The sequence below is a fragment of the Lissotriton helveticus genome, chromosome 11, assembly GCF_964261635.1.
Source record: "Lissotriton helveticus chromosome 11, aLisHel1.1, whole genome shotgun sequence".
NCBI classification, from domain to species: Eukaryota; Metazoa; Chordata; class Amphibia; order Caudata; family Salamandridae; genus Lissotriton; species Lissotriton helveticus.
Window position 1 is genome coordinate 85,002,915 of NC_136072.1, and position 65,525 is coordinate 85,068,439.

Genomic DNA, 65,525 nt, shown 5'->3' on the forward strand with positions numbered 1-65,525 from the left:
GGCATCACATTTGGCTCTTTTTTTTTTTATTTGTTTTTTAGTAAAGTAATATCTGTGCTGGCTATTGGAATACACAGAGACTGTCTGCAACAATAGTTTAAAGAAGGGGCAAAACTTTCTAGCCATGGGGCCAATATTTCTGTACCAGAAGCTGGAGTTCAATACTAGTGGAAACTCACTTGTTCCCTAAGGTAGCAGTAACCACTGGTAACTCCCTTGGCCAGATTTGGGACCTGAACCTTGATACCTTCAACAGAATGCCAGGAGAAACTCCCTTGCAGTCTACCTTGAAGAAAGGACCTGACCAGCTCCTCAGGAGAGACATTAGAAGTACTTTCACAAGGAAAACAGTGCCTAGAAAAGGGAAGAAATTATAAAAAGCACAAGGGGAGACCCCAGAAATACTAAAGACCTGGGGCAGTATAGTTAACAAGAGAACTGTGGTCCATGATGCATCAATCTGAAACAATAATTGTAACCAAATAGCAATTTAATCATGAGATACAATAAGAAAATATGATGGCTCAATGGGTGCCAGTGAAAACTTGCTTGGTGCTTTCTTTAGGTAAGCTACACACGTGTGATAAAAGTGAACACGGTGCGTATCATACAAATTTAGAACAGCACAGCCAATTCATTTAAAATACATAATTTGTCTGCGACAAAGGCAACGATGTTTCGACCCATTTACACTTGTGGGATCATCATCAGGTCTCTGTGATATATGAAGCCCCAGAGGAAGAGAGAGTTGGAATTACCAAAAACAAATAAGAAGGCTGAAAACAGCACTATCTAGGTACAATTAAGCTTAAACCCAGTTTTTGACAAACATTAAGTCGAGATCAGAGGCACTATGAGCTAAAAAGCAAAGAAAGAAGAATTCAAATTTAAAAGACGGTCCCATGAAAGTACAGCAACAAGTGAGAGATATTATGAAGACTCGCATAGAAAATAGAAGGAACCGGCTCGATGAACAACTTTGCAGGGATAAAGGAAAAATGGTGCATTCGTCTCAAGTGGAATACAGGATGTTAGGACTGGAAGGCAAATTAATCAGAGAGAAGTGTGCAGAATTGGAGGAGGGGTAATCGGGAAACAATAGCGGTGCAACAAAGTGTGGATACATTGAGATCACGAGTGGTCCAAAAAGATTGCATCAGAGGACACAGCCCGGGCAATAGCAGCAGAGTGTTTTACCTTTTGTGAAAGACACTATGGGAGAATGGGTGAGCCACCAAAGTCTGGTGAGGACTGAAACTATCTCAGACCCCACCAGGTGTCTTTAGATTAAGAAATATGTACCGTCATTCAGTGTCACAGGCAGCATACAGATCTAAATATAGCCAGGAAACTGTAAGGAAAACTGGGGGAAACATCCTTTACAATTAGGTATCTACCACGTTGTGCCTTTTCCACACATTTTTTAGCATGCATGTTTTTACTACGTGTTTTTACAATGCATGCTTTCACCGTGCATTTAAGGTAAGCTAGAGGATGTGGAGGGGGTGCCCCCCCCAAATACATTGGGAGAGGTGTGGTGCCGCGGCCAGGGCGACTGACGCTGGAATCTGGGGATCAGGGTTCGATCCCCGGCGGCAGGGTAGCCCAGCACCATGTGACTCTGGGCAATAGCTTGCTTAATCTTCCCGACGGCCCCCAGCGCCTAGAGACCCTAACGGGTGATTGTGCGCTATACAAATGTGGATTATTATTATTATTATTATTATTGTGTGTGTGTATGTATATATATATATATATATATATATATATATACACACATTCATTCTCTCTCTCTCTCTCTCTCTCTCTCTCTCTCTCTCTCTCTCTCCCCATCAGAAAAGCATATGAGTTTTTAAAAAAATGCGGGGTAACAAATGCATGGTTAAGGCATGCAATGTATTTCTTTGCGTTGTTCCGTCAAAACTAGTGTCCCCAATGATCAGTTCAGACAGATGGCCAGGGTAGATGGAAGGAAAATTAAGAACATAAACATTGTCTTTTGCTATAGGACATAGACCTAAGCAAGGTTTTCTCTGCTGGCATTAGGATGTGATATTCAATAAGAATCACTTTATACCCTTAACCAGTGCTTAATTGTACTACTGTCCCCATCACATCTTCAACAGAGTCGCCAACACCATCGCAGGCATGCTTCGCCACACCATCAGCCGCTCCCTGACGAACTCATCCTTCCCCGACGACCGGAAACACGCCGATGTCAACCCCCTCCTGAAGAAGCCCTCAGCAGACCCCACCAACCTCAACAACTACAGACCCCTGATCCCGTTCCCAGCGAAAGTCATCAATAAAGCCATCAACAGCCAACTCGCCACCTTTATCAAAGAGCACAACCTCCTCGACTCCTCCCAATCCGGCTTCAGAAAAAACCACAGCACAGAAACCGCCCGCCTAGCCTCTACAGACAACATCCGCACCCTACTAGACAAAGGAGAAACAGTAGCGCTCATCCTCCTCGACCTCTCAGCGGCCTTTAACACAGTCATCCACCGCACTCTAACACGCAGACTCCACAACGCAGGAATCTGGGACAAGGACCTCGAATGGATCCACTCTATCCTCTCCGGCAGAATGCAGCGGGTCAGACTCCCTCCCTTCCTCTCGGATCCTACACCAACCACCTGCGGAGTCCCCCAGGGTTACCCCTAAGCCCCACACTGTTCAACATCTACATGGCTCCACTCGCCCCCCATCGTCAGAACCCACGGACTCAATAGTTTCATACACAGACGACACCAAACTCATCCTCTCCCTATCCAACGAACCCAACGCAGCCAAACACAACTTTCAAGAAGGCATGGAAGCTGTCGCCAAATGGATGAAAAGCAGCTGCCTACAACTTAAAACTGACAAAACAGAAGTACTCATCATGGGCCCACACCCGATGCCTGGAACAAAACTTGGTGGCTCCCTGCCCTTAGAAGCCCACCCACCCCCACGGACCACGCACGCAACCTTGGAATGATCCTGGACTCCGAGCCCAAAATAGGCAACCAGATCAACTCAGTCACATCGTCCTGCTTCCACAAACTCCGCCACCTCCGCAAGACCTTCAAATGGATCCTTCTCTAGCACAGAAAGACCATCACTCACGCCCTAGTCATCAGCAGACTCGACTATGGCAACGCACTCTACGCCGGAATAAACAAAAACCTCACCCACAAGCTACAAAACATCCAGAACACCGCTGCAAGACTGGCCCTTAACCTGCCACATGTCCCAGCACCTGTGCACACTCCACTGGCTCCCCATCCAGAATAGAATCACCTTTAAGATGCTCACCCACGCACACAAAACCCTCCACAAAACCAGACCAGCATACCTGAACAGCCGACTCAAATTCCACGCACTCCAAAGGACCCTACAATCAGCCCAGCTCTCCTACGCTGTGGTCCCCCACACCAGAAAGACCAGCTCAGGAGGCCGCTCCTTCTTCCTTGCGTCCAAAGCCTGGAATGCCCTACCACTCCACCTCAGACAGACAACATCACTCTGCATCTTCACGAGAAACCTCAAAACTTGGCTCTTCAACAGACCCTCTCCTTGAAGGACTGAAACCTGCACCTCCCCTCTTCCTCAGCACCTTGAGACACTTACGGGTGAGTTGTCGCGCTTAACAAACACATGATTGAATAACTTGTAAAAGAATAAGTGATGGGGCCAACAGTTTTGTTAAGAAGCCTGCCACCATCACTATTGAGTATACGGGTGTCAAACACCAATGTTGCATGTTCTTGATTCTACCTAGTACCTCTTTATGCATCACCAGGCACTGTCTGTCCCTTTATCTCTTTGCTTCGGGTTCTTTTAAATGCCTAATTACATTATTTTGTCTCTGTATTTCTCTTCCCCCTTCTATCCTGTTTTGCCTCACTTGCTCTAGGTTAAAGTTTGATGAGGAAAAGTAAGTGCCAGTCTCCATAATGGTGGTTGCCGGCGTACCCCACCAGCAACCACTGACCAAAAATTAAGGACCGACCCTAACCTTATTTTGAATGAGCGGTTATTAGGGAAACAAATTAATTTAGAAGACAGATTGGACTCAGTTTTAGACTCCTTTCAAAATATCACCAAAATGGGACAGCCGGATATAGGGCGAATCAAACTTAGGCCCAGTAAAGAAGCAGATATGGCTGTATTTATCACATTTGGAACCTGGCTAGTGGAACTACTTAGAGAAGGCATGAGCCTGAAGATTTGCAAGGACCATGACTTATTTTACAGATGAATCATTAAAACATGCCAGCTTGTCACGACTCCGCTCACTCATTAATTCTGCCGCACAGGCGGGGAATCAATTTCGTGTGGGCGGGCCGCGGCCATTATGACGAGCCCAGCTCGTCATGAGCACAGCTCCACTGTGCCTCATGACAAGCTGGGCTCGTCATAAGCACGCAAGGGGTTAAGCTTTGGGATGGCACCTGTTCCAACTTACAAAGGGAGTGGTCCTCCAAACTGTGAGAGTGCCAGTATGGTGGGGTGTGAAAATGTGAGTGGTCCTCTAAATTGTGAGAATGCCAGCATGGCGGTGGGTGTTGCCCAGCTTTCCTATCCCCATTCCCAGGATCCAGCTAACTTCAGTCAATTTCTACCTCAATGGCCAGAGCAGCTTTGAGGGATCGGGAGAGCGGAACTGAGTGGCACTTGTGTTTCAACATGGCAGAGAGCATGGTTCAGATTCCACTACAATATTTTATTACTGGAAAGGAACCCCTAAAGCTTGGGTTATAGGCGAGAATCCACATAGCATGAGTCTCTGAATTGTTTTGAGTTTTCTTCTATAATGTCAGGGACACCCGTAAGCAATCCGAATTATAAGATGCAGGTACGGTTTTAGGCAGTTGTATCAATGTTTGTGAACAGTATTGAGTTGTTAGTAATAGAGATAGTAGGATGAAGCAACTTTAATTAATAGATATAAATAGGACATCCAGCAAGATACAGGACTTTCATCATTACTTATTACTGTGCATGTTACCTTAAGAAATTAATTGTCCGAAGTGCTGGCTTTTTGGAACTTTCATGAAGATGTTGTGGTTGGAGGGAGGAAACTATTTTTTGATCCCTTTCCTGCTTGAGATGATCCTCAGTGCTTCAGTTTATGGAAATTTGATTGTCAGGTGGCATTACCTTGCATGCAGGTAGGTTCCTGGTTGGAATGTAGCGTATGACCACTTATGCATGCATTCTTAGTCCTTGTTCCAGAATGCCATGTTAATACATCAACTGAACCATGACTAGTCATGTAGTTGGCTTCACTACTGTTGTTGTTGTTTATATGAGTGTGATAGAGCGCTATGTTATTCGGAAAATTGTAGGGGTGCACCATAATCCCAAGTAGTCAGCACCCGCATATTTAGAGGATTATGTTAATGTGTGATCATTAGAAATGTAAGACTAATCGAGTGTATTGCAAATGTAGTTATGTGCTCACTTAATTTGAAGATTGATGTAGTGCTTAAACTGAGAAATGCCTTAAGTAATGTAGAAATTGTTGCTTTACGTATTAAATGTTGCATTAGGTTAACGTGCCATAGTAAAGTAGCACGTGTAGGTAGCTATTAATGAAACGTGTGATGTATTAACCCAAGGAGAATAATATTGCCTTAGAAATGTATAAGAATTAATGCCTTTTAAAGTGATTATCAAATAACCGGATTCTGATGTTATGTTAGAAGTGCATTTAAATGTGTACAGGCCTGGGGCGAGAAAGGCCAGTAGAGGCCTAACTGTATTTTTCTTAGCATGACTTGAGATGCAGACCTGAAATGTCTTTGGGAAAAGGCTCCTTTTTCAGTTGAATTTCAAATTGTGACTTGTACAAGGTTGTTTCTCATGTATTTCTGTTGTAGGTGCAAGGCCATGGAGCTTATTAGGTAGAATGAACCATTGTTTAGAAGTTAGGACGGTAGGAGTAGGAATGAAGGGAGTGCCTTGGTATGCACAACTGCAACATTTGGCGGAGAAGGTGCCTGGGACCCAAGGACACAGCAACGGTTTTTGGACGAAGATGGAACCAGACTGGAAAAATCCATAAGCTAGCACCTGCCTCAAGAGGAGTTGCGGAGGTGTGTCTACCTTTTTGTGATTTTGTATTAGGGAAAGTGCCCGAGAGAGAAGAGTCAGTCTTGGGTTAGTCAGTCTTGGGCAGTGCAGTTGGAGATGCAGTTAGAGTAGGGTCAGTGAGATTTTAGAGGTAACTAGGCAGGAGAATAGAAGGAGCATCTTAGAACGAGCTCAGTGGCTTAGGCTACTCACTGATGGAAGGTGAATGTACTTCTTAGGAAGTCTTCACGGCTGACACCTAATTCTCTTGCCTGGGGTTGATGCTAAGTAGGGATGTCATTTAGTGTTAGTGTAGGGACAGACTAACTTTCTTTTCTTTCCTTTTGAACGAATGTAGTTAAAGCTTTAAGCTGGATCTGGTATTATTTGCCTAATGCTTTTAGAAATAACTCTGCTCATCATATTGAGTCATATGAGACTCTTGCGTAGGATTAGGTTTGTATTAGTCCCAGTCTATTTCTTAAACCTCTTGCTGAGTTGCTTATATATTCAGTTGTTTTTGGCTTTGTAATAAAATCCCTAAACTTTATTCGGTAGTCAGTGGTTCTTGATTTGGAGTTAATTGGCTAAAGTAGTAACCGCATCGCTGCGGCGGCTTTTCCCGCTGTGCGCGGCGGTTTTAAAAAACCCGCAGTTCATGACGAGCTCAGCTCGTCATGAGCGCACGGCAGAAAACGCTCATGACGAGCTGAGCTCGTCATCAGCCTGGAAGGGATTAAAGTTGTTATGACTACTGTTGTTCTCCCCTTCACACTTCTTCGCAGACAATAAAGATCCAGTTGACTGAGGATTCTAAAGATTGCTAAGAAAATCTAGTAAAGAATCCAGCCTTCCCAAGTGGATGAGCTTTGAGGAGTAGTGAAACTGAGATCCTGCAACCAGACTGTTTCTTTGCAGCCATAAAAAAAGAGGTATATTTAATATTGCTCTAAACTCATCACATTCTGGTCTATAATTGAGGCTTCCTCTAGGAGCTATCTGCCATTCAAATGAGTTTTGCCGCTGGTGAGGCAACACCAGGCTTATCGGTCTCCTGTCCGCGCAAGGTCCCAATTGTCAGGTGGTTGGAAACAGGCAAGCAGCGGCGCCGAGTGGAGGCTGAAGGCTCACTGTAGCAGCAGCTTCAGGAGATGTCCCCAATGAGGACAGGAATGAAGTAAAAGGTGGGAAAGCAGAGGTAGCATCGGAGGCGCAATCTACTATTGGCCCTTGAGGGAGGACCGGTCAAAGAGAATAGAGTTGCAGTCCGAGATCTTCCTCATTAGAGTAGGTAATTTAGGACAGAAGCTAAATAGGCTACTCAGGAGCCACCCCTCATAGGGCTCAATACGCCACTTGATTGAAGCTAGCCTGGCTGATGACGGCTGATTAGCCAGAAACCGGTCCCAGGATGCTGGTTTCCGGTCCAGGGAAGACATGGCTTGGCAGTTCGGACTGGACTGTTCCCATGAGGCACAGGGTCAGACTGATTTGCATATGACCATGTCTGAACTGGGGTGGCAGAGTGGGCTAAAGAACGGTGATGGATCAAACCCAGATCAGTTGACTGGGGTGAGTGCTTACAAAGTTCAACACTTCGTCCATCATCCCCTTTGGTTTTGCTTTGCTCAACACGCCTAAAGACAAGCTGCTTCCAAACTTTATACTGCTTGCAGGTGGAGTTAGGGGTGGACGCCCAATGCAAGGGAAAGTTCTTCACCAATAGGTTTCCACCAAGAATGGAGTTTTTTTGGGACAGCGATGAAGTAATGTGAATGGAAAATTATAAAAGAGCAACCCCATTATCAGAGGAGGTTTTGTGATTTTCTTTTGCAAGCACTAAGGTTGAATAAGGAACCATCTTCAGAAGAAACCCTCTAGAGCTCCTAGAGTGCCATCTGTCCCCCCTCGGAGACGGGAATCCATTTGACAGGTCACCACAGTCTGAAGTGTAGCAACTCTGACACCCACATTGTCCTTGTACTGCAAAAAAGACCTTTGAGATACAATTACAAGTTGTGTCCTTTGCCTAAACACTGGAGGCTGTATCACAGTACTAACCAAAGGGCAATCCAATATGAAAAAAACAATGTTTTTTAACACTAGATTCCTACCAACCATTGATGGATAGAAGAACTCTTGAATGAATCGCAGTACATGAGGCTAGGATAGCTAAGGTGGTTAATGAACTAGCTACAGACATATACAATCTATAGAGGTTTCCTCAGACTTCTGAAGACAGAAAAAGGGTACCCCCAACATTTTCACTGGGCATTTTATAAATAGGATGGGCTACTTTGTTACATCACTTGGATGCTACAATGCATAATGTTGATTAAAAATGGCATTAAGATAAAGTCAGACACACTATCATGATCAAGCAATCTATAGAAATAAATAAAACGTTCCTTCAGCAATGCACCTTTTTGGTGGATATTGAATCTACTAGAAGATTCCTAACCTTTTAATCTCCCCAGGTACCAGACTGGAACTGGAAGCTCTTGCAACAGGTCATGTGCGAAAGTAGGTTGTGCCTGTGGCCTCCATTGTGACTCAGCCTTGCTCCAGACAAGACAACATGGAGCCGCATATGGGTGACACGCCTGCATAATGATGTCAATTATCTCCTTTTCCCATGCCAGTAGATGCGGAGCATGGCTGGCAAGACTGAATGAGAACAAATCTAACTTGGGACATTATTAGACCCAACGTCAACTCTACGGAATGGGGAGGTGGGCTAGTGGTAAGGAATCTTCAGGCAGCTACAATATCCACCAGAAAACACATTACCAAAGGCAAGTAACTTACTCTTCTGATGAATACCCACCGCTTCTTCACCTCTTAAACCACTACCAAAGCAATGCTCCCTCAAAGGAGAGTGTGAGAAGTGACTTACACCAGGAAGTCCAGCAGGACCAAATAGGCAAAATAACCGGCCATGCAAACTTGATAATAGTTGCAGCAGTATTGATGAATATAAGGATGGGAGCCCTCACTACGCTCGACAGATCTCCAAGATGGGAAATTCCAAACTAAGGATATAGTCACAGCCTTTGCCCTAGTGGAATGAATCCTTAGACACGCAAGAAGGTCTTTCTTTAAAATGCATAAGACCGTATAATGCAGAGAACAACTCATGGGGACAAGGCTCACTTCTAAACTGCCTTTCCTTTCTTCACATTGGCAAAAGAAACAGTGGATCATCAATGTGGTACTCCATAGTCTCATCAATTCTGAAGATAAGGGCATGGCGTGGGTGCAACTGGTTTACCCCCCTCTCGCCTTCTAGGTGCATGTGTTGGAGAGAAGAATGTTGGAAGAGTAAAAGATTGCCCCACATAGAAAGTTGACACCACTTTTGGAAGAAATGATGTGCATGTCCCTCGTACCAGTTTGTCATGAAAGAGGATATTATACGGAGTTTAAATGTACCAGACTCTGTGTGAAGGTAGAAATGCCTTCAAAACCACCATGTTCACGATGGCCCCAATGAGGGGTAGCCTCTGATGGGGTTGCAGATTGGATATTGACTCAAAGATAGAACCCCCAAATTAAACAGCAATGACATTTTGCTTAGCAGGTGGTCTGATATCAGCTAAAGTGATATGGCATTCAGCGGCTAGTCATTCAGGTACCAGAACACATGTATCCGTGATTTGTAAAGTTAGGCGCCAACCACGGACATGCCATTTGTAAAGACCTTAGGGCTCAATGCGAGACCAAAAGGTAGGACAGAAACTGAAAAAGAGTGGATCCCACCACAAAATGCAGATATATCCTGTGAGACTGCCAACTCAATGCATGAAAGTAATTTTTGCAGGGCCACGAAACACCATCCAGTCCTTATGGCCCAAAGCAAGCTGGACTTGTGGGAGCGACACAAGTGTGATCTTTTCTTTCAAACGTATTAATTCAAAATTCTGAGGTCCAGAATTGTCCACAGGTGGCCTTGGGGACCAAGAAATAACGAGGTAACAATTAAGCCCACCTTCGCCTTGGCCGCCATTTTGATTGCAGTACTCGCATGTGACATCCACACTTCCATGCAGAGTATTTGAACACGATCTGCCAAAAAATAGCGCAAGCACTGGGGGGCAACTGAGAAGAGGCAGTAATAACGGGCATGGCATATCCAGCTTGGGCCTCTGCAAGCTTCGTGATCAAGTTCCAGAGGGACAGGCAACACTGAACCCAACTGGTCATGAATGTCAACCCAATTGTGAAGTAAAACAATTTTGTTTAGGGGTGGGAATAACTCTGGTAATTTGCTGTTACTTAATTACACAAAATTACTCAAGATTACATGGAATTACACGAGGAGCAGAACAGCATTTAGGGACATTTTCTTAGCAAAAAATGTACCTTTGCATCACAAATGGATCAAAGGATCCATTTTGCACCAGGAAAATAGCGATAAATGCAACAGAACATAAACAGCAGCAGGTAGCAGCTCCACATGCTTGCTAAATTCACTTCTCCTGTGCTCCTGCAGCAGGATTTTTGTGCCCAACTACTCATAACTACGTAAAAGAGCGGAATAGTGTAATTTTCTGTACTTTGGCATCAACATAAAAACGCAAAATTACAAACATTACTCTGATTAATCCGGCATAGTTCAAATTTTGCCTGGGCCTAATTTTGTTTCATTGCCGGGCAAAGAGGAGGAAGACTGTAATTAATTTTGCAGCAATCTTCCCTTAGCATTGCCTCCGACTCTGAATCCCAAAAATTCTGCACGGATATAGTGTGGGGTGCAATGGTTGACAATGGTACAAGGCAAAGCCTCAAGCACAACTCAGGAACTTTTCTTACAAGAGTCGGTCCCCATCAAAGGGCATATCCTCAAAGACGTATGGGTATCTTCAAAAAGTCCAATGCAGCACAACTAGGCAAGTCTGCGGCTTATATGGATTCTCCTCGCATAGGCAACTGAGTCCATGGAGTTAAGGCCCGAGCATAAGATGTACTTGGCTGCATCCGGACCATTGTGAATTGTGTGTGCAAAAGATGCACAAAGGTCCTTCACTAAAGCCGACTGTTGGGATGTAGAAAAGTCCACCGGTCTTGGAGAGCATGCTCCCTTACCTCAAATGTAGCTTTTTGCCTCGTGTCTCCACATAAATGATAATCATGTTTGTGGGATGAAGATACTTTTGTGACATGGACGGAGACCTACACGTATTCAGGGTATAGCTGAAGTGGACTCCCGACACAGCCAGTCACTCTCCCAGGAACTTCTACTCTCCAAACAAACTTCCACAGAGAGCCTCAGAGTATCAAATGAGGTTGCACCACATCAGTAGCCTAGGTTACCTCCCCCAGTAATTACGGAAGAGTAATATTAATACTGGCCTTTTGATTAGTTGCTTCAGAACCATTTATGTACAATAATCTGTCCTGTATAACTTAGTTAAAAAAAAATCTTTTTAATAAGCACCGGATGGACATTCCATTATTTACTTGCGTTAGTTGGGGTATCGTGTTCTGCGTCTCTATATCCATACCAGCACCCTGAGTAAGTCTAGGGCATCTCAACTTCACTAACCAGGTTGTCAAGTGCTAAAGGGGTGTACTCGGTGAACAGTTTTGGGTCCAGTGCTGAAGGACACCAGTGTTAATTTGCTCTAATTGACAGTAACCACTGACAGTCTTAGGACTCACAAAAAGTTCCCAGACTGTTAAAAACTCACAGGTCTCGTGCAATGTCTAGCTAAAAGGTTAGAAGCATTTAATGAGTGCAGCCACTAGTTGGAGAAATTACTTTCTCTCCCACTGCATCAATTAATTTCAACTCCCAGTCTGAAGGGAATAGATTTAAATGTGGATTCCAGCACCACAGGCTCTCAGCAGTAGGGATCAGTGACAAGAACTTGGGGTTCAAATGTACAATTCTATGGCATCGGTAATGGGACGGCTAACAGCGAATGCGGAAAAAGCCTTCGATATGGTCAACCAAAGATTTATCGAAAAGAAAAAGTGTCTCAGAAGTAGCAGCACAATTGGGTGTTGGGTTGTCACACTCTGAGCGAGGTCAGAACCATGGGAAGGCCCAGTTGTACGACTGGAGGTCCCGACTGATCTTTGGGCCAGGAAAGTATGCCAGTTTGAACTGGAGCACCAGTGATGATTTGCAACATGACCTCCCTAAAGGCCAGTCCTTAAAGGCCCCTATCCCTAAAAACCTATTTCTACACTTCTCTATATAGCTGTATATATGTCTAATGCTGCAATACACTATATTGATTGAGTTTATATATACATATAATTCATTGGTTTAGTTAAATTTTTTGTAATGTGGCTGCTGTAACTTACTCTACCACCCACGCAGCCCCAAAAAACATAAAACAAAAACACAATTTTTGTTTAAATGTATTTAAACTCATCCAGATTTTTGGCATTCGAAATGCAGGATCCAAGATGGACTTAAATCCCAAGTCTAGCATCCCAAATAATGATAGTCGGGAATTGCAGATCCAAAATTCTGATTGTATGACCCCAAATGTATGCCAAAAAAGTTATGACAAGGGGTGGGCGGAATTTGCGTAGTCGCGCTACGCAAAGCTCAGTGAAACGGTAAAAAATCTCCGCGAGCATGCAAACGTTCCGCAAACACGCGGAATTGCTTGTTCCGCCCGTTCGCAATGCTTTTTTCCTCGGGGAGAAATATCTTGCAAACACGTATTTTGAAAGCACGAACAAGGGAAAAATTCCGAGAATTTTTGGCAATTCCGCTTTCTCCGCGGAACGCGAAATTACTCAAATTCCGCGAGCAGAACGGAATTTACCGACCTGCAATACCCATCAATACGTAAAAAGATTACTAATTGGAAAAACATATTTCACACAGAATGCATTACTACAAAGTATGATAGTATTTAGGGAGGTGGCAAGAGAACTCAGTCGCATCTTAGAAATGTGCCCTGAACAATAGCGAGAAAGTGGATCCGATAAAGGTAAAGTTATTCAAATAAAAAGAAAAAAATAATATTAATAACTCAGAAATTTAGCATATGATTTCTGGATGGAACTAATTCATGGATTTGATCTATGAACCAATAGGCTCCATCAGAAGAAGTAGGATTTGGACATTAGAGGGCAGTTGTGACAACTCTTGGGGCTACCAGCCGCACACGTTGAAGCAACAAAGGTTTCTTCACTTGCCTGCGTAGAACAGAACTACTGTGTCAATCAAAATAGTTTGTGGGGAGGACTTTGGAATTTGGCGTGAATGCAGTCTTTAGATAGGAGCCAATGGTCGCCTTCAGGATGTGGAAATTTGCAAAGTCTTTTCCTCAATCACGTCGGGAACTTTGTTTACTAAAATGTTATTGTCTTCTATGCTTCTTGAAATCTACCAAGTTTGCAAAGTCTTACATTTTGTCCCGGGAAATGTCTCCTGCAGGCAGAATGTGTGAGGTGGGTATTTACAGGGCTCGAGTCGGGGGTACACATGGGTGGACGAGGTCCACCCACTTTTTTCACAGGGTGGACGCCGTCCACCCTGCCAAGAAGTTGGGCCCCACTGAAAAAGATGCTGAATTCGTCTCGGTGTAATTTCCAAACGCCTGGACACTTTCATCCCCACCTGCACGTTGTCAGCTTTCCATCTGCAACAAGCAACAACCTGCAGGCGGGATGGCGCTTTTTTTTAGTTCAGACTCCTGCTGGGCCCATAACAAAGGCCGAATTTGAGGGGCCATCAGGCCTCCTTTTGTTGGAGTCTCCTGGCTGGGAGCAGTCAGGAGCCTCACACCTAGAAGCAAATGCAGCAGAGGGGAAACAAAGGTTAGCTCTTCACACATACTCAAGAGAAGCAGCTTTTCACTTTGTTCAGGCTCAGTTTACTAGATATGCCTGCACTGCAAGAATGTCAGATGTGTTTGTCTCTCCCAGTATTTACACAAAATAAATGTAATTTATATAGCACTTAGTACCCCTGAGGAAGCGTTGAAATAATTTAAGTACCACTATTTTTTCTTGTATAGCGCTACTCATCCCAAAGTAGTGTTAGAGCACTTTACATCACACATACATGTTAAAGTCATGGCTTGTGATGCCACTTTCTATGATGTCAATTACTGTGATGCCACATGTAATGTCATGTGCTGTGATGTCATGTGCTGTGATGTCCTGTGCCGTGATGTCACGCGCCGTGATGTCACTTGCATACTGCCCAACTAGGTTAGTCCCTCTACTTCTTTTTTTAGTACTTGTGCCCTGGGTGTTTCAGAAACTCTCTGCGAATTATTCGAAGTGATATGCCTGCTAACTTTTCCCTGGAAAAGTGAGTGTAAACTGAAACTGAATTCACATCTGGTCTCCTTTAAAAAGCAAATGTTTATAGCCCTCACTTCTAGCATTTTGTGCTGCAAGGAAATTTAGGAGGCCACCAGGGTTCTGGAGTTTTATGAAAAGCCAGGTTATGGACATATTGGATCAGTACAGAGCCATTTGTGAACTCAAAAAGGAGTGTAAACACTGCCACCACTACTCCTGCTACCCATACTTAAGGAAGTGTCTACGACATTGTAAGCCTCTTTTTCACATCTTGACTCCTTGGAGGAGAAAGTGTTAATAAGCTTGCTCAAGAATTACATTGTTACAGAAACTGAAGTTCGTTTTCTTTTGTCTCGATGTCAGACCCTAGCACTTGTTTACTCCCTTTGTTTTAAGACATGCGGTTCTCATTAAAAGCCTGTATTTGAAATCTTATATAGTTGTGTCTTGCTTATTTTATGCCTGCTGGGGAACCCCCTGGTCAGGCAGATCTGCAATTCAGATCAAATATATTTTTCTTTTGCTTATAAACATTTCCAGACTTTGTCGTTTGTGCATATTTTCCGTTTATTAAATGTATTTCTGTGTATTTATTTATATTAATGCACTCATTTATAAACGCTCTTATGCGTTGTTTTAACTTTTTTGTCTGTAAACTGAAAAAATAAAGTTGAAGTTTATTTGACACAGATATTTTTATTTTTAAGATCAGTCTATTGTTTTCATTGAACATGAAAGCAATCACATCATGTGAAACCAAGAAGCAGCACCGACACAGGATGAGACAATGATTTCTGGACACCTGTAGGCGACATAACTTAGTTGTGTCATTTAAAGGTGTGAACATGAAAGCCCTTGCTACTCCTATGCTCTTTCCTACGTCACATTCCTTGCCAACAGAATTTGTACCTTTTCACCTTTGAAAACTGTGTAACCCTGGGCGTAGGACTACGCTACGCTCGCGGAGCGTGCGTAGTTTGCGCTACTACGTGCTGTGCGAATTGCACGTAGCACTGTGCAAAAATGCTTAGGGTAGCGGGCATTTTTTGCTTGCTCGCGGTCCTCACCGTCAAGTTGGCGACCACGAGCGAGCAAAATCTCCATTGTTGCGAGAATTTTTCTCGTTCGCGATCAGCAACATCACGTTGCCGATCACGAGAATGGAAAATATACCTTCCGGCGATATTCTCAATGCGGAGAGGTCAGGTTTCTCATTGCGAGTGGTCGCATATGCTCGCGACCACTCGTGATGATAAACTACCAGTCCACGTTGAGAAAGCTGCCGCTCGAGATACAAATCTACTTGAGCGGCAGAAAAAGAACGCTTGCCCTGTGCAAAATGCTATTTTGCAATGATTGCACAGTGCGGACAAGTATCCGGCACTGTGCAATCTGTGCGAACAGCATTGTCCCTACCACGCAGTTAGCGTAGCTTGCGTAGTGCACTTCGCGTAGCACTACTATGCGAACTACACCCAGGGATAACACTGTGTGAACTAGACTAGTGATGTTTTGTACACATCATCACATGCTCAAGTCGGTATAATAGTGAACATTCCACTAGGATGACAAAGCAGGTTTTTAGACTTCTTGATTACCAGTGATTAAGCTCATGGTGCATTTTGTTGTTCAGAATGTCCACCTGCCGGAGTGATGCCAGCTATATTGGTTTCTGTTACCAAAACAACATACAGAGTAATTATTTAACTCTTAATAAAATGTATCCTTGCATACAATGATATACACAAGTTTTTAAAAAACATTACCAATATGAGATATATTACTTGGCAGTATTTCAGCCCAGGATCTAAAAAGCAGCATTACTGGCACATTCTGTACAACATATGTTGGATGTCCAGATTCACAGGTGCACTGGAGTTTGTGTAAAATGCTCCTTCCATATTAGGTCTGAAGACCATGCCCAATTAGACATGTAACCTTCCCCCGTGCTCCTTAAACATTGCACAGCATCTAATCTTCTGTAGTTGTGTGGTGTAACCACCCCTGGTCTGCCATTATCTTTTGTCTCATGTACTCTTGCTCCATGTACATTTTCCCACTTTTCCCTTGCAATGCACTATGCATTATAAGCACTACCACATTCTGTGCCTTGTTGGTGGTGTGTGCATCAAGAGGGAGGCGACAAAAATGGCATCTTTTGCTGAGAGACAGCCTTTCAGCTGATTTCACCACTAGTGCCAGCAGTCATTCTTTACTTGTGGCTCCACCGTTTAGACTTTAAGACTGTGGCGGTTCCCACACGAGGGCGGGGGAGCATCGCCTCACTGCAAACCACACCAGAAAAAATTAAATGGCAATGAAAGATTTCATTGCCATTTGATTCCTAACCATTGTGCACGCTGCAACCGCCAGCCTGGTCCAGCCCAGAGACACGCGGGCGCTTCCTAGAGGACAGGAGCAGTGGCTGGCTGGATGTTCCAAAGTGCGCATGTCACTTTGGCTGGCGGTCTTGCGCCGGTCAAAGTGACATGCGCATTTTGAAGCTCTCCACTCAGCTGTCTTAGACAGCTGGGTTGAGACAAGCACAGTAAAACAGTCTACAGATAAATGAATCACAATAGAATCTGCATGCATATACACATCTCTCATATGTTAATCTGAGGAAATCAGGGCTTCCAGGGCGGAATTTCCTCCTGCTCACTGTAATGGACTTCCTTACAAGGACAGTGGCCAATAGATCCAAAAATGTATTTTGCTTGCTCTCTGCTGCGGATCTCCTTGAGCATTGGGATGGCGGCCGCTTGCTGCTTTCCTGTAGACATTTTCTTGTTATTAGAAAATGTGTTTTGGCACAGTTTGTGTTTCTCCCAGCTGCACCACTTTGCCTACTTTGTGCGGACGCCTCAGTTTTAAAAACCCATAAGCAATGATTTGCATGGATACGACTACTGCAAGGTTCCTTTTCTCTTCTGTTAAGAAATCACCATTTGGAGGATAGATTTGGTCGCTGGGCTTAATTCGGTCCTTGTGGAATTTGGCTTTCACTTAAAACTACAGGGGATAAGGCGCCCATTCTTATAAGCAGTGCATCAACTTAACTATCTGTGGACCTCAAAGTCTCCGATGTGTTTCAGACTCTTATGGCTGACAAGTTGTGAGGAAGAATGACCTGCTCTAAGATTAACAAAGCATACACTTCAGCTTCATTAGTTAAGGAGATGGGGAGAATAGGCTGTGTGTCCCTCTCTCAGCACCACAAACAGTTGACAATGGCCTATTGGATGTTTAAAATTGGGTGCAGCTCAGCTGAGGTCCTTAGCAGGATTAATATAGCCTTATAGCCCACTGCCCAGGGCTTTACCGGTTGTTAATGGCTCTTACCCAAGTTATAACGAGGTCTTTAACAACCGGTATACCATGCAGCAGAAGTGCTATACGGCTATTAATTAGACCATTCCACCCAATAAGGGTAGAACATTCTAAATTTAAAATGGAGAAACATGGCGACAAACATTGGAATGTTGAAGCAGAAGCCATTCTAAGCCCAGAGCTACTCCATTGTCTTCAATGGAGCTCTCCACATTACCATGCTCTAAGAGTTATTAAAATAGGAAGAATTGATCTTGCCCTGGGTGAAGATGCTTCATAAACCTCAGAGTACACACAGCCTGAAACCAGAGGCGACAGAATGGACCACCAACTTTCAGAGGAGCCATATGGTCAGTAGGTGGTTATGAGAGCAACTACCATAGCCAATTCCTGAAATACCAGATATCCAACTTCATTATCCTGCATGTAGCGTGTTTTCGGTTTAATGATAAAGTACCACAAAGCACATGGCTTGCTATTGAAAAGTAGGAGCATGCTTCGGTATTTTCTGAATAAAACAGACCGGCTGATGAACGGTCTCTGTGACCACGTCTTTCGAAAGATCAGGATTCAGGTGGACTTGAATATTTTTGTGCCGTGACCATCAAGCATTGCAAGGCCCGAGTAAGCCTCCGCTCCCTGCAATCAAAAACAAAGGGCTACGTGCCCAAAAACACGGATTTAGGAAGACTGAGTCAAGATGAAACTAGAGAGATGGAGCCTCCAGCATTATTTGGATGGCTGGGGGTGGGTCTTAGTTGTAAGAGGTGATTCACTCTAGAACACTCTTGCATCTGAATTACAACTCATGCATTGATGAACTAAAGTGAAGTTAAGCAGTAAATCGAGACTTCCCTTCAGACAACAAATTGGTAAATCTCTAGCCCTGTTTAGCTATGCTCAGCAGCCTTGCTAAAAACAATTGTCTTAGCCAATAGTTCCAAAAGGCAAGACCTATTGGCTTTGCCAATGCTTGTTGGTTTTAGAGACTATGAAAAAAAAAAGGCATAGAGTAAAAGCCCAGGTTTTCAACCTGGCAAAGTCTCGCTGAGGTATTCGATTGTTTATTAAAAGTCAAATATTATTGGATTGATTGATTGATTGAAGACTTATATAGCGCGTACTGTCACCCCACGGGTATGCTGGCGCTTCAGACTAAAAAAAGACCATGGTGAAAACAGGTCGCAGCAGAAAGAACCGAAAGAGGGGACTAGGGCTAAACCTTGGGGAAGAGCCAGGTTTTTAGGTGCCTGCGAAACTCTAGTAAGGAACTGAGCTGTCTAAGGCTCTGGGGGAGTTTATTCCACAAACGAGCACCAGCCACGCCAAATGCCCTACCTCCTAACCTAGACCGTTTACATCTAGGTACCGTCAGTAGATCGGCACTAGAGGAGCGGAGCTGCCTTGTGGGATGATACCATTAAAACCTTTCCTGCATAGGAACAGGACCTAACTCGTGCACTGCTTTGAAAACCAGGCAGAGGGATTTAAAATGAATCCTTTCCATTATAGGCAGCCAATGTAGCTCCCTCAAAGCCAAAGTTGTAGAGGAGCCACGTTGCCTGCCAAGGGCCAATTTGGCTGCTGCTGCCGCCGACTGGATTCTCTGCAGCCCCTGGAAAATGTAAAGTGGGGCCCCCAAATACAGGGAGTTACAATAATCCAGCCTGCTTCCCACTGTGCAGCTTACCACCAGTGATCGCCACTCTATGTATTAAAGGGAGTATTTTACGCAGCATACGTATTAAGGCAAAACAGACACTAGCGGTCTTGCTTGCCTGTGATTCCATCTGGAGGTCCTCATCAATCAGCACCCCCAGATTACGTACCTTGCTGACCGGGATTAGTGGTTCCTCCTCTGGGGTGAGCCTAAATTAAGATGGAAATTGTCTGGGCATCCTACCAGAGGAGCAGTATACCACCTCGATTTTTCCACCGTTGAATTGTAAAGAGTTCCTTCTTAGCCAGTCAGTTGTCCGCCGCATGCATTGCTGGAACAAGTTCATGGATAAAGCATGGTCACCTTCTAGAGAAAATGCCAATTGCGTGTCATCGGCATAATTGACTAGGCAGACTCCAGAGGACTTTATGATGGGGAGCAAGGGCTCCAGATAGACATTAAATAAAATGGGACTAATCGCAGAGCCCTGCGGCACCCCATGGATTACTGGTGACTTAATAGAAGAGAACGGTGCTAGTGTTACCACCTGATGTCGTCCTGCTAGGTAAGATTGTAACCATTGCAGTGCCCGGCCTTTCACTCCTATCTCCTTGAGTCTTTCCAATAGGATAATGTGGTTCACTGTGTCGAATGCAGCCAACATATCGAGAAGCACTAAAACAGTAGCATTCCCGTTGCCGGCACGCATGCGCAGGTTATCCAGCATTGTGACCATAGCCTTCTCCGTCCCATGACCTGGGCGGGAACCAAATTGGTCTTTGTCAAGCAGGGAGTTCTCCTCCAGAAAGCACGACAGTTCCCTACTGACCGTTTTTTCTAAGATTTTCATCGGGTAGGGTAGAAGAGAGATGGGCCTAAAATTAGCCGGTACTAATGGGTCCAGTGAACGCTTTTTGATCAGTGGAGTCACCACCGCCAATTTCCAGCCTTGCGGGACCGCTCCTTCATCCAAGGACTGGTTGCAAATTTGCGTCAGCCAAGGAAGAGTGTTTCGGCCCGATGACTTCCATATTTTGGAGGGAAAGGGATCAAGCGGGGAACCTGAAGAGACGCTATCCACCAAGCTGTCAAATGCAGCTTTTGTTAAAAGTTGGAAGTTGTCCAGGAATATCAACTGTTTCTGATCCTCAGCTCCCCTCTGTCCAGGATTAGGTTGTTGAAACTTATTGTTAACATGGAGAGTATCCACGATCTTTGCGATCTTATCCTGGAAATGTAGCACAATCTCGTTGCATAGTTTTTGAGATGCGGTCACTTTATTATCCATGCATGTAGGGGCGGACAGTGTCTTAATGATTTTAAAAAGCGCTTTTGTCCCATTTGATGCTTGTACGATTGAGCTGGCATAGAAATCTGCCGTAGCCTTTAGGATGCTCTCTTTATAAAATAGTTGTTTCAACCTTAGATCTTTTTTATTTTCCTCCCGATATCCCTTTCTCCATTTCCTCTGCGCCTTCTTGCGGAGCATACGGAGCCGTTTTAGCTCCTCATCAAACCAGGGAGCCGTGGCCTTCCTCCTATTTTTTAGGCTCTTCATAGGGATTGTCTGGTCTAAAGTGTCAGTTATATAGTTCGTATAGATTATGTAGTTCTCTTCTACAGTCATTGTGGGGACAAAACATGTGGCATCTGGGTCAAATGCAATAGTTCTAGTCTTGTCCAGTTTCGCCCATTCCCTGCCTATTCGGTAGGACCTTTGCTGACCCTCACTGTCCCTCTAATACACCAACCTAATACTAAAATGGACTAGATAGTGGTCCGACCAGTTCTGGGGCACTATGTTTAATACCCTAGTTGTGGCCTGGTTAGAGAATAGCAGATCAAGAACATGCCCCCCTTGATGTGTCGAGCTTTCCACCATCTGGGTAAGATCCAGGTTCAAACAAGTATGCCTCAGATCTCGCAATTGGCTATTAGCCTTCCCATCTTCCCAGAGATTGAAATCTCCTAAAATAATCATTCTAGTGTGCGCCAACGTAAGATTAGTAATAATATCAAAGAAATTCTGGTAATTGGTGGTACCCCCCCGGCGGCCTGTAGCATAACAATCCAGTAAGTAGATTCCCACTTGAAGAATGTAGTGAGAAGCCCATCATTTCTATCCCCTCTACTGCATCAGTCTGTAGGAATCTGAAGTCCAGCTCCTATTTAAAAATAACCCCCACTCCTCCTCCTCTGCCCGTGGCTCTAGGCTTATGAAGAATTTTATAGCCACTAGGGCAGGCAAATCCCACTTCGACTGTAGACTCTGCATTCGTCCAGGTTTCTGTTAGAAACAGTACATCAAGCCCCATGTCCTCAACCAGGTCTGAGACCTCTGTGGAGTGTTTAACAAGTGACCGGCTATTAATCAACCCACCCATAAGGGTCTTTCCATCAGTTCTCAAGGGGGCCGTGGCAGAGGTGACTTTACATTCTAGCTTAACCAGCTTCAGGAGTGGTTCTCTACCATAGGTTATTCGCCCCTGGCCAACTTCCAAACTGGCAGCATTGCCGGCGCAGAGCGCCTCCGGGGCGCAGATGGGCTTGCCTCTATTTAATTTTCTAATGTATATATGCATACAAAAGCAAATGTAAAACTGATTTTTTTTTCAAATGCTCTGCAATGTCAAAGAAATTGAAATTGGCGGCTAAAAATTGATTTGGTTTCTTTATCCTGACACACAGGAGTAGCACAAGTACAGTAAATCGAATACAGCAGGGGCCGATTGGTGGCTTGATGGAAATACTGGTATGAGCTGACAAAGGTCATGCATTAGGGAAAAGAATACAGTGATATGTTCAGGTCTCGAAAATCACACCTTTTGTTTTTTTAATAAAACTATAATTTAAAATTCTCCATCTTTCCAAACAAAATTAAAATATTGATTTTTAAATGAGTTTGTGAATTAAATATTTCATAATATGTGTGTTTGTTTCATGTATACTTGTTTCTGTCATTTTGTTTAGCCTTTTGATGTTCAAATCTAAGAAATTGCTTAGGCTGGCTTCCAGTAGTGATTTCAAATGATTCCACAGAAATCAAAAGGTTAAGAACCACTGGGTTAAAGGCGGTAAGAGACATACAATGATCTTAGCTATCACAATGGTTGAGAAATTTTGAGGTAGGATCAAAAGTAGGTGACTGACACTTTTCAGTCTTACAGTCAGACTGATGGCTACCACGCATCAAACATTTTTTCCAACGTTTTAGCTCAGGTTAACATTGACTCAATAATAGACATTGGTAGTCCATCAAAACCCCCAATATAGCTTAGAATGCGTTTTTTCCTTCCATTTAACATATCTACAGCAGAGGAATGTGGTGCTTTAAAAGATCCTTGTTTTTCTTAAATTTGTTTAGCCCTGTTCCTAATTTGAGGTTCAAATTTTGATCACGTAAATAACGAAACCCATGCCTTTTAAAAACATAGTTCCTTAAATTGCTTCGGAGGAAGACTGAAAGCATGCATTTTCCGAATGACCGCTAGCATAAAATAGTGTCCTTCATTTGGGAAAATTTGGTAGTTGGTTAACCACATAAAAAAACAGCCTAGATTATTACAATTGCCTTAGCTTTGTGTTAACCTATTAAAATATGTAAGAAGCACACAAAAGCTACAGACCCCTGCTACGAAATCTGTGGCAAACAAGGAAACCTTCCTGAAAAAGAAAAAACAATTCCCACAGCTTCTGGCCGAGACTCGCATTCCCTTTAATACACTGTCATTCACAAGTGCCCAATTGATCATGTTCTTGTGCATCAGCTGGTCTGCAGTGGGCGTGGAAAGCATAAATGGAACAAGATTTTTTTATCCTCTAAAGAAAAAGTTGTGGGTAGGTAAAGATTCTCCCCCCCCACCCCCCACCAATAATCGTTGTTAATAGGGCCATACAAATTCTTTTAGAGCTCAATTTCCCAAAAGTATTGGTGAGAATACTGCAGCATTTAAAGGTAGTGCCAAATATAAACTCATGAAAGATTACAAAAATGTAGAGTAACACAGCACTAGTATATTTATTTTCCATAACAGCAATTGTGCCATGTGCCTAAAAGAAGGTGGTAATGAACTTAGCAGTGTTTTCTCGGATACATATCCAGAGGATACCCCAGCCCTAACTACTTCCCATGAACCTCTTCTCCCCTATTCTGCCTACTTTTACTTTGTGTTCAAAATGTAGGGACGTGCACATTTGTAAAGACAAGCAACTCACAACATTGCAATTTTCTTTTTTATAGGAAGAAAAAAAAGCAACTTCAAAACGTGGAGCTATTCCCATCATCATTCCCAGCTGTAATGACCCGGATTCAGAAATAAGGTTATCACTGGAATACATTTCACTAAGATTACAGTCCAAGCTGCTGCTTATGCAGATATAGATTAGTCTTCCGGAAAAAAAAAAAAGTGGAGCAATCCACTTAATTTTATCTGATACAATAGAAATGTACTCAACTGTCTCTGGCTATACCTTAAACAGAGCAAAGACTGAGGTCATGGTTTTAAATAAATTGGGATGGAAAGAATTACTCGGTGGATCTGGATTAATTGGACAACCTCAATTTATGAAGTATCTCTGGATTTTAATTTTACATTAATTTCTCAAAGACAATTCACCATAATGAAAAAAAGTTGGTACCCTACATTTTGAACTTTGTGGGGTAAGATCGAAACTATTAAAATTATGATCATTCTAGTGGTAAACTACTTATTAAGTATGATTACCGCATTTATTTCTAGTGAAGATAATATATTAAACAACTTTCTCTGGAATGGCAAAGGGACCTAGGATATCCTTAAAGAAACTAAGACTTCCCACACCAAGGATAAAAATTGGCAAATTTCTAGGATTACCAATCAGTGTTTCTTTATAAACAAGGGTCCAGGTGACTAACTCAAAGCGCTACATATCAACCAATATGGCAGGAAGTATAAAACTTTTTGAATTTGCAGAATGCTAACCCCATTTAATTTCTAAAGAATCTTTAAGAATAGTGCTGGAATAGGGCTACTTATTTTTAAGATACTAAAAGAAAAAACCCATTTTACGTATTGATTCAAAGATGGAAGCTAAACTAAAAAATTCAAATTTAGAATCTCTTTGGTGTAACAATAATCTTAACGTTGATTGATATAGCATAAATTGGGACAAATGGTCTTCCAGAGGGATATTCTCAATAAAGCAACTGAGCACTAAACCAGAACACTTGCAATATTCTAAAGTATGTCCAAATTGGATAATACGGAATGTTTGATAGGGATTCCTCGATAGTAGAATTAGCTACTAATTTAGATAAGTCCTGGAGATGACGTGTCCAAGTTTAAGTCCACTAAACTAAGTAGACTAACACAATCTAAAAGCGAATCAGAATGTACCCAAGACAAATCTAAGTACAATTGTTCTTTGGCATTTAAGAACAAGATTATAATCTCACTTGCGCAAACAAAATATCAACTTTTAACATAGACCATTTGGGATTCCCACAGACTTTATCAACTGAATCTTCGAGAGAGCCTTTTTTGTTGGAACTGCAACATCTTACTGGAGGACTTGGCTCACATGTTGTTACATTGCACAAAGTTACAAGTGTTCCGTGCTGAAGTTTTATCTGTATAGGAAACTTCTTACTGAGCAAGTCTTCCAAATAGGTTTTCTTTTTTCTAATACACCCAACTGATCCAGTTATTTTTAACAACGACGTTGCATATCGATTCGACTTATTCCTTCCATCAGCTTGCAAGATAATGTTAAGTAATACTCTTAAACAGAAATGGAAAGAATAGTCAATGGTGTCGATATACAACTTTACAACAATTTCAATGGATTGGGATGTGTTTTACATCCCTTATGAAAAAATGTGATTCCTATCTCAAAAACATTAAACCACCATGAACAACTGGACCTGAAAACGTAATGATTTAACTCAAATATACTTTATATTTATGCTATATATTGATCGATTCCCTATTTTACTTTTGATGTTCTTGATGTTAGTACCATGTCACAAGACCGTATTCGGTTTTATAGAGTTTACTCACTTTTGTGCTCTATACCCATCATGACCCAAGATATTTATATACTTGAAGGCCTCGTTTTATACAATACTAATGCTACATGTATCCTATTTTGATAAAATAATAAATATTTTTGAAATACGAAACAAAGGGGGCATCCTCATCAAGGTCCCTGGCTGCAATAGCCCATTTTCCTGAACAGATCATTTTCCTGTCTCCCCCTTTCAGTTAATCCTGTGCAGTACAGAACTTCCCAGTCCCACAAATCAGTATTTACACAATACCCTGCGACAGCCCCGGTTATAATCTGGGCACAGGTTACAAGGGCCTCCCTGCTTCAGGATGTTCTGCCCTACATGTGCGGGGCATGCTGCAGCGTTAAAACAGCTCCTTGGTGCAGTTAGTCAGCTGGGACACCTTGGTTCAGTAGACCCTGCTTTCCTGCAATGAAATTTCCATGATCCAAAGTTTATGAATTCACCCAACTTAATGGACAAAACTTTCACCTTTGCTTGCCCATATCAAGATCCCTAATTCACATATGAAATATTGGTCAGTTCATGTGTGTTGGGTTAATATGCAAAGCTAAATACAGTCCTTCTTCTCAATGACCATTCAAGCAGCATTTCCAGGAAATCACCATCACATTTTCCAAAGTACCGAGATATCTGGTTTAATACATCATTTTGGTAAGGAAGTATTTGCAATTTTTACAGAGTATCAACATATGAAATTGCTATATTTAAAGAAGTGATTGCACATAAGTACTAACCATGAAAAGAAAACACAACACAAGGAAGAGTTGGATAAATTTCTTAAATAATTTAATTGAAAAAGTATTTCTTTAAAAAATATTTCTACAAATGCACGATTGCATCATTTGTGTTCACCATTAAATACATCTCAATAGTTTAAAAAGGCTGCAAATCCGTTTCTGCGTACAGTAAGGTTGAGAACTGGCGCGGAGACGGACCCACAAAACTGGAGTGAACATAGGCAACAGGCCCGTAGCCAGAACTGTGGACCTTGGCACGGATAGGGAGCATGTACCAGCCAAGAGAAGACATGTCTGTGAGACCACCATGGCCCCAGAGAGACCTGGTACCATGCATCTGGTGTGCCCAATGAGGTCTGGTACAGCATTAAAAGAGCACACAGAGGAACCAGTACCGCATAGATGCTTTGCCCATAAAAATGTGGTACAGGGAGTCGGCTCTGCCCCAACAAGATCAATACAGTGTTTCTGCGGTGGCCAGAGAGACCTAGTACCATGGGTCTGCTGAGACTATAGAGGCTCTGGTCTTTTATGCGCCTACAGATAAAGGGCAGCATCTAAGTTGTGTATAAACAGATATAGTTTAGGGTCTCCGCTTTGCCCAGAGAGACCAAATTCAGAATCGATGAAATAATTTTGCGAATCCTAGTGGTTACCTCGAAAGCCACAAAAGAAGCATGGAACCGCACATCTACAGAGACGTCTGGAACTCAGACTCTAGTCTGTGAAGCATAGTACTGTGCCTCAGGTCACCAAAGTAGCTCGTTACCGTACCCCTGGTCACCACAGAAGCCTAGTACTGTGCCTCTGGATGCCAGAGAAGCCTGGCACTGCGCTGTTGGAAGAGGACGGAACCTCCAAAACTTAAGAAAAAGATTATTGCCTTCAATCTGCAGAAATTCTCAACAGAACGCGTCGCCCTCAGCGTGCACACCCAGCCACAAATACACAGATTCACACCTGTACATGTACACAAAAGGTTATATCTGCTCACGCCCGCAGTCACACCGAACATGTACACCACCGTAACAATGGTACACATGCTCACACACACGCACATTTGCACTCTGTATGGGGCCTGTTATTATTTAATATTAAAAGAATAAATTGCTGTTCTCCTAGAAGGAAAGGATCATAAAGTTAGAAGTTGTTTGGCAGCTATCACAGCATTTGGAATAAAATGAGAAGACCCAGCCCTCTGTGAGAGTCTGTCCAATCAGCATCCATAGGGTAGGGCGGGACACTTGAGGCGAGGTCTCAGTTCAGTTTTCCAAGTCCCAGGCACCCTGACCCCCCCATTCTCTGCCTTTGTTAAACTCTAGATGTCTCTGTGCAAACTTGCGCTGGTTATCAGACTCTACCTTTTGGCTCATCTCAAGGCAAAATAAAAAAAGATGTTCCCGTCCGACGGCACCCAGAAATGATCACCACCTCCTTCCCATATTCCAACTTCTAGGCCAGGCATCCCTTGCCGGCTGCATAGTGCATGTCTCTGGTTCTGATGTCTGGAAGAAAGTGAAGCAAGTCTCCAAGAGCAGAGGATCCATTTGGAAGCATGCAATTTGTTTTCCGATCACAATTTTTGGAGGTTCTCGGAAGACAGTTGAGGAGGTATCTGGAGATAATTCTGGTTTTCAGGCGGAGGAAGGACGAAACCAATATTTTCAAACTCACTCCAGAGAAAAATCAGATATTCACAGTCCAGGCTACACCACATATCCGAGGGTCGCATTATCCTTCTCTTCCGAACAAGACCAGTACACCTCACTTGCTGCTCCACAAACCAAGTTCACACAATTTCTTGGATCGAGTCAGGGAGACGGGCTGAGTTAGATGTGTCTTCCCTACATGCCTAGGGTGATATTCCAGCTTAAAATCCACCATCAGAGAGTAAAATTGAGAAAAGCCTATCAGCCTCCAGATGAGGATACAAGGGCTGAGATATAGAATTCTATCCATAACGACCCTCTTCAGGTCAACACAAATCGTGGTTGAAATGTCCCACATGTGTAAAGGAAGAGTCACTCATCGACACCCAAGCGTTTCCTAATCCGTCTTCAATATGAAGCGTTATACCAGCTATTTGGGCTATTCCTGCATCTCCTGTATCCCCATTAAGCAGACAAACAGGGCCTGAGCAAGACAATCCTGCTGACGATATCTTGCTCTGTGCTCCGCTTCTGACAATCCAAGCGTTGGAGGCCACAGGAGCTCCATGTGCAGGGGAGGCTGAGCACCGCAGCTGGGATACTAATGGAATATTCCACAAGTTCATCACTTTTCCATGGCTGTCCCATTGATCCGTGCAGTCAGACCTGGATGGGAAGAGTCTGGTTCATTTGGAGCCTCATGTCTTGGATGCTGCTCAAGATCTTCTTCTGGTGCCCAGCTAGTGTCACGCCTATCCTGAGAAGATCCCTGGGAAAAAGAAAGATTTGAGACATTAAAAACTTTCAAAAAAATTAAATAAAATAAAAAACACTCAAGACAAAACCCCTCGCCTCACTCAAGCATTCCACACCTACACAGAACAAGTCATTGAAAGTGTAGGGAAAACAACAGGTGGAAATGCCTACACAAGAATTCAGATAAAGTGCATCCCACTGAATACTTCACTCAAAGAAACATGAACTAGAAAATGCCCAAAAAGTAACACCTACAGGAGTATATAACTAAGAAGTACCCATTTACGTAAAGGTACTTTAGGATCATGCAGATTTGGGCGAGCCATAACATTTAAAAAGGACAGATCGCCAAGAACAAGGAAAAGCAAGGGACAACTGCATCGAGAGGCACAAAAACATAGCCAAACTCCCCAAAAAGCAACCCTTTGCAATTACCCAAAATAACGACTAACAGAAGTCCAAACAGTCACACGAAATAAAATATAAAAACTTGCTAAACACAAGAGTCAAGGCAATGACCAATAAGAACACATCCTCATGGTTGCAGAACATCAGCAGTCAATCACATCCTTAAGACCCCAAATGTAGCGATAGCCATTAAAGTACACCAGACAATCCAAGGTGTAACAAGAAAAACAAGCTAAAACAAAATGGTCTCATATCAACGTCCCACTGTAGTGTTCCAATGCTTAAAAAATGAAATCAGAACAACCATGACAACCTTTTCCAGCAAAAGTCTCCCAGAGCAGATGTTCACAAGAATCTAAAAGGTTTAAACTCCTCAGTCCTCCAACCTCACCACAACAAAGAAATGACTGGTACAAGAACAGTAGGGAACCATAACACATGTCCACAAGAGTAAAAACATGCAGCCGAGAACTGAAAACTTTTCCCACTACGAGACATTCAATGTTACTTTGTGAGCATATTGGGTGAGATCCCAAGATGCCAATTTTATGTGAACATCAACAAATGTATTTCAACCAGTAACAAAACATACATGAATAACACAAGGGGAAAAGAAATGAGAGGCATGAACCACCCTAATCCATCATAATGTAAACAACCTAACCATAACTTCAAAAGTGCAGCATTCAGAGGATGGGTATATAAACAGAGTACTAAGCTGTTTGAACACCCACGAAAGTACAAATCCTCACAACAAAACAAACAGGATGTTTACTTTGTGCTGGTTTGGAAGAGTAATTGATGGGAGTGAAAACAGAGAGGGGAAAAAGGCAAACTTGCAATTTCCAACCATTCCCCACTTGCAGAAAGGTAAGACAGTGCAGCTAGTCACTCTATGAGAAGGGACATGTATGAGAGGGGGTAAAGAAAAAGGAAATGAAAGAAGGAAAAATCCTGATGTGATCTAATAAAGGGGATACTCCAGGGCAAATACTTTTGGGGTGAGGGAGGCAAGATTGTAGCTGTGCATACAGGGAGAGTTGGCAGCTTTGCATTGGGAGAGGTGCAGGGATAGGAGATTCCACAGCATTTCTTCATAAATTGTTGAGAATTGTGGGTAGGCCCCTTGATAGGGGAAGAGATAATCCCTAAAGTAACCTGACAAACCTAACTCCACTCCTCACCCTTCCATTATACTCACTCTGATGTCATCTGTGCAACCAAATCGAAGGAGGCAAACCCAGCGTTGATAAAGTTCTCTTTGTACCGTCCCATTTTGATGGCATCGAGCCAGTCTCCCACGGTGGTGAAGGTGGTGTAATCAGGCACCGTCCGGTCAAGCAGAGGCTGGGAGATACTGTGTGCAAGGAGTGGAAAGGATTAATATGGAGCGTGTGAGGCGGGTGGAGCAGTGCAAGGGAGGCAGATGGCGGGGAAGTGAAAGCATGGAGGTGGATGAATGCGAGGGACTGCAGCGCTAGCGGGGAGGTGAGCAGTACGTTTACGGGAGAGGGATCATAGATGGTGAGTAGTGACTAGAGGATAGGGCAGGAAAGTGGAGGTAACGGAGTGCGATGCGAGGTGCTGCATAGGGGAGACGATGGACTATAACAAGCAAAAGAGATGCTCGGTTGGAGACCGAAGGAGACGAGAAGGAGGTAGGACAGAATGAGGACAGCAATTGAGAAGAGTGGATATATGTAGAAGGTGACAGGAGCATTGATGGTTCCCATAAGGGAGTAAGGGGCTGGGTGCTGGAGTTAGGGAAGGGATAGTTAATATAATATGATCTGAAAGGGGCCGAGGTCCAGAATTGGTGCATTAAGTGGCGTAGGACTCAACGGTGGTAGGGCGCAGAGTCGGTCATTGGCAGCAGAATGGATGAGGTGCTACACTGAAGAGGATGGAGATGGACCTGGTTGAGGAGATGATTGCGGAAGACAAGGGTGCACTCACCCATACTGGACCTGGAGATGACCTTGGTGCAGGAGATCAGTGGTGGAGTCTGAGGGAGCTCTCACCAAACCTGGGCCTCGTAGATGTCCCTGGTAAAGGTAGTGAGGGTGAAGTATGAGGAGGTAAAAATAAATCCTTAGGTCTAGACCATGGAGAGGATGCAGATGAAATGAGTGGCACTTGCCTTGACGGAGTCCTCGGGAGGATACTCAAGGGATGCGTGGGATGAATCACAACAGTCAAACACCAGACTACCAATAAGAGATGGTGCAGATGTTGACATGAGATGAAGAATGAGCAGCACTCACTCAGACTGGGAGAAGGTCATAAGGGATGGGAGTGATGAATGAGAACCCAGACTAGGACTTGAAGACTGTGTATGGGGGATGCAGATGTGAGTGAGGTCTGAGCATCAGTGCCTAAATAGACAGTGATGACCAGGGACATTTTATCTCTAGGAGCAAACGCTAACTGAGACTTGGAGATGGATGGGAAAACAGAGGTGCAGTAAAAAAAAGTATACATCCTGATATTGATTTTTCGAGTGGAGATGTGCGACAGTTCAGAGTGAGCCACATATGGCTGTGGGATTTGGAGGTTAACATGACGGGTGAGGGTTCTGGTGTTAGCACAGCCATAATTTCACACTACCAGTGTTCACATGCACTTAGTGAAGCTTGTGACACTAGCTACTTAAAAGCAACATGCAAGGATTAGGAGCCACATAAAGCTCCAACAATTAGAAGTCACACACAGATCTCACATGCACACTCCCAGAATCAAAAACCAAGACCGGGCAGGAATGGAAATGATTTCTCTGGGACAAATACATAGTGTAGACTTCTCAGTTAGTATGAAGCGTGAGGGCCATGGCTAAGAACCAACACACAAAATCCAGTCTTCTGATTACAAATGAGTTTCCTTTGCCGATCTCTTAGCCTCATGCGTGCTCATGACGAGTTCAGCTCGTCATGAGGCACGGTCGCGCTGTGCTCATGACGAGCTGAGCGCGTCATGACCGTTGCGCCTCGCCCACGCGGAGATAATTCCCCTGCTGTGCTGGGCGTTCCATAGGAACGGGCGTGGTCATGACGCGCTCAGCTCGTCATGAGCACAGTGCCACCATGCTGCGTGACGAGCTGAGCTCGTCACGAGCACCGCGGCACTGCGCACGGCCCCCCTCAGCACAGCGGGGGAATTAGCCCCACGGGGAAGGGGTTAAAATACTGAGGGCAGACATTTAGTGATCTCCATCAATAGCAATGTCCTTGTCTATCTTGGTCACTGGAAGATGAGATTTGATGAGGATTTACTTTCCACTCCTCTCAATTGCAAGATTTCCTTCTTCAGGAGCAGAAATTTTATGCACATCGATTTTCCAGGAAGCCCTGGAGACGATAGGGTCCCAGTAAGAAATTGTTGCAATGATTTCCGGTGGAAGCCCAGATCCCATTCCAGCGCTTCAGTATGATTCAATAATCCTCTAATCGGTTGGCTTGACAAAAACACACTATTTTCCACTGAGTCAGATATGAACCCCCATATAGGAGAGCTGGCTGTTACAAACACTTAACTGTAAAATGAGCTATCAGGCCTTTACAACCAAGCAACAAACACTTTGCAATGAATTGCCACTGGAATTGTATATTGAGTGTGTCCTGCACTCCTTTTAAAAAAAATAATGTCAAGGACATTCCATGTAAAATGTTATTGGTGCCTGCAAAACTGATACGCAGCATAGAGCTGCTTGCATACAGCACATTGGTTCTACTGAACTGAATCAACAAACAATGCATGGAGTTCTGCTGTATTTCTGGGTGTGGAGCTACGAAATAACACCTTCTAATGAGCGTTTCCCATGGGAAAGGGCAGGGATCAAGGAGTCCTTTAGAGTTTACTGCAGATGACTGCTCAACACAGAGAAAGGTTCCTACTCACAATGATAGGGGGGAGGGCCTGGATTAATCAGGTCTGCCTAAGGATGCATCAGAGAAGATAAAGATAGAGGACTTCAGTGAAGATCCTGCCAGAGGCGATGGATTTCTTGCCTTAGAAGTGGAGTGGTGTGGCTCACTGGTTAGAGGCGGCAGACCCGGAAGCAGAGGATAGCCCGGGACCAGGGTTCAATTCCCGACGCGGCAGGGTCATGGACCAGGGTCAGCGGACTCGATAATTCTCGCCTCGGTGCCTACTCTAACCAGGGATCACACTCGGCAACTCTGGGCATTAGATTGCCTCATCGCCACAACGGCCCCCCACATACGCCGGGGATGCCTGGTTTCACCTTGGAGATACCCAGTAGGGACCATCTCACAGGGAAAGCCAGGACGGGTTCCCCAGCGGTCTATAGCGCAGAGATACTCCTTCGGGAGTCGATTCTAGCGCTTTAGAAACCCATAATTAATTAATTAATTAATTAGAACTGCACAGTATCCTGATTTCGAGTGGCCACCATTGGTCTGAGGTTGAAACTAGGTGATCCGAACTCTGATTCTGTGTATCTGGCAACAGGAAAGAGTGGCACTAGGTTGGGTAATTGAAAGGATAAATAGATACTAACTGAGCCTGCTGTGAAAAACTAGGAAGAGAGTCTGGGCACTAGAGTGTCTTCTGCAAGCAGAGCACCAGTCTGGGCATTTGAAGGTGATGATGCCATCTGGACACTAGACTTGGTCATGTCATATTGAGACTAAGGGGCACCTGGACCAAGGAGATGGCTCTTCCAGGGAAAATAATGGCAGAATACAGATGCTTCTGTGGGAGAAAAGAAAGGAGTTTGGGCAAATGAGGACTGCCAGGAAAGTGAAGAAGAATTCAGGACAGTGGAGAGGAGGCTGTGAGGTGCAAAATGAAGCTGGACAATGGAGTGACAACCTTATGGCTGGATGCTTGGGCTGTCCCTGGCCGAGGGAGTAAGGGATAACCTGTTTAGAACATTGAATAGGACTCAGAGCAGGTCAGAGGGAAGGGATACAGACTTTGAAGAGGGCAATTGTGAGTGGATTCAGTTAATTGGCTTTGATCCTACAGGACAACTGGAGAAAATGTGAGAGAAACCTAATAGGCAAGGGGCCTTTTTGGAAGGAAAGATTCGTTCTACTGTAGGACATAGGATCCTGAATGTCGAAGTGGACACTGCTGTGGAGGACCAGGGCTGAGTAACCCTGGTCGACTCTGGAGAAGAGTAATAGGACAGAGGAGAAGAAAGGTAGCATTAAAAAGGAGCCCCTCTGGACCGGGAAAGAGCAAGAAATTAAAGAGGACCATACTTGTTTGGATATGGAAGAGCACCATGCAAGAGTAGCAGAAGTGAAAGATGTTCACATTGAAAGGGGGTCCCTACTAAGGTGGTAAGTGGAATGGACATTGAAGGAGACACTGAGGTGAAGGTTGGGGTGCTCTCAAAGAGTGCGCTTACCCAGACTGGACGTTGGAGACAATCTTCAGGCTTGCTGCATTCCGAATGAGCTTGTCCAGCGTGTTCACAATTTGAGCAAACTTAGGTCGCAGATTTCGATCTCGCACCCAACAGTCCAACATGAGCTGGTGCAGGGAGCTCGGGCAGTCCATGGGTGGGGGAAGGCGGTAGTCTTGCTCAACTGCATTGATCACCTAACGGTGAGATCGAAATAGGAAAATGATAAGCACAAGTAAACAAAAACATGGATCCCCATCCTCTTCCCAGAGTAAACGTTAAACAAGATAAGTGCTCAGACTCACATCCTGGTTGGACATGTCCCAGTACGGTCGCTCTCCATAGGACATAACCTCCCACATGACGATGCCATAGCTCCAGACGTCACTGGCGGATGTGAATTTCCGATACGCAATAGCTTCTGGCGCAGTCCACCGGATCGGGATTTTTCCACCCTGTGTGAAGCAGCACTTTGGGAGTTTATCGATCAGATCAGAGGCCGCAAATTAATCTACTGCCCACCTCCACATAAAATGATTGACAACATAGATAGCAAATGAATGGCAAGCCAACCACATCCACTAATATGGAGAGTGAAATGGCCCCCAAGGCTGCACAAACTTTTAAAAGATACAGAGTATAATGACCCCTCAAGACATTCTGAACTATAACATCCCCAGAAATGAGCCAGTGAGCTCTACCTGTCCTTTAGGGTTGGACCACAAGTACCCAAGACATTCAGGATGAGAAAGGAACTACTAGCCAGTGCAGAAGCAGAACACGAGCCCTCCTTACCCAATGGTGCCCCGCACAAGGGTGTAACCCACACACCATTCAGATAAGTATAATAATGATGGGTAGGTATAGAAAGGTCACCAAAAGGTTTGTGTTCTTTGCACTACGAGAGTCCCTTCCACCAACACCTCCTCCTGAAGATGAGCACTGGACGTGTGCAGAATTTACATTAGTAAGCAGTTCCTCATCTTACTGACTGTCACTGCATGACTGTCACACAGTATATCTTGGTCCAATCCACATAATGGCTCTGTGGCACAGTTTCTACCCAAAGACCTTTGTAACACACAATATACAACCCAGAGGCACAGCTGCACTGTTAACATATACCACAAGTACCCAAGAGATTTAGGATGAGAAGAGACATTCTGATCAGTCTTTATACCCATTATGAGGGTATTATTACACATGCATACCCCAAAATGAGAAACTAGGACAGCACAAATTCCACAGATATGTAACCCCTTCCCCTACACCCTTCCCTCACCCACAATTCATATAATGCAGCTTTGCTTCTGGTGTTGAAATGAGCATGAGATGGAGGGCTGACCACTATGAAATGATGGAGAGCTAAACACTATGCATTGATGCTTACCAGCGAGCTTGTATAGGTGGGGTCGACAGGATCGTCTTCTAGGAAGCGCGAGAGGCCAAAGTCAGACACTTTGCAGACCAGGTTACTGTTCACCAAGATGTTGCGAGCTGCTAGGTCTCGGTGGACATAGTTCATCTCCGCAAGGTACTTCATCCCAGCCGCAATTCCACGCAGCATCCCAACAAGCTGGATGACCGTGAACTGCCCATCATTCAACTGCAATGCAAAGAGGAGAAGTGAGCTTTGAGAGACAATGAAAGAGGAAACAAATGATCAGGGAGGCCGGAGAGGCAAAGGAAAGAGGCACATGTCATGGAGACTGTCAGAGGGGGAGCGAGAGGCACAAGTCACTCTGTGCGGATGAACAGGAGAATTGGAAAAATGGGGCAACGGAACATGTGGGTGAATTGAAAGAAGAAACGAGCTAGAGAATCATAAGGCGGTGAGGAAGGAGAATACAGAGCTCCATCTGGGAAGTGAGGGTGGCAGGCACGCTTTGTGGGAAGAGTACTGCACAGAAGATCTTAATTAGAAGTGTTCAGTATGAACTTTACCTTGGAAACAATGCTATGTGAGCCCCACCACCCACTTAAAAGAAATCTAGATGTTGAAGATCTGGCCAGCAGATGCCCGCTTCCTTCTGGCTCCCCACTTGAGTGATGCGGGACTACAACACCTTTCCTCAGCGCTCCATGTCCTTTGCTGTCTCTAGCGCTAAGCTCATGCTTTTGGGCAGGTGCCAGCAACTCTTTAAACACCTTGAATATCACAGGATTTATCTTGTCTGGTCCCACCACTATACCTACCTTACTTCCCTTTGCTCCATCACTACAGCTTGTGCTACAACAGCCATCAGGTACAGTTTCTGCAACTGGTGTTGCGGCATGATCTCGATTTGTATTTAATAACAGTATTCAGGACTTGTTTCTGCAAGGAATGCCTTGACTGTAACATGGCTTACACTCCTTTAAGTCCTACCCCAGCCGGCGTTGCCATGATATTCAGTTCCACAGTCCTGCAAGCCATGTATCCGCAACTGGCGCTCTGGCACTCACCCGCAGAAAGGAGTCCAGCGCTCCGTTCTCCATGAACTCGGTGACAATCATCACTGGCCGGCTTTTCGTCACCACGCCCTCAAGGTGGATGATGTTGGGGTGGTCGAACTGACCCATGATGCTAGCTTCGCTGAGGAAGTCTCTGCGCTGCCGTTCCGTGTAGCCAGCCTTCAGGGTCTTTATGGCCACAAACATCTCTCGGCGCCCTGGAACCTTCAGTCGTCCACGGCAAACCTCTCCGAACTCGCCTGTCGAGAAGGTAAGAGCTGAAAGATTAAACCCCAGTCTAGGGTAAGGCTGGAGATTTAGGGGTGGGTAAGACAAAAGAAGGAAATGAGAGAAGGGAAAAGAAAAGCATGCTCTGCCCAATAACTGGCTACAGTAAAGTGAGGCCTATGCAGCACCCGGGTGAAAATCGTACGACAAGCGTTGTGATCCTATAACACCCAGGACCCACTCACACTGCAGTGAGCCCAAATTAATGCTTCAGCCAAGACTATCCTGCCTCGGTTTCCCATGGATTTTAGTGAACACCACCTAAGATCCAGAGGAATTATTCCAAGTTGTTCCGTATATTGCGTCATCAGTGAGATATATTGGGAAGCCGCGTGCATCTCTACATAGGAGGGTTTGAATTCAGGTAACAAAGAATTCTAATTTACCAAGACGAAGAAAGTAGGCACATATACTTCCTGACTTAGTGCTCAGTCCTTCTCCAGGGCTGCTTAGTTGATATAGCTCTTTTACATTTAGGATTGACATGTTAGGGAGAGAAATGAAGAAAGATGTAGACAGACTGAAGATACAGCGGTGATGAAGATACATAGAGCAGGAGTCTGATGGGTAGTGAAGTGAGAGATTGAACTGATGGGGAGGAAGGTGATAGGAGCTCAAACAGATGCTATAGATCAAACTGATGTACAGAATTCCCTGCACACTGGCGCGGGGATGACCCATTCCAAAACGAATCCAAATGTAAAGACTGAATCCATTCGGCAATGGTTTGAATTTAATACAATTAATCAAGAAGATGTGAGGAGGGAATCACGTCAAGTAGAGTAAAGAAGGGGGAAGCAAAGAGGACAGAGTAATCAGGGACAAAGCAATTTAATTAGAAATACAATCCAAATGCCCACAAAACTGACCTGCTCCAATCACCTCCTCTATCTTCACGTAGGAAATATCGATCTCTTTGGCGAACTCGCGCACAGCCTCATTGGGGTCCTCGTAAGTGAAGGGGTCGATGTAAACCTTCATCCCAGGAGGGACTGAAAAGATAAAATGGGTCCGTAAATTAGCACCTCTTTGTAGGAGAGCACCCTCATTTAAGAGAATGAACTAAGCAACTGCACATCTAAACTAATTCCAAGATTATGACACCCCAAGGCCCATCCACATCTTTGCATAGGTGAGGCGGCTAGCTCTTGCCATTAGGCAGCCAGGGCTTTCGGCTTGATCATTCTTTGTTTTGTTATAGTTTTTGAAAAAACGTTATTGCTGGGGATTCTGCCGCGACACAGGCAATCAAAAAAATGGTTTAAATCAAAAATATTTTTAGGCCTCAAAAGGCATAAATTGCCTTTGTAATCCCTAGCATTCAAGGGAACTTGGGTGTGATTGTGCTCCTTGTAAAAGGGCATAATGCTCACTCACAGTGAAGTTACCCAGTGCAAGAAACATAGAAAGGTTGCAATCTTGAATCCAAAGGTTCTTTAAAGCTACACCCACTAAAGATTTACGCAACCGTAAGGTCCACCATAACTTGGGCTCAAATTCCAAGCGTTTGGTGGGTGCCAAGAGCTTCTCTATATGACAAATACCCCGGATGGGCCACAATTAAGCGGCTACCTCCCTAGCCTATTGGTCTTCAGCTCAGACTTCTAAAAGAAACTTCAGCCATGAATGCCCCGTTTGGGAGTGATGTTTACGTGCAGCCTTATGACTTTCAACCACTCCTACCAGGCATGCTATGAATGAGGGCATACATTGGAGGCCACTCTTTCATTCAAAAGTTTTCCAATCATAGTCCACGCTTGTATCCGGAGCCCCCCAAGGTTCCTTCCCATTTATAAGAACTTGTCACTTACTGTATTGTTGCAGTTTCTCAGTGTACTCCGACTCCGAGCCATTCCTCTGTTTTCTGCAATAGATGAAACATCAGGGATTAGATACATGGACATTTATTACAAATAAGCCTCAATTAATACACTCCATCAAAACACCACAAGCCTCCATTCTCCAGAGAACAGCCTCTCCCCCAGCATTGCTCTTCTCAACAATTCCCCCACATTGTAAGAGCCCCATGCATTCATTGTCCAGCAAGCATTGGCAAACCTAGCACTGATCAGTAAGCATGTTCAGCTTCACAGACCACTAACGCGTACAGTGCCCATCACTCGCAACCCCAAACTCTTAAGCAGAGTGTTGGACAACTTGTACAGAACACGCTGCTACGTGAGCAGTCTAGTTGCTCCTACTGATTCCCACGCCACTCTCAAGTGTACATATGATCAAGAACATTACTGCCTGAGCCCTTTCAGTCTCTACCCTCTTTAAGACAACCTGCTCCTCTTAGGATGCCCAAACACTGCTAGCCTATTGCCCTACAGGTCACTACTGGCAAATGTTGAATCCCTGCTCTGTAGCATGTGGATACTCTGCAGCAGTGCTTAATTTCAGCTAGTGGTTTCCAGTGCTAGGCACCAGCACCTAATAGTCAAACCCGGCATTTATGACATCTACCTCATAGTGGAGCTGTTTGTGCAATTAAAAGATGAGGTGAACAACAGTTGTTCATTAATTCAATTTTCATTAAAAACTACTAATACCAGCCGCTCATTCCATTCTTATAGCTTTAGGGGCCTCGAACAGTCTATGATGTCACACCTGTAGAAGTGTGATGCTTAGTAGTCAGAGCTGTCCTTGGCAGCGGCAATGGGTGGTGCAAGCTGTGGCGGTCTCCTGACGAGGAAACTGGCACTTATTTTTTTCACAAATTAGGCACTGCTCTGCAGGCATCCCTCAGCCCTACCCTCACTGCCCCATACTGCCCAGCTTCCCTGTCGCCATCCCTCAGCCCGCTGTTCACTTGGCTTTCCTGTGCCCTGCCCCCACACCCAGCTGGGCCCTTCATCGCATCAGTCCACCTACCTGAAGCACACAATGGTGATCACCACCACTACGATGACAAAGACGAGGCCAGCAGTGGCCGATCCCACCACCAGCGGCAGCTGCTCCTGCAGGCTGCTCTTCTCGCCTTCTGGATTGAAGAAAAAGAAAAATGGGAGGCGCGTGATGGACCAACGGAGTAGGGCTACAGGAGATGGAGAGGTAAAGAGTAGTAAAAAGGATGGAAAGGGGCAGCAGTGAAGAGAATGCATGGGAGATGAGGGGGGGAGAGGTAAACAGAGTCCAAAGATTGTGGCAGAGAGATATGAAAGAAGTGAGGTGTATTGGGCAAGGCAGACCAGAAGGAAAATTAGGAGTGAAGGGAAGTGCAAAGGGAAATTCATCATATAATGGAATAAAGTGTTGAGGAAAGTAGGAGGTGAGTGAGATGTGCTTGTGAAGGATTATCCAAGGTGTGTGCAAGAAGATCCATGCAATTTGTGCCAATGAGTGGTATGGAGGGTGCAAAAGTAGTAGTGTTGGGTGTAGAGCAACAAGTGGTACCATCAACAAATTGTTAAACAGTGAGTTGGTGAACAGGGTGTATGAAAAGAAACAAGGTATATGCAGCAACCTCATTTGGTAGGGGGGAGCGAGCGGGCGAGGATTCATGTAAATTAGCTGGGGAAGACTGATGGTGAGGGAGGGCTGATGTGGGGCACAAGCATATCTTAGGGTAGTTTTGGTGCATTAGAGCATGCTTCAGAGCAGGATGTGGAGACATAAACAAAGGAAGATGAGCATTGCATGTGTTGGGAGAGCTTGGAATGTGGGTGTCACTTGAAGAGCAGAGCAGGTGAAAGAAATACCTCTGACAGCATATGGCAGAAGAGTGTCAAAATAGCAAAAAAATCAGGACTGACTGCAATATGGAAGCCAAGAGTGGACAATGGGTGCTTGAGGCAAAGGACGCGACACTGTAGCAACGTAACGAGTAACACCTACCATCTTGTGTGGCGGTCTGGAACTCCATAGGGAGGCTGTAGGAGCCATATCCCGCCACAGTCCGCGCACGCACCTGCACCATGTACACGGTCTCCGCCTTCAGGCCATCCAGGCGTACTCGGTTATTCTGGCTCGTCACGGTGGCGACCCCCTCACTTGGACCCTGCTTTACCCAGAGAGAGAGAGAGAGAGACTGGTGTAAGCACTAGAGTGTGGTATGACAGGCCTTCCACAACCACTTTTCCAAAGCCCACTTAACCCAGAGCTCCATGAGAAATATAAATCATACACATCAGATGTGGAGGGAAGTCATATTAGCAAGGCATTTTATATACAGAAAAGTCTATGGAAACCTTGGAATTCCTAGATAACACTTTCAGAGTTTGATTATTTTGTTTCGGTGGTTAAATTCTTAGCTCTTTGGTGGCCAAAGAGGAGTAAAACTGGCAGCAGGGGTGGAGAGAAAAATATGTGGCTGTGGGAACAGAGGAAAAACAGGCAGTCTAAACACAGAAGGGAGGCTATAAAAGGAAGTCATCTCATGCTTGTGGTACCCAATGGACTCCACTCTTCATTCACTTCTAGATCATTTACTGTTCCCTCCTGACTCAATCCTCTGCTCGTTGATACCTTGGGGAAGTACTTGATCTCGTAGTCCAGGATGAATCCGTTGGTTTGCTCTGGTGGCGCCCAGGATAGCGTCATGCTGTTGGCTGTGCTGCCATGCAGGTGCATTGTGGGAACTGCAGAAGGTGCTGAAAACAGAAATAAAGATGAGTTTAGAACCAAACTTTGAAAGGCACGTTGAGAGATAGCAGAAACTGAGCATTGTGCATTGATGGATCGCACTTCGGTGAGAGGGGAGGCTGCAATACGGCACGTGTGCACACAAGAGATGGGCCGATGGGAGGCGTGCATGTTGTAGTAGGAGCAGGCTGGACAGTAGACGTAGGACACAGCGTAGATGTGAAAGCAGTCATGGCCAGGGCGCGGAGGAAGAAGTCTGCCAGTAGCATGCAATACAGGGGAAAGAACTGGCAGAGAGGGGAACCCACATACAGGTGAGAGCAGGTCTGGTGTCTTCGAAAAGGCTTGTAGCACCATGTAGGTGAAAGCAGGTGAGGGGACAGTCCTTCAGTAGCAGGCACACAGGTAAGACTACAGACCTTCTGAAGCATGCACGCGCTTAAGAGACCAGGCTTATCCACTGTTCGTATTCATATGAAGTCACGCGACAAAGGACTAGAGGCATGGAGGTCATGAGCATCCCTGGCCAGCAATGTAGGCGAGAGAGCGAGACAACGAAGGAGAAACCAAGAAAGCAGCCCTGAAGGACATCGTACGGTGAAAAAAAGGCAGCGCGGGCAAGTAGCAGGGCACACAGCGAACATGCACAAGAGAAGCAATACCAGGACCCACAGAACGTGTACAAAAGGGGACAATAGCAAGGAGCAGTGGGCAAACGTGAAGCGGGCAAGAGTGGGTGAAGGCAGGACTCCCAGGTAGCATCCAGTAGAGCAGTAAAAAGAGAAGACACAACCCATGCAAGCAATGGGCAACAGCGGGCCAATCACAATCCATGATAGGGGCATTAACCGAGACATAGGGAGGATGTAGTGAATAAATAATAATAAATAATAGCAGTGCATAATAATAATAATAATAGCAGTGCATAAAGGGAGCGTGCAGAAGCTGGCGAAGAGTGGCGCACACAGTGAGCATGCAAGAGGGGGCAGCAGGACTCCTTGGACGCAAGTGAGGGGCAATTATTGGGAGGGGGGTCTCCAGCACGATACTGAAAGGATGCAGGGGGTATTAACAGACCACACAGGGAGGATGCAAGGGGGGCAAGAGCTGGGGACACAGGGAGGATGCTATAGGGACACCTTGCGCGCAAGAGAGAGGGACATTCGTGGGGGGTGGGGTCCCCCAGCACGACAACCTGAGCATGCAAGGGGGTATTAACCGACCACACAGGGAGGGCCACTAGCAGGGCACACAGGAAGCACGCGATACCGCCTCCTCGGTCACGGCCAGGCCTCCTTTCTGCCCTGCCCTCAATGAGATGTAATCTCTGCCCCATTAACCAACAATCAGAAGACAAATCACACGATCGAGCCTGCAGCTAAAATACCTCTCCTTGGACCAGCGCCTTTCAGAGGAAACTACTTCCGGCTGCCGCTGCACGAGGGAGAGGTCATGGGTGAGAGGGCGAGATGGAGGGGAAGCAGGCAAGCCTAGATGCTGGGAGGGGGCGGTTAAGGAAAGGGGCAGGGAGAGGTTAGGAGGGGGTGCAACGGCACTGACAGGACAACCGTGGATACGATACTGTGGGGGAGGGGGCGGTGCTTATCGGTAAGAAGCCCTGGACCGGCATTAGGGGGGGAGCAGCTAGAGTTCACAGGGGTGTGAAGCAAGGGACAAGATGGGGGCCATTCAGGCACTGAAGGGTGAATGGATAGGTTAGTTGTAGTCTGCAAATGCAATGACATTGTAGTAACAGACAAGAAAGGTGAGAGAACAGCAGTGGGGTTTTGAGGATAACTCTGGAAGAAGTGATAAAGAAGGTTTGAAAATGGTGGGTGCGACAAGCAAGTGAAGTAAGACACACAAGCCGGATGGGACACAAGGAGATTGACCATGCACAAGGCAGGGAAGGGTGCCCAGCACAGGTTAGTGCACGAGACGGGGGTGTCCAGGATGGGTTAGTGCACAAGATATGGGTGTTCAGCACAGGGCCAGGATGGATCCACACATTTTCAGAACATCCCTATGCAATATTTACATACAATGCTAAATAGAAGTCATTCTTGCAGGGGTGACCTTGAAAATCTGCCTGATCCTGAAAATCCTCCAGCCTCAGGACCAGAGGTGGACACAGCTGGTGCCAGAAGAAGCTCTTGGTATTCAAAAGCCCCAGTGTAAGGAGTAGAGGGGCAATAAAAGAGCTCGACAAGGAGAGGTGGGGGCAAAAACATAACATAAAATAAGACTGCCTAAAGGAGAGACTGAAGAGGGAGTTGGAAAGTGGGATGAGAGGCTCAAAAGGTGCATAAAGAGGGGACAATGAGGCTGCAGTAAAAGCATTGTGAGACGGTGACCCTAAAGGGAGTGACGTCTGAAGGGAGGAGGAAGCCATCTGTGCTGGTTGCACGTCCAGAGAGATTAACGGGGTCTCTTGCCTCCATCCCCCAGGTCAACTATTCTCAGGAAAGAGATGAGGCGGATTAAATACCAACCAGGAACAATAGAGGCAGAAGAACAAACAGGGGTCTGACAGAGAGGGATCCCGAAGGCAAACAGCCTTTTGCCCACCAGCAATGCTACCCCAAATGGCCCCACTGCCCATCACTTCATCATCACCCTGAAACCGATCAGAGAAAATAAAGCATGGAACTTCAGCAGGCCTACCACCACCAACCGCGGTGACTTTCATGTCTCCATGCATAACTCAGGGAGCAACACTGACTAACTTCTCAGCATTCCAGTACCCCAAGGCATATATTAGACTGGGGAAGTGGGGAGCCCAGCAGCACCGCCCCTCTTCTACCTGGCCCTTCATCAACACCTTAATGCAACTCTAGGTTGTACCTATAAATCCTAAACCCAATCGTAAAAGCAAGATTTGGCAAATCTGTGCTAAGGTCTACAGAGGAGGCGGTACCCAGGAAGCTGCCAATCCTGAGCAACAGTGGCACGGACTAGAGAATCAACATTTCCACTTCCTGTTCTCTTTGACTTGGCAAGGACTCAACTCATGGTGGGAGGCGTAGGAACCTTGAGAACATGTGCAGAAACGAGTGCCCATTTGCACGGTCGTGCTTAGCCTGCCCTCCGGATGCCTTTTGCATATAAGTAAATCCGGCACTGGTTCAGGTGGACAGGAAGAACGTTTACATTTCTAGATGTATAGGTTTATGAAAATCATCTGCAACACCGCTCTCAACAGACACTCCTAAGAATCCCTCCTGATGCTTACCAGCCTGGTTGGTGGTAATATTGACGGAGGCAAACTGCGGCGAGTAAGGACTCTTGTTGGACACTCCATTGACGGCTTGGATCTCGAAGGTGTATTGCGTGTGAGCTAGCAGGTTGCTGATGTAGACATGCTTTTCGGTCAGACCCAGCTGGCGGGGAACGAACTCCACGTTGTCGTCACAGCGCGAGCAGGTCCGGCGCTCCAAGATGCACTTTTTACAGATGATGTTGTATAGCAGGTCGTCTCGTCCACCGGAGTCCCTTGGCGGACTCCATTCCAGAACCAGCGATGTCTCATTTACATTGGAAATCACATTCCGGGGTGAGGAAGGGACACCTGTATCGTGAGGGAGAGAGAAAAGCTTTTGAGTACTACAAAAAAAGCGAGGGGAGAGCATCAGATGATGCACCAATAGACCAGAAAAATAATTTAAAACACACACAGACACACCGCAACAGCAACAGCAACAGCAACAGCAACAGCAACAACAGCAGCAACAACAGCAGCAGCAGCAGCAGCAGCAGCAACAACCGGAGCAGCAACAGCAGCAACAGTAGCAGCAACAGCAGCAACAGTAGCAGCAACAGCAGCAGCAGCAGCAACAGCAGCAGCAGCAGCAACAGCAGCAGCAGCAGCAGCAACAGCAGCAACAACAACCGGAGCAGCAACAACAACCGGAGCAGCAACAACAACAGGAGCAGCAACAACAACAGGAGCAGCAACAACAACAGGAGCAGCAACAACAACCGGAGCAGCAACAACAACAGCAGCAACAACAACAGCAACAACAACCGGAGCAGCAACAGCAGCAGCAGCAACAGCAGCAACAGCAGCAACAGTAGCAGCAGCAGCAGCAGCAGCAGCAGCAGCAGCAACAGCAGCAACAACAACAGGAGCAGCAACAACAACAGGAGCAGCAACAACAACAGGAGCAGCAACAACAACAGGAGCAGCAACAACAACAGGAGCAACAACAACAGGAGCAACAACAACAGCAACACCACTCGAAGAACAAGACCAGTATAGTGAAGAAAACAAGCCTAAAACAGCTGCACTCGCGGAAAAGGTTAGAGTTCTGATACTGAGCAAGCCACAGGAACTCCACCAAATCACACAGACAATTTAAACATCAAAAGCAAGTACGGATCCAACGTGGTCACAGACTCCAAATGACCTAGAAAGGGTTACCCCAAAACCCAGCTAAGAGCAAGCAAACTCAAACCACAGCTTTGCATGCAAACCCATGAAAAGAAAATCAACCAAAACTCCACAAATACAGCAACTTTAAATGCCTTGACAGCAAGAAAAGATGAGCGAACCCAACTTACAATTCAACAAGCAAAGACAGAATAGACAACAACCAAAGTAAAAGCCAACACACGTCTCGTGACAGAAAGAAGAGCCAAATGCTGACAAGCGGCCTTATACACTCAGGGACTGAACAGTCAACACCATTAAGGCTCAATAAAAAAAGGTAAAAAAATGATCAGACTTCCAGAAACCCAAAGAAAGCGAGAACATACAGCGGGAGGAAACTTGACCTCTCTTCAGCCAACAGCAAAAACCACCCAAACCTGTTGCACACACGTAAAGAGAGTTAGAACAGGAAACTGCGAGCAGTCACAACCATCACCTATCCGCCTTGAACCAGAGGCCAGAAAGAACAGAGCAGTGCAGTGAAAAGGCACTTACTGGTGCAGGCGCTGTCGGCGGAGTCTGTGTCGGCTCGAAAGTAGCCATTGCGACAAGTGCAGATGGTCGCAGCCCCCGAGCTCGTCCTGCTGTTGGGTGGGCAAGGGGTGCACAGGCCTTCACCCTGCCTGGACTTGAAGTTCCCTGGACCACAGGCTGTGAGTCAAAGACAGATGGAAGGAGACCGAAAGCACACGAGTGGGAAAGAGAAGGGATGGAAAAACATGAAGGAGAAAAGCGCACAGAAACAAAAAGGAATAGAGATAAAGAGAACGAAAGACAAAATACAGGAAGAGAAACCAAAGGGGATAGGGTAAATTGTGTAAGTGAGAATAATTAGGGAGAGAAAAATATGTGAAGAAAGGCACATTTTGCAGGGGTTGTTTAAGGAAGTATGAATGTAAAGACAAGAGGGGGGAGGCAGGCAGAGTGAAAAAAGATGGGGAGGAAGAGAGAGGGTGGAGAGAAAGAACATGATACACTGTTAGACCTCTCCGCCAGCCACAGCATTTTTACTAGTCCATAAAACTTGCATTGACCCCCATCTCTGAGAGGAATAAGCAGAAATCAGGCCCCTGGAAAAGCCATTAGGCAAATGCTGCGTGTGCTGGCCCAGACATTCAGGCGGGCTGAGGCCACGGTGGAGGGCGACGCCCACCCTGCACAGCAGCTTAAGAGTCAGGACCAGTGGGGCTGGTGACTCGGCTTGGATCCTTTATAAAGTGCCAATTCAGCTTTAAAACAAACTTACTGCACTTATCAATGTGCTGTAATGCACAGTGCACCCCAATTTAAAGCACCAATCAACCATTACACAGCAATGCTTAAAAGTATAGCATAGCAGAAGCACCAAATATGTACAACATTAAGTCCCTTTACCACCAACCACCCCAAAATGGAAGTGCCCTCCCCAACTACTATTGAATACGAAAATACTTTATAGTGAACCCTTAAAACACTAGAAAGTGAATAACCCTTAAATGCTGCACAACATTACAGCAATGCTTACAGCCTCTGCTCTGGGGCCCCAATTAAAGTACTGGGCACCTCCCTGACCAATCACGTGCAACCTAATGCACAACACTGCCACCTACATCTCGGCACCCCATACCTCCAAGAAACGGGACTCGGCAGTAAATTGTGACCCAGCGGGTGTAGGGTGGACATCAGAGGGTAAAAATCCAGAGCAGATGGGAGAGGCCATCTGACACCCCCAACCCCCAGCACAGGTCCATCATCAAGGTCATGCCCTCTCTGGGATGGCCAGGACTCACCCACATCATCACTAGGCATTTGTGTCACCCTAACATTTTCTGAGCCTCACGGCGGGACTTCCAATTATGTTCCTCTAATTTTGATAGTGATCACACGGCTGTACTGCCGGTATTCTTTCTAAACTTTACATCCCCTAGTCACTGCTCTTTAATAGCATCATGAAAGGACTGCTCCAGAGAGAACATACCATTTTTTTTTGTTTTTCAGAGTGGTGGTGGGGGTGGTGGTGGGGGGGGGGGGGTTGTAGGCATCACAGGTGCAAACTACCTCATGAATCCCAATCCAAACATATATTTGTATGGAAAGAGAAAAAATTACAAAAAACGTTATCTAAAAAAATTGGATTTTGGTACTCACATTTTTTGTTCAGGGAATTGACAAGGACACATAGCCCAAATAGAGGTCCTCAAAGCACTTACGGACACCAGAGCGCTCTGCGGGAATGGCACTTCAGGTGACGCGTGCATCATATTAATGCACAGGCCAAAGGCGCATTTGACCACGAACAGGGATAGACAAGCTCTTCCTTATTAATTTTTACATCATGCACGCCTCGCGGCACACCAGGAGTTCGCTTTGCTTACTGAGCTGACGAGGAAGAGAAGTGAATACCGCCCCCAAAATAGTTTATTTAAAAATAGCCCACATTTGGTTTCAAGATATGTATAATCCCACTGGAATGCTACAATTCAGGCAGGGACTGCCTGAGTTCGTAGCACGGGAGAAACAATGCAGTGGGTTTCGATCTCATGGTGACCACTTGAACCGGTGTCACGAGACAAACCAGGCTAGCAACAAAGTGAGCGTTTTCATATCAATAGCACACCGGGCCTGCATTTCTAGGCACTTTAGTGTCCATACAATGCAATTTGAGGCACCTGAGGTAACCCTTCAGGATATAACGATTCTTCCAACAGCTTGGTGGTGGTGGTGTGGTAGGTTACGGTTTTAGGGTCGGCTCAGAAATCAAGCACGAAAAAGCAGTTTTCCCCCATAAAAAATGGAAAAGCCATGCCATGGTAAACTTGTGGTGCCAGGGAATGGTAGTGTTGGTTGGATTATTGGAATCCTGGAGCAGAATTTTTTGGGGGAAATTTTTATATATGGACGATTTCCTTTAGAGCAAGATAGGATATTCCAACGCTATCCGGTGGAAATTTTTCACCAGTGGAAGTGGTATTATCTGCTCACGTCTTTGTGTTCCCGCAGACTCACTCCCCTCCTGACATTGGAACATTCCAAATGGTTGAATACACCATGGTGAGCCACACCAGGTGTGACTTGTTAATTACGTAATTTTGTGATTAGCAAAGCACAATTTCTGACAGCAGTCTAAATCACTGAGGAATGTAGGGCTTGGAATAAATAGTAGGGTGTTGTCTGTATGAGGAGCAGCAAGGCTTCTTGTCTGAGGTACAGGTCACACAGGTAACATAGCTCCACGGCTCCAGATCCTGTCGGGAAAGTGACTGGAGGCCATTTTGTCGGAGCCATGATGGTGAACTGGACGCCATTTTGAATCAATAGACCCAGAGGGCAAGATGAGGTTTTCAAGCAGTTACAATGTTGGAAATTTTCCAGTAACGATAGTTGTTGGAGACAAACATGAATTGCTAGCTAGAGTGACAATAAAGTAGGCTAGTGAAATCAAGAGAAAAAAAAAAGTTGTCAATTGGTGATTCCACGAACCTATACCTTCCACGCCAAGCAGACACTGCCCTACTCAATCATGGTTGCCCCATCACCGCCGAAAAGGAAGTGACTCAACGGGTGGGCAGTCAATATTGTTAAAGGCAGTAGGCACTAGAGAAAGGTTTTTGAGGCGTCTTGAGCGCGTGTGGACCGCCGGTCCTCAAACAAAGATCCTGGACCCAATTTGCTTCAATTGCCAAACATTCTATAGATCCTGATCAGAGTCAAGTGTTTATATGAATCTAGTGCAGTGTAAAGTTGGTGTGGCAGACTACTCTCTGCATGCCTATGGTTGCAAGCACGGCTGACATGCAGTCGTTTTTGAACGTTGACATTTTACAGGATTTTTGTTCATAAAATATTTTGCTATTGGGGGAAAGTTTGCTCCCATACAACAGCACGGCAATCAGCAACCCTATGGCTGTGCTGCTGGGTGTCTTTACATTCAGCGCTGTTGGCCATCAGCTGCAATGCCACACTCCGTGGTGTCCTGGCTCTGTGCTCTGCCTTTATTTAAGTTACTTTCTTGCTATTTCCAGCTTGCACTTCGGGCGTGTCAGACGTTTTTGTTCGGCCTAGTTTTTTTAATAATAAAATATTTTTATAAATACATATATATATATATATATATATATATATATATATATATATATATATATATATATATATACATACATACACACATATATATACATATATATATACACACATATACACACACACATTTTTTTTTTTTTTTTACAAAAAACGCATGCAGGGACCCGATCAGAATAAGCTTGCAGGGACCCATTTTTTCCGTTTATGCCAGGTAGCATGAACACCGGATTCAAAGTATACATAAATGTTCCCCAGGGAAACAGAACAGGGGTTCTGGGTTTTTTTTTTTTTTTTTGCAGTGTCTGGCGCCGTCTAACGGCAGCTCTGTGTTAGCTATATCATTATTATAAATACAAAATGGCAGGCTTTCTTTATCAATCAATAAATAGATTTTGAAGTAGGTGCATGGTCCTGTGGCATAATGCCCCCTCTAATCTCACTTTGGGACGGCCCACCTCTACGTCACTGCTTGCTCACGGCTTCCACTGCTTTCCACTCTGTTCTCTTGCGCATCCCTGCTCGGCCGGGCTACCTGGCCTGGCCAGGGGCATGCAATGTGTGGCTTTCCGGCTCTTTACTGATGCAGTGTGTGCTGCTAGTGCTTCTGCTAGCTATTCAGCAGACTTCCGCCTGTAATACGGCAAATAATTTAGCGTCGAAGCGCTACATTTTTCTTGAAGAGTTGAGAGTTGAAAACTGTGGCAAGGAGCAATATGATTTTTTTTAAGTTACCTCTACTTATCCACTCCCACCACTGGTGCCTCGAGATATGAAAGATGATTTAGGATGGTTGGGGGTCAAAGGTCAGCTGCAGGCTAAATTCATATGCCGCTTTTAACTCAGACATCAGACAATACCTGTCAGCTGATGAATGGGCGACTAATCGCGAGCTTGTAGTTCAGAGCAGTGAAACAAAGCCCGGTGGGTCCGTCAGCAGGGCCCGGGGAATGCACCTTGCTCCGGGCCTGTGAGCAGCTGCACGCTACATTCCTGCAGACAGTCTGATGGGCTTGAATTTCACAGACTGACTGCTGAACTCAGGCCAGTGATTTCACTCTCTCTCCTACGCATTCTTCTGTCCCACAAGAATGACACTTTTTTACCTGTAACCCTAGTTTTGAAATTTCATGTCAAGTATACATGCACATGCTTTGCACGCTCCTGCCACCTAGTGGTTGGATGGTGATTAGACCCCAAAGTTTGGAGGGAAAAAAAGGGTGTCTGATTCAACAGAAGCCCACAGTGTCACGTGATTCAGAAGCTTTGCACCCCAAAAACCCTATATTTTTATCTCTTTCAATTCACACTTTATAGAGGTCTCTAACACCCCTCCCCCACAACTTTTCCAAGACAAGCTCAGCTCATGATCTGACATGGCATTCACAAAATACGTCTGAGCCCGAACAAACTAAACTCATCACAAGATGAGACCCCTTGCAGTGCCTGCATCCTACAATCAGGGGTGGCCTTAGGCATGTGCAAGCTGTGCACCTGCACAGGGCCACCAAACCCCAGGGGCCTCCACGCCAATATATATCCTTAATATAATAATCCTCTGAGGATGGAAACATATTTGTGTGGCTGCCCCTGGCAGGGATTTCGCGGCCTCCATCTCTGTTCCACTTCCAAACACCCTGACCCCGGTACCCCCCTCTTCACTGGCCTCCGCGCCTGCGTTCCTCCTGATTCCTGAGCTCCGGGGGGCTACGCCCTGCCCGACCCCCTCTTCCGGGGCCCTCACCTACGCTCCCTGCCCAGGGCCACCATGAGCCTAGAGCCGTCCATGCTACGATCAGCGGCTATAACGCAGATACTGGGAGAAAATGGAGTGGGAACACAACGGTGTTATTTCATCTTTGTTCTGATGTCCCCAACTCCTCCACCCTCCACCTCTTGGCCTTTGTAGGGGAATCCACCATGGGGGCCGGAATGCCACATCCAATCAAACCATCATGGTAGCCACGTATATGCAATTACATACAATACATTTAGGAATAAACCTTTTTGCATAATAGTCTTCCTGAAAGTCTGGCATGGAATTAATCACTCTAGACAAGGGTTCTCTAAAGTCAGTCCTGGATCCATGCTAGATCTTTAAGGTAACTACATTTATCTAAATGGGTATATGCTAAAATCTGGCATCTTAAAAATCTGGCATGATCTGGCCCTCCATCACCGACTTTGGAGAACCCTGTGCTAAACCTACACCGGACACCAATGGTCTAGACAGATTTTTTAGATTTAAATTTAATTTACATTTTGTCTGTCAAACAAGGGAAGAATACACAACAATTAAAGAAAAAAAGGGGATAAATAGAATATTTAAAGCTCAAAGCTCTATAAAAAGGTGTTCCATATTCCCGATCTGCCATTCTGGACACTGTAGTATGCTTGCAACTTTTTCTAGTTAAATCTTCATTCGATTACATGACTGGTCCAGTTCTAAATACCAAACACAAGGCCCGCTGAAGACTGAACTCTTACTAAGGACTTACTCCAGGCCAAGCTGAGCTTCTCAAGTGAGTAAGAACCAGTGAACTATGCCAAGCCGGGAGTAGAATGCAAATCTATACTTCACTTCTGTACAATTTGAAAAACTCCTATCAATGCAGACAAGGATTCTCAGCACATACTGGGTCTCAAAAAAAACAAAAAACAAAAAAAAAAACACCACCACTGCAATCAGGTGAGCCTCGACCCTCGCTTCTACTCCAACAGTGGCTGTAACAAAGGTCAACTCTCATCTCTAATGTTGTACATAACCCGAATTTCTACTTCTGCAAAGTTTACCCACCAAAATCACACCTCTGCTACGGTTTTAGGTAAATGTGGGAAAAACCAACTCTTTTCCACGTGGTTGCGGAGATAAGAGGACCTTGCACCCAGCAGTGCTGTTTATCAGGGTAATGGGTAGAAAGGAATGCAGCCCACGTCTCCAACAGAGTGAAATGCAGTGGAGAAACCAATTTTTGACTAACAGTGCAAGGGTGAAGGCCAGCCCTCAGCCTCCATCTTTGTATGGGGCAAAATGGAGCCAGTACTCGTCACCATCAGTGTGAAGGTGAAGAAAGCAGTTGTTTCTGCTGTGTAATGGGAAAAAAGGAAGCCAGCGGCATCTGTACCAACGTTCTAGATAACTGGGAAGCCAGGCCATGTCTCTACAAGTGTTCTAGGTAAGGGGAAGCCAGAACTCCTCTCTACCAGTTGTCTAGATAAAGGGGAAGCCAGCCCCCATCTCCACCAGTGTTATAATATTATTACTATTATTATAATAGCATCTTGTAAAACGCTCAGCTACCCAAAAAGGGTTTCCCAGCACTAGGTAGAGGGAAGGCAGACAAGGCCATCAGTGCTTAAACATCTAGGTCTGCAGGTTCCTCCAAAAAAACAGTCAAAGAGGTACAGCTCCTCAGACTCAGGTAGGGGGCATTCTACAGCTCTGGGCCCAAGTGTGCAGAGGAGCAACCTCCCAACCTAAGCAAAGGGGAAGCCAGCTCTCATATCATCCAGTGTTCTAGGTAAAGAGAAATCCAGCCCTCATCTCCACCTCTGTTCTAAGTACAAGCCTCTGCGAATATCCAACAATGTTCTAGGCAAAGAGAAATCCAGCCCTCATATCATCCAGTGTTCTAGGTAAAAGCCCCTGCTAATATCCAACAATGTTCTAGGCAAAGAGAAAACCAGCCCTCATATCATCCAATGTTCTAGGTAAAAGCCCCTGCTAATATCCAACAATGCTCTAGGTAAAGAGAAATCCAGCCCTCATATCATCCAGTGTTCTAGGTAAAAGCCCCTGCTAATATCCAATAATGCTCTAGGTAAAGAGAAATCCAGCCCTCATATCATCCAGTGTTCTAGGTAAAAGCCCCTGCTAATATCCAACAATGTTCTAGGTAAAGAAAAACCCAGCCCTTGTTCTCCACTACTGTTCTAAGTACAAGCCTCTGCTAATATCCAACAATGTTCTAGGTAAAGAGAAATCCAGCCCTTCTCTCCACCACTGTTCTAGGTAAAAGCCCCTGCTAATATCCAACAATGTTCTAGGTCAAGAGAAATCTAGCCCTGATCTCTACCAGTATGCTGGCTAAAGAGGAAGTTATCCTCATCTCTACCAGTGTTCTAGGTACAGGGGAAGCCAGCCCTCATCTCTACGAATGTTCTAGATCAAAGCCTTTGCTAATCTCTACCAGTGTTCTAGGTTATGGAGTGGCCAGGCCTCATCAGCATTCAAGCTTCATCTTCTCTAGTGTAGCAGGTAAAACAGAAGCTAAGACTCATCTCCATCAATGTCATGGATAAATTGACCCTCCCCGTTCGTTTGTGTTTTCTTCCACGTATAGTTCTACCAGGAGACACTTGGAAAACCTACAGCATTGTCATGACTGCTACAGTAGACATACAGCACTATGAACCACAGCCTACAAAGGGTTCTGCACTAGGGCAAAACCTCACTGCTGCCACGCGTCTCTAGTATTACGAGTTAAGCTCTTACCTTGGCATTGAGTATCCTTCATGGCAGGCTCATATCCAGCAGCACACGTGCATGCGCCAACGGGCACCATCCACTCGCCATCCCCATTGCAATAAAGCTTCAAGGGCACAGATACCTCCACGGCATTAGGAATACAGGTACCGGGAGCGATGACCAGCGATGTAGCTTCAGCTCCCGTCAAGGTCTCAGGAAATACGGCAAAGCCGGCTATGGTGTCTGAGCACTTTTTGTAGAAAGCACGGACAGAAATGAGGGATATGCACGCGCCAAGATCCTGGAAGGCCAGATAGAACCCATTTTTAGACAGCGGCCCAAAACTGCGAACCTTGGTGTTGACCCGACCAGACTCGAGTTTCGAGAAGCTCTCATCCGGGGCAATGGTATCCACCTTCACGTAGGGATTTTCCATCCAGAACGGACTGTTCTCGGAAGCGGAGTCTGAATCCGATTCGTAGTAGAAGAGGTTAAAAGTTTCCTTGCAGGAGCCAGGGATGTTGGGGATGCTGTTGCAGTCTCTCACCGTGAACTTCATCTCCACATAGACCCGCTGGGATTCCCGTCGATCAATAAAATCTGTCCGAAGCCAGTTATTTTGATTGAGATCGCGGACGTTGCACACCTGGTAAGTTCTAATGGGGTTCATGGCTTCATCATAGCCGCTGACTTCTTCCCACTGCAAGAAGAAGAAAGATGCAAAAGTTAGGGTGTTTAAATGATCTTGGATGGAAAATGCCCACACCAGTAAAAGACCTCACAAGTATTAATAAGTATGTAGTCTCCGACCACTGATTCACAAATGATACAATGCACCAAGGGTCAGGTCCAACTATTATTGGAAAATGTGGCATTTACTTTGAGAACTTCCAGAATTTATCACATTGCGGCGTATTTAGATGTCCAGGGTCTGGATTCTACATTTCCTCACTTCATTTTCATCAAGAACATTCTTCACTATCACTTTAAAAAAGATCTTGTCAATTCTCAAGCTTTCAAATAACTTAGACCAACCCAGAAACTAAGAAAAAGGATCAATCGAGTTGGACAACCCGTAAGAGACAACTTGCAACTGAGAAGATACGCATCATATTTTGTTGGGTCCACTATCCGACATCACACCCGACCCGCCGTTTCACATCGTTCCCACCAACCAATTCCACCAGTAATTCAACTAAAGCATTCAATGCGCTTTTTGAATCATTCAAGAGGTCAATTTACTTGTGATAACTACTGGAACAGCAGGTTTCGAATATTGACGAAAAAGATAATCTTATGCATCCAACTGATTAATAGAAATAATAATTCCACTGATCTAACAAATCACACCCCTCAGCGACAAACAAACAATCTGCCCACCACACGTAAACAATCTGAAGCATCAAATAAATTCAACCCACATACCACATTCTCACCTTCAACCTAACCACTCACTATAATCAAACACACAAGCCACATCCGAATCAGTAGTTTCTCAGCTCACCATTCACCAATTTATTACATTCATTAAACAGTGGCTGACGCCTTCCAATCAGAATCACTGAGCTCTAAAGACAATGCAGACAGATTGAGATAAGATTTAGAGAGAACAAAAATTAACAATAAACTGAATAAACATACCCCTGTTTCTGGGTGCGCTGTCCAAGCCAGTTCAGAGGAAGCCCATTTTGTATCCAGCAGTGTGTCTAGGAGGAAAACCAGACAAATATATGAGAATTGATACACAACATTAAATAGTATACAGTCCATGTTACTGAAATGATTACAAGCCAAAAGTCACCACCCTTTAATAGCCCATACATATTGTATTTCCAAATACATTGCTCACAATACGTAATCAACGTATCTGCAACAAAAAGAACAAACACACAACCACAATTGTATGTGTGCGAACAGAACTGAAAAAATCATGAAAGTAACTAGAGCACTCATAATATAATAATGATGATGAAAGGCAACCCTAAACTTGGAAAAGAAAGAGCATGATAATGCTTTCATTATCATAACTGCAAAAACACATCTCAACGTTTGAAGATTAAAAACGCACTACAAACCCCAAAATACAAACTAAGGGGAAATCAAAAGTCCACACATGTATAATAATCCTGAGCTCACATCTGCACCCTAAACTTGGCTAAAAACACCCTGCTTTACACTCACAAACAAAATAGAAAAAAAGCAAACATAACAAACCTAATAAAACAAGCATTGGCAAATTCAATTGATCTGGTGCTGTCAAAGCTGGCTTTGTCACTGTTCCTGTTAAACGTATATGTTGAGGAGCCTTCTGGGCTTTAAGCAATCTAAAAAATAAATATTGGTAAAAGCAAAAATAGTTTTGGTGCTCTAAAAGCATATTTTGCCATGGTAGTCCCTGGCACTTAAGTGAGCTTATTTATGGGTGGATATGCTCCATGTGGAACAGCAGAATGCTGTCACTCACAGAGAAGTCAGCCAATGGCTGAAGTGAGATTACCTATTTCCCCATGCTGAATGCTATAGTAATCTGAAGAAAAATGTGAATGACAACATAACTAATCTTAGGCAGTGTACTCGCTCCATTCGCTGAGTTTTCCGCGCTTCGCGGAGTTCCAGAAAACTCTGCATCCCGGAGCAGAGTTTTTCCTCGCTCGCCAACGTTAAATTGGCGAGCGAGGAAACTCCACCGCTATGCAACCTCTCAGGGAGGTTTCTCGATGCAGGCGGTCATGGATGGTTGCTACCGCTCGCGTTGAGAAACCTTACGTTTGCATTGAGGAAGCAGACACTCAGGTAGAACTTCTACTTGAACTGCAAAAAGTAGTAACACCCTGTTGTGCTGGACTGATTTTACTACACAGGAAAAAAACAAGGTGCTAAAAATCAGCGCGAACGGCGCAACCTAATACACTTCTCCGCTTGCGGAACTCCGATTAGCATGGCAGAGTTTTATATAAGTACTAAAATGAGAATCTCTGCTCCCCAAAGAAAGACAGAAAATAAGAATCTAAGCTTACCACACATTATTTCACAATTTTGGAACCAATTCAATAAGGATAAATAATAAAACCTAGTAACATGTTGAAAAACCAACACACTGTCGCATCACAATTTGTGGCCGTCCAAACTTCCACAATGACATCCACAACACCATTCCTCAGAAAAGAGGCGCTACTCAAATCACAAAATCAAATCCACAAGGTTAGTACACGACTAAGCTACATTAGTTAACAATATATTTGACCCCTAAAAAAGGTCATGAGAGCAAAACTGCCACCAACCCCTAAAGTGAAGGAGTACAAAACGCCCCCGCAAAAAATAAGATTAAAACCACAATATGAACTACAAAAAATGACCTCCGACAAAGTTATGTAAATTATCACAAGCGATAGGGGTGTTGATCCATTACAAATTTACAATGACATCATAACACTGCTAATGTGCGAGTTTCCAGTAGAATAGCAAATCTCTGTTACTATCTTGAGGAGTTTTCTAGTACACACATACCTTGCCACTGTTCCGTAACCTACTGTCTACTACAAGTGCACGCATTATTCATCACCTAGCGCTCTCCGGAGTCTCTCAAACAGAAGGAAGAGAGGCGCTAGCTCAGCCCCTTCCCATTCGCCAGTTTATACACGTGGAATAACCATCAATTCTAGGATTGGGGCAGACTCCAGCAGCAGAGAATGTCCTCAAGTTTTCGGTCTCTTGGGTGCTCTACTGCAGCACTTTGCGATTGTCGCTTGTGGGCTGTCTGTAGGTGGCCTTAGTATAGAGTTTCTTTGTCAAATGCTTGCCTTTATGTACATCCATTACTGATATTTCACCTATTTTCCCCATGTCTTGAGATTTTTATATGGGAAATGTCTGACCCAGGGAATTTTTCCCCGTAAGGACAAGTTTAACTCCACACTGCTAAAAAAAAATACATAATAAAGATTTGCAAATTTAAAATCTCATAACTTTGTGCACAAATTTCCCCCAGAAAAGGTCAGTATCCACAGATGCTCGTTTTGGCCGTGATGTTTTCTCTGTACTTGAAGGAAAAAAAAAAAAAAAAAAAAAAACGAATCAAAAAATAAATTTTAAAAATAATTTTTAAAAAAAACATGAGTTTTAAATGTTTTTGTAGATTCCAAAATAATATGCCTAATAGGTATGTAGATTAAAACACAGACAACACTCCACCCTAGCAACTGAAGCGTACATTGCACTCTTCCATGTGCGGGTTCAAAATCTCTTGTCCCCTGCCAGAGAGCAACAAGAGTATTTTAAGATGTTGGAGTGGTTCCAAGACCATATGCACCAATAGGAGCTTCTAGCATGATATATGCAAAAAGACTGCATAGTAGATTGGTGCACAAACACGGCACAAGGCAGGTGCCTCCCTACAAGATCCTCGCGAGGGTGCCGGCGACCGAAGAAAGTTTGCAGCCGTCTACAGGCAGCCAGGGAGGAACCTCCTATTTCACTCTAGATCCAGTATTTCAAGTTTGATTAGTCGCTGGCAGCCACCGACACTCCCACAGGCTGACATCAAACTTCCACTCTCGGTGCATGTGTTTTTTTTAGATTCACTTTCGTTCGACGCCGTCTGCTTGGTTTGGTGGGTGCCAGTTGGTCTTGGACTTCCACCATGATCAACAAGGAGCGGGAGATATTCTTAGCATCTACCGGCTCAGCAGCCCGAGGCTCCTCCTGGCCAACCCACAGAAGGAAAGTTAATTTACACTTGGCGGTGGCACCTTGTACTGCTACGTGGGCTGGTGCCCAAGCATTTACGAGAACAAACTGAGTAAGAGGGGAGGAGGAACCAGCCAATAGGATAGTGTGCTACAGAGCCAGGAAGACCAGAACCATCTCCAAGAGACACTTTGCACGAAACGCAGCCACTCTTTAGCTTCAGCCCAAAGGCTACTATACAACACTGCACAGAAACATCCATTCCCCAAAAATGGCTAGGGTAACGGAAGCTAGATCACCGGGTTGACCTCCGTCTCGCCTGAAGTCCCTCATCAACCTCCCATTTGAGGCAGAGGAGGAGAAACTACAAGAAGTAAACACTACTCTTTCTACAAGGCCTGTTATCTTTCTGATGATGACGATGATGCTAAATTTGTCATCCTTGGGACCAAGGATTGTCAAGGCAGTACCAGAGGTACCAGTGAGCAAGCTAAGGATGCCTGCTGGTACCAATGGACAACCTTGAAATGACGTCCATGAGAATACTAAAAGATGTGCAGTTCCGTCAATTTCCTAGGACTGTTGAGTACAAGGACTACATCAAAGTGATCCCTTGGGGAACAAGCATCTGCAATGCAATAGGTCTCGCACTTATGAGAGTTTGAGCTAATGTCATTGTGAATGACGATGCCTTTTATTTATGTGTCGTTTTTAAAACAGATAGATAGAAGGCAGTGTCACTTACAATGCCATTTGCTTAAGCTTTCGCAAATGCAAGACCTATTGCATTGCAAAGGCGTGCTATAATTTCTTTTTTAGGCGTTAGGGGAGAGGGTGTCCTGCCTGTAACAGCAGGCAGGGCAGAGCTATTGAGAAAATAGTGCTTGGAGGCTGTAGTTGGAGCAATAACACACGTAACAGGGGATGTCGCCTGGGAGGTTATAAAATGAGACAAGACTGTACTAAGGAGGGACTACTAAGCATTTTGACCAATGAACAGCCACAGTTTACAGTGGACAATGACACAAGCCAATGGAAAATATGGGCGGAGCTTCAAGTCCCCACCGAAATTCAGCATGCCTCGCAGAGCAGTGCATGCGCCGCCCAGGCTGGACCTAAAAAAGGGCTGTTCCATCCATCTTTTAACGTAGCATTTCCCACTGGTGTGTGGGGAATACTTCAACACTGAGCCAATTATTCTGCAAATTTCATCGGAACTATTTTCACACGTTATCTTTGAAACTTTACATACATATGAAAAAGTGCAGGATAAACAAAAGGTTTCTTTGCTCACTATGGAAAATGATTAAGACAAGGAGAGATCAGCTGTTAAGGAGGGTTACTTTGAAAGAACACAACAGGTTAAACGCTGAACTGATCCGGTTGAAAAGTTCCTCTTTTGTTTCACCACTAATTTTTCTGTCCTTTCCTTCTTACCTCTCTTTCACTCTCAAAGTACAAGCAGTAGGGGCTAGCTATATATTCACCTTTGTACACACGACTACTACCATTCTTGGCTAACCCTGCAACAATGGTTGTGATTGTATTCTTTATATAAAAATAAAAAAAATTATACTTTTCAGATGAAGAAATTGGTTACGAAATTAACAGAAATAAAATGAAAGCCTGTTAAAAATTCCCATTTACTTCAGGAACAGACAGTACATGTGCATTTTATTTGTGCATATCGCTACGACCATTGTCGTTAAGAGCTGGGAACGCTATGGCCTGGGCTCCTTCCGGCTCTCGCGATGCGCTGGCCTAGTCTAGACTTCCGGTTGCCTCGCATTGCGAGATGCGGGTCGGGCAACAGGAAGTGTAGAGTCGCACCCTGTCCGTGTCACTTCTGCCCGCCGCGATAGCCAGGGGTATATATGGCGCCTGGCCTCTGCCTTTGAGCGGAGTATTGAGGCTGCAGGGGTGTGGAGCAGTGCTTAATTTGTGCCGGTGCTTTCCGGTACTAAGCACTGTGGAGGGCGCACCAGACAGCAAATTTGACCGAACCACTCAACCCTTACTTCCAGGATAGGAGTTACCCGAGTAGACGGGCAGGAACTCGAATACTAAGTTTACCCCTAGTCAGCAGAGGGGTCCTCTGATGCAGACTCCCCAGAACAGCTCCATGGGTAGGGTCCAGCAATCCTGAGCCAATCCAGACGATGTGCACACCAGCTTGAGGGCTAGGCCGCACGGTTCACATGGGGTGGGCACGGGCTGTAGCTCTTGGTCACCTAATCCCCTCAGGTGGCCTGGTGTTTGGGGGCGGTGCCCTGGGAGGCAGGCAGGGGGTACAGTGAGGCGGGGACCACCCCTCACCGATGCAGGTGGTCTCACCTGTGTGGTCCAATGGCGTATGTGGTTGCCGGAGGCCCTGGGCTGTGAATGTTCATTGCGTTAGATCCAAGGCCGTTATAGGTTATGAATATGATTTGTAACCGCTTCCACGCGGCTGGAATGCCCCCAGCCGTCCTCCGCACACGCCCACCGTGACGTCAGACGCATCTAAACAGTTTTTTTAACATAAAAATGTACTGCACTGTTTATTGGGTGAGGTTTCCTCACAGGGGCTGGATTCTCCACAATGTGTTGCTGTTATGCTATCTGTTGTGCTTCACTTGTTTGTAATAAAGAGGACTTTCCCACCAATCACTGTGCGTTCTGCCAATGTCTCGTTTGGATGGAGATGGGGAGCGGGCCAGGCTGGGGGTATCCAGGGCCTAAAACAAAGTACAGCGAACTGCTGCAGAATGACGTCACAATCTTGGAATGTGATCATTCCCCAAGTGTTCATTGGCAGTTTTATATAGCGCCGAAGGTATTGGAGCGCTTTACAGGAGCACCAGTTACATTACACAAGGACACAATTTTTTGTAGGCACGGGGAGATGAAATGTTTTGCCCAGAATCACAGGATGTGGAGCCGACGCCGGAACTCGAACCTGGTTCCCCAGTTCCAAAGTCGGCAGCTCTGGCTGCTACGGAATTAAGTATTCCACAGCCTGATGACATCACAAAAATAGAATGTTGTGATCCAAGGGTTCATGACACTTAATTGTGATAAACCATCCACTATATAAAATGTATGGCCATTGTTTGCACAATTATCTAATGTAAAAATCTGGCATGATGCGGCCCTCTCTGACCCACGTTGGACATCCTGCACTAGTGAGACAGCGCTTAGAAACAGACGTGCAGCACTGTGAAAGTTACATCCGTAAGAGCTCTAATTATGGCCCATTCTTCACAAGATGTACACCGCAGAACTGTCCATTCCACTCAAAAAATTATAAAATAAATCTGAATTGGATATTGTCGTCTGGGGGCGGGCTTGTAAGTGTCATAAAAATGCACTCTGTGGCGTTGCAATAGCACCATTTAGGCGTTTCTGGTCACACTTGACATCATTCTACTTTGCGTTTAAACCATGCCCCCCCCACCCCAGTCGCTCAACACTGCAGTCAATAAGTCCCCCCACCACACACACTCTCTCTCCCCCAACCCTGCAGAGCGTGCCCCCACCCTGCACTCGCCCAGATCTCAGTGCCACCTCCTCCCGCACAATAAGTCCCCACTTTCCTCCCCGGGTCACCAGGCCTCGCCCTCCGCTTGGAAAGCCGAAACCTACAGACACCATCTGGAAGTGTTTAGACGCCCGCCCTCCCCCCGTCGCCCAGTGAAATTCCTCCAACTGCAAACAGCGAAGGGAAGGGACGGGACGGGTTTATTATTTTGCGCTGGGTTTTGCTTCCCGGGGACCCGATGAATGCGTTCCTGGCGGCCTCCCCGCCCCGCAGGCGCTTCCCATTAGCGAGAGGCGCTTCGAGTTTCACATCTCAAGCGCTATGTGTCGGACAAGCCACGTAATCCGGCGCTGATCTTCGGTTCCCCTCACAGATCCCTGCTCGGGGCTCTCGCTGCCAAGCAGCCCCGAGTTAAGATATCACTCGTGTAGCGCCTTCCACCATTGATGGGACACATTAGCGCTAGCCCGGCGCCATTTTTTACTTGCCACCCTCAGCCGGTCCGGGCTTTTTAGCCCACTTCCCAGGGTCAGATTTGTAGTTAAGTTTTAAGCCCATTCTGGGAGTTGTGGTGCAACTACAACTCCCAGAATGCAATGTTCTGTTGGATAAAAATAAAACAGGATTAGCGAAACGAGCGATATGTGGAAAATGAGTCACGCCCACGCCAGGGGAGCCCTTGCCTCAGGTCACTACAATGTCGCTAGGTCGATGCCCCCCCCCCACAGACCCCCCAACCCTCAGTTTGACACGAAGCCAGCTGGGCCCTCATCCCTCCTGGGGGCACAGCTGGACACTCTCCCTGCCACAGGGGCAGAAGCCCCCTTGAGGGCGCTCACCACGAGGCCAGCGGGCCCTTACAACGCCAATTGGCCAGCAGCCCACTTGCCCCTGGCCTTCCCACGGGGCCGAGAGCGCCCCCTCAGGACACAAGGCGGTGCGTGCTACTGAAAAGTAATCTGTGGTGCAGCCTACGTGCAAATTTAAATGATAACGACGGGAGCCATTTTACGCGTTGGTGGCCGCGGCTCAGATTACAAAGCGCGCCCGTGTGTGTAAAATGAACAGGTAAGTAAAGTAAGCGAACAATCAACGAACGAATCAGCCGAGTAAACATCAAACACGGGAAAAGTAAATCAACCCTGAGAAAAATATACAAAGGCAACAGGGCGCAGCTCCCGCTGGCAAGAAGACAGGACTGGCAAGGGTGCCTGGGTTAGGGGGGTGGGGTGCGATCTGCGAGGGGCACAGCTGGGCAGAGGGGACAGCTCAGAGTTCCCAGAGGCAGAGAGGAGGTCGGGGGACTCTGGGTCGAGGGTCTGGCTGGATGGAAGGCTTTAAAGTCGGTCAAGCAGCGACTCTGCCAGTCGCTGGAAGGGAGGCCCGGCTTTGAGGCCTGAAGAGAGGCCAACCTGAGCCCAAAGCCCACCTGGGCCAGGCAGATCAAGCCGACACAAGGCCCACCTGGAGACCTACACCTGGGGGCAAAACCAACCCTGGCAAGGCAAGCCACCAGATCCAATGCCTGCCTCGTCCAGGCTGAACTCTGGGCGCCAAAGAACCCCGCCAGATGCAAGGCCCACCCCAGTCAGAGAGACACATGGATCTAAAGTCCACATCAGGCAGGGACACAGCTGGGCAGATCTGACATCTCAGCTGTTCCAGAGGCAGATAGGAAGTGGGGGGGAACTCTGGGGCGAGGACCTGGCCTGGTTTCAGATATATATGACCCACTCAGCCAGGGACCCCACCAGACGCAAGGCCCACACAGGAAAACCCTTGAAAGCAAGTGTTGCCTAGGGCAGGCAGGCCCCAAAAGAAACAGTCAGCTCCGCCAGGACATTAGCTGGAAGCAAGGCCAGGGTTAGGTGAGCCAGGAATTAGGAGAAAAAACACCCAAAGCCAACCAAGCTCTAGAAAGGAAATGTGGTTTCAGCTAAAACAGAGACATCTGAATTTTCACTCAACATTGAGACTACCATGGACGCGAGGCTGGTTAAGGAACAGTCTCCGGGTCAAAGGTCTCACACAGTCTCCAGCAGAGAAGTAACACTTCGTGGGTGGCAGGATTGCTGAGCACATGGGAGGTGGGCCTTGCCGGAGCCCCCACAGGGCCGTGCCCCCGGCAGCTGAGCGGCTGGTATCTGACATCAGGCGTCTCTATTAGGACGGCTGCCCTCGACGAGCTTTGAGTGACAGTCCAGGGTACAGGAGGAAAAGTTCCTAAATTTAAAGCATTGTCCTGGAAATAGTCCCGCGCGCTCCCGGACGCGTCACTGGGGCTGGGGGTGCGAGCAGTGCCACCCCGGCCGGCAGCGTGACGTGGGCAGCGCCTTCGCGGGCCTCGATCGGTAACCGGAGCAGGGCCCGGACTCTGGGAGCACTGGGGGTCCCTGCTCGGCCCCGGGACAAAGAAACACACACTGCCCGGCCCCGTCCCAGCCGAGCGGGTTCATGGGGCACGGAGCGCCCGGGTGAGAGGCATGAGACTGCCAGGGGTGCCGGGGGGGAGGGGGGGGTGGACGGGGGGGAGGGGGAGGGTATGAGACTGCCGGGGGGAGAGGCAGAAACACAGGTCCAGCCCAAGCCTTTAAGCGAGGAAGAGAGGAGTGGACAGGCTGAGGGGAGGAGTGCACTCTATTAAGAAGGCGACTGCCCGGGTGCGAGACTGGAACACAGGGGCACAGACAGCCTAGGAGGGAGGAAGAGAGAGTGGACAGGCCGAGGGGAGGCAGCGCACTCCATTCAGTAGGAGACT

The 65,525-nt window shown here is 45.6% G+C and overlaps 1 protein-coding gene across 2 annotated transcripts; it reads right to left on the reverse strand.

The window, feature by feature from the left end:
- Positions 1 to 26,152: 26,152 nt before the first annotated feature.
- Positions 26,153 to 56,264, reverse strand: LOC144792261 (ephrin type-B receptor 3). 2 transcript variants are annotated; one of them, XM_078667183.1, is made up of 15 exons: positions 56,203 to 56,264; positions 54,589 to 55,261; positions 46,533 to 46,688; positions 44,841 to 45,176; positions 41,492 to 41,616; positions 40,862 to 41,027; positions 39,899 to 40,007; positions 38,836 to 38,888; positions 37,894 to 38,016; positions 36,749 to 36,996; positions 35,694 to 35,909; positions 34,609 to 34,758; positions 34,307 to 34,500; positions 30,134 to 30,289; positions 26,153 to 28,537 (listed from the first exon to the last, which is right to left on the reverse strand). In XM_078667183.1, exons 2-15 carry the CDS (start codon positions 55,229 to 55,231, stop codon positions 28,429 to 28,431), a joined length of 2,784 nt encoding a protein of 927 aa, XP_078523309.1. In that variant the 5' UTR covers positions 55,232 to 55,261; positions 56,203 to 56,264; the 3' UTR covers positions 26,153 to 28,428. The 2 variants fall into 2 exon arrangements, with proteins under 2 accessions (XP_078523309.1, XP_078523310.1); XM_078667184.1 differs by lacking the exon at positions 30,134 to 30,289.
- Between the last annotated feature and the right edge of the window lie 9,261 nt (positions 56,265 to 65,525).

Coding starts and splice junctions, on each gene's coding strand:
- LOC144792261 (XM_078667183.1), bottom strand. CDS start 55,231: ATGAACCCCATTAGAACTTACCAGGTGTGCAACGTCCGCGATCTCAAT. Junction 38,889..39,898: donor ATCACCATTGTGTGCTTCAG/GTAGGTGGACTG, acceptor CATCTATTGCAG/AAAACAGAGGAATGGCTCGG. Junction 35,910..36,748: donor CGCTGGACTCCTTTCTGCGG/GTGAGTGCCAGA, acceptor TTTGCATTGCAG/TTGAATGATGGGCAGTTCAC.